Source organism: Candoia aspera, chromosome 4 (genome assembly GCF_035149785.1).
Source record: "Candoia aspera isolate rCanAsp1 chromosome 4, rCanAsp1.hap2, whole genome shotgun sequence".
NCBI classification, from domain to species: domain Eukaryota; kingdom Metazoa; phylum Chordata; class Lepidosauria; order Squamata; family Boidae; genus Candoia; species Candoia aspera.
The window spans coordinates 68815149-68887237 of record NC_086156.1 but is presented as its reverse complement, the minus strand read 5'-3'; the positions used below and the strand labels follow the sequence as shown (position 1 = coordinate 68887237).

Sequence of the window (72089 nt, the reverse complement as noted above, 5' to 3'; positions counted from 1 at the left end):
GCCCTAAGTAGAAAATTTTAAGCTTTTTTATTTTATTTTATGTTGCAGAAAGCGATAATTAAGCTTTACTTAGACTTTCAAATAAAGACTTGCCATGCAAAACTGTTCAAGACCACACATGCATTTAAAAAAAATCCAGGGCTGGAGGTGGGCTTGGGACATTTCTCTGCTTGAAAGTGGAGATCTGTGTGGTCTCTTTGGCTCCCTTAATATAAATCTATAAGCTTAATAGAAGAAAGTACCACTTTTATCTTTTGATCTTTACCTTTTAAGCTATTTAGCAGCTCTGAGTAACAGTGGGTGGAATGGGGGATTGGCTTCATTTTCTGCAAGCAAATGTACATAGATACTCTCCATGACACAATACACTGGCTATGTATTGCAAAGATGGCATGCACCAAAGAAATATTAACTGGCCAGAAGGCCTGGCAATGTAAATTAAGATCAACTTCAAGCTTCACTACATGCCATTTTCAGTCCCAATCACAGACAGCAAATTTGGGAAGCTATTAAGAAAACCATGGTATGGAAAGATTTGTTCCATCAAACACAACCCATGATCAGTTCTCTTTTATAGATCCCAATTCATTGCATAGCTTTTATATATTTTGTATGTATTGCAACAAGGCTTTCACAAAGATCTTTTAGTGTGATAGATCCTGATATGTACAGAGGAATACTGCAGAGATTTTATGAAGACAACAGTTAAGTTTCTGTTCCACACAAAAAGCCTGTCTCCAGACCAGTGGTTTCAATTTATTATGTGAATTTCATCTATTCAATAAAGACTGTGTCTCTTAGAGAAACTGATGAATGTAGGCTATGAGCATTCTTGCAGCATCTTAAAATCTTATTGCATGAACCACTCAATAAAGTTTCCTTGATTGTGATTTTTGAGGAATTGTTGTATGACTGAATCAAGATCCAAAGGCAGTTCAATGAGTGTATGTTAATACACTACATATACTTCCTAGTTGGTGGGATGCAGACAACAGAATATTGGCTTGCAAGGTAGTCCCTAGTTTAGAAATCCTATGTTACATAGCATAGTATGAGCATGCTTGGGATAAAACTTGCTTTGGTGTGCTTGTGACATACTGGCCAAATTGTGGCAATACTGGCCAATACTGTTGTTATCATTAGCAGGGAATGCTGCATGTAGAATGACTACAATTAAAGCAATAACCTGGTATATAGTTTATCTTACTAAAAAGCATTATGTGAAAGCCTTGACTGACCAAAGTCATGATGGATGGCAGAGGTTACAGTAAGGTAGGGTAATCTGGCTTTATGCTGGCAGGGCTTGGGTAGTCCAAATCTTTAGTGTGCATGATGTTAAAAATTAATATATCAAACATGTTGTATTTGGTAGGGAAAATTGAGTGAACAGTTACAAGTTTATATAAACAGTGAGTGGCAGGATGAAGGAAGTACACTGAAGTAGTGTGGGCATGTACAGAGAATAAATGAGGATCAAATTGCAAAATAAATATATAAAAGACTGAACATTTTGAGAGAAAGGGGAAGACTAATAAAGTAGTGACTGGATAGAGTTGATGAGGTGCTGAAAAAGACAGAAGTGAGAAATCTAAAAAACAAAAGGCAATACGCATGAAATGATGCCCTGACATGGTATATGTAAGGATATCAGGTATAAACTAATTTTAGTATGTTTCCTTTGCTTTTTCTTCTCTCATGCCTTCAATTTGTTTTATTTACTGTTTCTGACTCTTTTTCTACACTCTGCATAATGCTGCTTACCTTAAAAGAGAAGAATGTGATGGGTATATATGTACCTACAGTATGAGGTTAAATGCTCTTGCCAAGCTCCAGAAGGAACCTTAAAGAAGAGAATATCCTGGTACCTAGTTAATTAGGGGAAGGATGCCATTGGCATTTTCTATCTGAACCATGACAGTGTCTGGGACCAGCCTGTTCCTTTTTGAGCTACCCTCTTCTAGCATATCCTGTTTTGAGTCCTCACAGAGAGGACTGCTGAGTTGAGTAAATTTAGGTTCAACCAAGGGCTCATCCACATAGCCCTGAGACAATGCTTTCCCCCCATCTTCAGGATAGGAGGAAAGTAGGCCAACCTGCAAATTGCTGCCCTCACAGCTCTGCCTCTAGAATAAGGTTAACAGCATCAGTGCTCTTACACGAAGGTGATGGTTTCTGCTGTTGCTGCTGACCAGGGTGCTGGCAGTGCTCTCCACCAAGGGCAGAGGGAAGGGAAGGGAAGGGAAGGGAAGGGAAGGGAAGGGAAGGGAAGGGAGGAAGGAAGGAGATCCACACTTAGCACTGAAAGTGCTGAAAGATAATACAGCAGCATTTACTCCAAGGGGTAAGTGGACGTTCTGATAACTCAGCACATAGGACAGCTGCATAGATATGAATACTTGGAAAGATTCAAGTTGTAGTTCTTGACATACAGCTACATCAACTGTATTTTCATATGTTAATAGCTGTTCTCTTAGCAGTTCTGAGATTTTCATTCAACGCTTCCTCTTTTTCTGAAGCCATTATGCCACACAGAAGAATCCTGGGAAAGATGCTTCTATATGATGCCCTGTTAAAGCCAGCAACAGGGATCCCAGGCACAGCCTTGTTCAAAGGCTTGTGGGGTCTTCTCCCTTTGTCTATATTTTTCTTCATTTACCAAATTTGCATTCCACTGATTGCAAGGAACTGACTCACTGGTGTTTACAGCAAGAACGTAAAGTTCTTTTTTTTCTCTTCTTCCTCCAAAACAAAAAACCCCCTGCAATCTCTTTTGCATTCCCATTCTCCATGCTAATCTCTACAGTTGTTAAAGATGTAGTCCTCTTTTGCAATTGGCCACTGTAAGAAAATATTTCCCTATATGAGAAGCATCTTAGGACAATTTAGATGAGCTGATATGTGGTTCCGGTGTTTAAGTGATCTAACGCTAAACAATGAAAGAATGATCTCGCAAGTAAGAAGATCTAGGGGCCGGAGCCACTAACTCCCAAGTCTTTCAGCCTTTGCCCGCTGCCAGGCTTTACCCTTTGACTCCAACCAGTCCAAGAGTCCAAGTATTTTGCTTTCTTTTTGAGCAAAAAAGAAAGAAAAGAAAAATTCTGCAAGCAAAACAAAGAGTATAAACTGCCTAGACAGAGACAGAGATAGTGCTAGTTTCAGACAAATCTGCCAAACTCAGCCTCCCTGATTAACTTCTTGTTAATCATGAAATTCTCTGTTGCCATTTCAGCCTGACTCATCTTCTGTACTAAGCTGGAGAAGGAAAATAGATGCCGTCCTTTGAAACAGGTGGGAAGGCAGTCCACTGATAAAGGCTTGCTGCATTTTACAAAGAATCCCTCCAAAGTAGTGTCCTTTAAAAAGAAAGGGATGGAATGGCTAATGCAAGTTCTAGAAGGATTTTGGAAAAGCTAGGAGATTATGAACAGTTTTATTACTTTGTTTTGGCCTGGAAAATTAAAGGTGCACAGCAAAGCATGACATTCAGATATGGATTATCAAGGAACAGTAAACAATGGGCAGGACTCTAGCCAGGAACTGGGTGATTTACAGCTGATACACTTGACAAAAGGCAGTTAAGCACAAAGCAGGAAAGCATCAAACATCACAGAAACCTAGAAGGCATGCAGCAGGGATGATCCCCAGCAGATGGAATGGGCTCAGCTCCCTTTGAAAAACAGAAAAAGAAAGATAAATACTGGATTCCTCACACATTTCCATTCTGTTTTGGAGATTAGATTCAAAAGTGGAGGCCAAGAGATCAGGATCATGACCAGAAAGTATTGAGAATGTGACAGTATCAGGCAGTCTGATTAACTGATGTTCAAAATCGTATTTTAATGTGCGGAATATTAAAACAATGGTTGCAGTGACTTTGGTGGAAGAGCAGATTTTTAGGCGCAAAGTGAGTCATTCTCCCTTCCCGTCTTTCTCTCTGTGCCTGAAAACAGGTATGTCCCTAGGCAAAATTATAGAATTTCTACAAAATTTCAGAGGGATAGGTGCAGAAGCTAAGGAATTTATAATGAGTCTTTTTAAGTAAGTTTTTTTTTTCCCTGCACCATTGACTCCAGTGTTTCAAAGACAGGGGTGAACATTGGAAGTGGAACATAGAGCAACAGCAGCAGTCTTTTTCTAAATGAGTACCAAGACAGGAAATTCGCAAACCACATTTAACAGTAGAAAGTTCTTCAACTTCCCTTCCCAAGGATGGGATGAGCCCTGATAAAATCTTTCACTGGGAGTAACTCTTAGAAGCATCAGGTTGAAAATGGAGGTTGGCACTCCTTCCTTTCGTTTTACCCCTTTTGAATTTTTCTCATATGAAGAATGGGAAGTAATGTATTTAATTTCTGGAGGCATGCTATCTATGGCCATTTCCCCATTTCCCCACTAGTCACTTACGGTGTGTTCTAAAGTTATCCAAGTGTTGTTGGGTCAAAATAGCAGTATGAGCACATCACTTCAGCATTGGCAAAATGACGCTATGAAGACACATTGACTCAGTAACTGGGGAATGACCAAGGCTTCCTTGCCTCTCCAAATCCCAAATGTCTAGCAAAGCTTCAGGAGGGTTCTGAGTCACCTCCAATAAATCAGGATGCAGATGGATCCAGTGTGTGCCCATCATTTATACTAAAAGACAGTAACTAGTCAGAGGTTCAGGTGTGAGCCTTCTTGACCGCTAACTGGAAAAAACAGGAATTAAGTTTGGAACTGTTCGAATGCAAAGCATATCCTCTACTATTGCATGCTGAATATTTTACAGAAGTAAACAGTTTCATCTTCAGCAAAGGATCGTTACTTTGTCATGGTGCTGGAGCTTGAGCACCTCAATGATGCCATGAGCTAAACCGTGAAGGGCCACCCAAGACGGGAAGGTCATGACAGAGAGGTCAGACTAAATGCGATCCCTGGGGAAGGTAATGGCAGCCCACCCCAGTATTCTTGCCGTGAAAACTCAATGGATCAGTACAACCAGAGATATGTCAGTATACCATCGGAAGATGAGACCCCCCCGGTCGGAAGATGGTCAAAATGCTACTGGGGAGGAACAGAGGATGAGCTCAACTAGCCCCAGACGTGATGACGCAGCTAGCTCAAAGCCGAAAGGACGCCTAGCGGCCGACGGTGCTGGTGGTGAACGGCGAATCCGATGTTCTAAGGATCAACACACCATTGGAACCTGGAATGTAAGATCTATGAGCCAGGGCAAATTGGATGTGGTTATTGGTGAGATGTCAAGATTAAAGATAGACATTTTGGGCGTCAGTGAACTGAAATGGACTGGAATGGGCCACTTCACATCAAATGACCACCAGATCTACTACTGTGGACAAGAGGACCACAGAAGAAATGGAGTAGCCTTCATAATTAATAGTAAAGTGGCTAAAGCAGTGCTTGGATACAATCCAAAAAACGACAGAATGATCTCAATTTGAATTCAGGGCAAGCCATCTAACATCACAGTGATCCAAATATACGCCCCAACCACAAATGCTGAAGAAGCTGAAGTAGAGCAGTTCTATGAGGATCTGCAGCACCTACTGGACAACACGCCTAAAAGAGATGTTATTTTCATCACAGGAGACTGGAATGCTAAGGTGGGCAGTCAAATGACACCTCGAATTACAGGTAAGTATGGCCTGGGAGAACAAAATGAAACAGGACATAGGCTGACAGAATTTTGCCAAGACAACTCACTCTGCATAACAAACACTCTCTTCCAACAACCTAAGAGACGGCTTTATACATGGACTTCACCAGATGGACAACACCGAAATCAGATTGATTACATCCTTTGCAGCCAAAGGTGGCGGACATCTGTACAGTCGGTAAAAACAAGGCCTGGAGCTGACTGTAGTTCCGATCACGAACTTCTTCTTGCACAATTTAGGATCAGACTAAAGAGATTAGAGAAGACCCACAGGTCAGCTAGATATGAGCTCACTAATATTCCTAAGGAATATGCAGTGGAGGTGAAGAATAGATTTAAGGGACTGGACTTAGTAGATAGGGTCCCGGAAGAACTCTGGACAGAAGTTGGCAGCATTGTTCAGGAGGCGGCAACAAAATACATCCCAAAGAAAGAGAAAACCAAGAGGGCAAAATGGCTGTCTGCTGAGACACTAGAAGTAGCCCAAGAAAGAAGGAAAGCAAAATGCAACAGTGATAGGGGGAGATATGCCCAATTAAATGCAAAATTCCAGAGGTTAGCCAGAAGAGATAAGGAATTATTTTTAAACAAGCAATGCACAGAAGTGGAAGAAGACAATAGAATAGGAAGGACAAGAGACCTCTTCCAGAAAATTAGAAACATCGGAGGTAAATTCCAGGCAAAAATGGGTATGATCAAAAACAAAGATGGCAAGGACCTAACAGAAGAAGAAGAGATCAAGAAAAGGTGGCAAGAATATACAGAAGACCTGTATAGGAAGGATAACAATATCGGGGATAGCTTTGACGGTGTGGTCAGTGAGCTAGAGCCAGACATCCTGAAGAGTGAGGTTGAGTGGGCTATAGAAGCATTGCTAATAACAAGGCAGCAGGAGACGACGGCATCCCAGCTGAACTGTTCAAAATCTTGCAAGATGTTGCTGTCAAGGTAATGCATGCTATATGCCAGCAAATTTGGAAAACACAAGAATGGCCATCAGATTGGAAAAAATCAACTTATATCCCCATACCAAAAAAGGGAAACACTAAAGAATGTTCAAACTATTGAACAGTGGCACTCATTTCACATGCCAGTAAGGTAATGCTCAAGATCCTGCAAGGTAGACTTCAGCAGTTCATGGAGCGAGAATTGCCAGATGTACAAGCTGGGTTTAGAAAAGGCAGAGGAACTAGAGACCAAATTGCCAATATCCGCTGGATAATGGAAAAAGCCAGGGAGTTTCAGAAAAACATCTATTTCTGTTTTATTGACTATTCTAAAGCCTTTGACTGTGTGGACCATAATAAATTGTGGCAAGTTCTTAGTGGTATGGGGATACCAAATCATCTTGTATGCCTCCTGAAGAATCTGTATAACGACCAAGTAGCAACAGTAAGAACAGACCATGGAACAACGGACTGGTTTAAGATTGGGAAAGGAGTACGACAGGGCTGTATACTCTCACCCTACCTATTCAACTTGTATGCAGAACACATCATGCGACAAGCTGGGCTTGAGGAATCCAAGGCTGGAGTTAAAATCTCTGGAAGAAACATTAACAATCTCAGATATGCAGATGATACCACTTTTATGGCTGAAAGCGAAGAGGAACTGAGGAGCCTTATGATGAAGGTGAAAGAAGAAAGTGCAAAAGCTGGCTTGCAGCTAAACCTCAAAAAAACCAAGATTATGGCAACCAGCTTGATTGATAACTGGCAAATAGAGGGAGAAATGTAGAAGCAGTGAAATACTTTGTATTCCTAGGTGCGAAGATTACTGCAGATGCTGACTGCAGTCAGGAAATCAGAAGATGCTTCATCCTTGGGAGAAGAGCAATGACAAATCTCGATAAAATAGTTAAGAGCAGAGACATCACACTGACAACAAAGGCCCGCATAGTTAAAGCAATGGTGTTCCCCGTAGTAACATATGGCTGCGAGAGCTGGACCATAAGGAAGGCTGAGCGAAGGAAGATTGATGCTTTTGAACTGTGGTGTTGGAGGAAAATTCTGAGAGTGCCTTGGACTGCAAGAAGATCAGACCAGTCCATCCTCCAGGAAATAAAGCCAGACTGCTCACTTGAGGGAATGATATTAAAGGCAAAACTGAAATACTTTGGCCACATAATGAGAAGACAGGACACCCTGGAGAAGATGCTGATGCTAGGGAGAGTGGAAGGCAAAAGGAAGAGGGGCCGACCAAGGGCAAGATGGATGGATGATATTCTACAGGTGACGGACTCGTCCCTGGGGGAGCTGGGGGTGTTGACGACCGACAGGAAGCTCTGGCGTGGGCTGGTCCATGAAGTCACGAAGAGTCGGAAGCGACTAAACGAATAAACAACAACAAAACAGTTTCATGTTTGCTAGTCAGCCTACAGAAAATTACACAGTTTCCTGTACATTAATAATACCAATTAGAGAGCCAGTTTGGTGTAGTGGTTAAGGTACCAGGCTAGAAACCAGGAGGCTGTGAGTTCTAATGCTGCCATAGGCACAAAGCCAGATGGATGACCTTGGGCCAGTCACTCTCTCTCAGCCCTAGGAAGGAGGCAAGGGCAAACCACTTCTGAAAAAACCTTGCCAAGAAAACTGTAGCGACTTGTCCAGGCAGTCTCCGAGAATCGGACACGATGGAACAGATTAAAAAAAAAATACCAAGGTCAGTTTATGCAATCAGCAGAACCAAAGAGTAATAGATTAAAATATATGTATTTATATGTATATTTAATATATATGTCTATTTAATTTCCCATCTCGGGTATTGCATACTGAAATACTTCCTGCTCCCCCACTCACTTAAAAAATGAAACAAATAAACCTGCCTAGATATAGAAATATTATACATCATCATGGCAGAAGCCTGCTTTATAATATAATTTCTGATTGGCTAATTTTGTATATATTTGCTATTTGTTTTCCATCAGTAACTTAGAGCATGGATGCCCCCTTACCATTTGAACCTGCTGGATATACAGCATGTAAACGGATTCTCATCCCTTAGGTGGCCCTGCATACCTTTGCTATGGGTTAGGAAAGAAATCCAAGTCCTTGTTTTTTGTTGTGAATATACTGGTAGAGTTTCAAGGTCTCAGTGCCTGTTGTCTCCACATAGCAGCTGGGGCTGTGCAGAAGTTGAGGGAATTCAGTCAAAAAGCAAGTAATAATTAAATGTTCTTTTTTTTCTAGAGAATGAACCGGCATTATATCCACATTTTTTATGCTAAGCTAACAAGTTTTCAATCGTTAGGAGACATTTTCAGCACTGCCAAGGATTCCATAAATGGTACTTTCTCTAAACTGAACAATATTTTAAATATTTTACTTTTGTTATTGCAAGGTGCATAATATATAAGGCTAGCATCTATACATCTTTAATAACCTGCTGTGTGTTGGCTTGAAATTATGGGACTTCTGTCAAAGACATCTGGGGTACCTTTGATTTGCAAAACTCTCCTACCCAGTGCCAAAATAAAAAGAACCTGCTGGGCTGCACATTCAGTCCGTATGGAATGCTGGGCAGGTTGTTGGACTTCTCCATCAGCTGCATCAACTAATTAGAAGTACATGAACTAGAAGTTGACATGCAATGCTCAATTGACCTCCAAGGTCACGAACTCAAGTGGCAAGTATGAATCAAAGCAATTCTTTTGGAGAAAAGAAATCACCATTATAGATATTCCCACTGAGAAATTCTAGAATACTGTCAGAAGGATCCCGAATTTTCCTTGAAGCGTGGTTTGAAAGCCCTTGCAGTTGATAATGCCATAAGCCACTTTCAGATGTGTGGATGCTGGCTGAGGAATCCTGGGAGTCAAAGTCCACACATCTTAAAGTTGGGAAACACTGCCATAAGCTTTTTAAAATAACTGGGTAGCTATTTTAAATACTATTTAGCTGGAGAGTCTGTAATACAAATGTGCTACAGAATCTAAAATAGTTTTGTCGATTCAGAATAAGATTGTCTAACCTCTATTCGGCATCTAACAGAGCATCAAAGTGATGTGCACCTTCTATTGTTTCTCCCTAGCATTAACTCTGAAGCATTAGACTATTTCAGTGTGTGCCCACCATTACTTTATAAATGGCTCGGACTGCAATACCAGAATACATAGCCACAATAGCCTTTGTCCCCATCCCATAGCAACAAATTCTAAAGGTGGTATATGAAGAAGCTTTGTTTTTTTGGTCAGCTGTTTTTTTAATATAAAATTTTATTAAGTTTCAAGACAAAGATAAAAGCTACAAAAAACAAAAAAAGACAGAAAAAGAAAAAAACTAAAAAGGTGTGAAAACACAAGATAATTTTTTTTTCAAAATTACAAAAAGATGCGGCTTCTGACTTTTAACAGCAAGAATATACAAAAATTTCCATAATCTGTACTTTAACTGTACTTTAATTGGGAGAGCTAAAATAAAGTTTTGCGGGCTATGGCACTTTAAATTCCACCTTTAGTTTACATTCTTTGTTATCAGCATACCTCGCGTCTACAATAACTTGGCTTGTCTCAAAAAAACCACAGCTGATATTAATGCTGTATGCTTCAACTAAGCTCCTGTCTAATATTTATATTATAAATTTTAATTTTATCTAGAGGTGCTCACATATGTGCTGGCTTCTGCGTCGCCATCCCACCGGAAGTCCAAAATTTCCACAATCAATCTCTTACTCTATATTAACCCAAAACCACATTATTTCTATAAGTCATCCCACTTTAGTACATAATAAAAATCACTAAGTATAGTTACTCCTCCCCCTTATATCCCTCTTGCTGTAGAAAACCTCTCTTAGGGTACGCATACATACATACATACATACATACATACATACATACACGTAAATGGGTGATTTAGAAATGGGGTGGCCGGTCTTAGTGTTCCTTTAAGGCTACAGTGCAGCTTGGAAAATGGTGATGGCCCCACCTCCCAGCTAAAAGCTCTTAGCAGTTGAATGTGAAACGCTGTTTGCAATCTTCTGGCTACAAGCAGCCATCCAGAGGACAAATGGGATGATTCCAGGCATTCTCCTTTAACTGGAGAATGTTTCTGGGCTTCAGGAAAACCTGCCTGAGCCCAAAAAAAGTTGCCACATTGTCAGCTCCACCCGCTTAGCCTGCGGGCACAGCAGTTCAGTCTGCCATTCCCCACTGGAAACCTTGTTTTTTTGGTCAGCTGTTAACTTCTGATCCAAGGTGTTTTTGGAGATTCGTAACGTTATAAATCACAAGATTAATATTTGTCCACAACTTGTTGTGCTGAATAAATTTTTAGGGTCTAATGCAAATATTTACTCTAGAGGATTAGTGGTGTAAGTAGTCCTCATTTAACTATCACAATTAGGACCAGCAATTTGGTTGTTAAGTGAAGCATTCACTAAGTGAAACTGACTGTGCTTATGGTCTTACTTCAACTTTCATTTGCTTTACAGACCTGCTAAGGTCGTAAATGCAAGGATTGGTTGCAAAGTTACTTTTTATCACCGTTGTAACTGAACGGTCACTAAACAAGGCAGTTGTAAATGAGGATTACCTGTATTTTTGTTGACTGTCACTAGAATGTGCATCATTCAACACTAGAAAGATAAAACTGTGATGTTGGAGTTCTGGTGTGAAAATGTTTGGCATATTGCCATAGCTGAGAAATCGATCTATACTCTTTATCTGCATTCTGGTCAAGCTAAAGTTAAAGCCTTCTTAAACATATGGTCACATCATGCAGAACACATCATGCAACATGCTGGGCTTGAGGAATCCAAGGCTGGAGTTAAAATTGCTGGAAGAAACATTAACAATCTCAGATATGCAGATGATACCACTTTGATGGCTGAAAGCGAAGAGGAACTGAGGAGCCTTATGATGAAGGTGAAAGAAGAAAGTGCAAAAGCTGGCTTGCAGCTAAACCTAAAAAAAACCAAGATTATGGCAACCAGCTTGATTGATAACTGGCAAATAGAGGGAGAAATGTAGAAGCAGTGAAAGACTTTGTATTTCTAGGTGAGAAGATTACTGCAGATGCTGACTGCAGTCAGGAAATCAGAAGATGCTTCATCCTTGGGAGAAGAGCAATGACCAATCAATAAAATAGTTAAGAGCAGAGACATCACACTGACAACAAAGGTCCACATAGTTAAAGCAATGGTGTTCCCCGTGGTAACATATGGCTGCGAGAGCTGGACCATAAGGAAGGCTGAGAGAAGGAAGATAGATGCTTTGGAATTGTGGTGTTGGAGGAAAATTCTGAGAGTGCCTTGGACTGCAAGAAGATCAAACCAGTCCATCCTCCAGGAAATAAAGCCAGACTGCTCACTTGAGGGAATGATATCAAAGGCAAAACTGAAATACTTTGGCCACATAATGAGAAGACAGGACACCCTGGAGAAGATGCTGATGCTAGGGAGAGTGGAGGGCAAAAGGAAGAGGGGCCGACCAAGGGCAAGATGGATGGATGATATTCTACAGGTGACGGACTCGTCCCTGGGGGAGCTGGGGATGTTGACGACCAACAAGAAGCTCTGGCGTGGGCTGGTCCATGAGGTCACAAAGAGTCGAAAGCAACTAAACCAATAGACAACAACAAACATATGGTCTAATTTTATATTTTACTTTAACAAGGGGAACCATAATTGTTTTATGCCAGAGGAATATGTTAATGTGTAGAAGGAATATTAAGAAATTATTAATATGTCGTTTTATGAATTGTTTTTCTTGTCTCCCTTTTAACCCTTATATACATATGTTAATTTTATTGCCCTGTTCATAGATACTGGGAACTTTTTAGAAATAAAAATGACAAAAAACTACTAGTCATTCTTCCATGGTACCCCTTGCGTGTCATATCTCCTTCATTTTAGCTTCACAACAGATAAGCTATGTGTAGATTCAGGGAGAATGTCTCCAAGTTAACCCAGCAAGTGACAAGAATGAGCAGTGAATTCGATTTGTGTCTTCCTGGACAAATTTCAATTCTCTCTCCAGGGCTTCATTCTGGCTCACACAGACAGTATATGTTTCACTGGCAACAATTGCTTTATAAGAGTCTTGACAGACAGAGGATCCTGCCATGTAAACCAAAGGCAGGTTGGAGAGTCTTTGATCCAAGCTTGCTGCAATATCTTGTTTTAACTGCCTTCTTCCCTTCTCCTTCCCATCACTTGGATACAGAACAAAGCAGGAGAGATTTAGCAGAGTGTCAGGAAGTAGCTCCAGGCTAATCCTTTTGCTGACACTCCCCAGCACCAGAGGGAAGTAACAGAGATCAGCCAATCTGGTATATCAAAAGCCTTCTAATTATGTCACTGAAGAGACTTGAGCCAATTCCAAACTTTTGTATTTATGGAGTTTCCAGCACAAGAATAATAAGTAATTTGAAATCACTGTCTGAAAGAAAAGAAAGAGGGAACCAAATGTACTGAGCCAAATGTGGTTTGTTTGGTTTAGGTCAGTGCAATATCAGCACTCAACCTGGTGACCTTCAGATATGCCGTGATTGCAGCTCTCAGGATTCTTAGCCCGCATGGCCACTCACTTGGAATTAATTATGGTGTCTGCAATCCCACTGCATCTGAAAGGCATCAGTTGGGGAAAACTGATTGGCTTAGTTCAGTATGTGACTTTATACAATATTCTTACTCTCCCTTCTTTCTATTCTTCTCAACTCACTGTGAACTATGTATAAAGCAACATTGTAAACCCAGGCAATATCAATCCAGCTTACCCTAGAATTCAAATGATCCATGGAATCAGTGTTACATGTAAAGCCAATTAATGGCCTGCTAGAACCACCTAATGGAGCAGAGCTTAACACAGCTGACAAGCTGCACACAGAAAAAGAATATTATCTTAAATAGCTTCAGTGAGCATGTCAGAGAAACACAAGTTATTGATCTTACACACTTAGCCCTCCCAAGCATAAAGAATTACATGCTTAGACATAGTAGCTTGAAAAGTAAGTAAAAGGATATCTTAGTCATTTTTATTCTTGGTCCAGTTACATCCATGTTTGGTGAAAAAGATGAAATCTTTGTTCCTCTTTTGTCCCTATACATGATTCACCCTTAGCCCTACAGCTGCTAAGAGCTGCATGGAAGAAAGGGGGAATTCCAGGCCAACTGCATGGCGCCCAGAGATGAAGCAGCACACAGCCGTGTGCTTCACTCCTGGTGGAAGAAGAAGGAAGAGAAAGAGGAAGTGGGAGTGGCAGCAAACAGCTTCCTCAATAGCTCAGAGAGTTTGCATCCTAGAGCAACCATCCATATGCTAATGAGGCATGCTGGATTTGCCAGGACTTCCAAAAACATGGAGCCTATGTTAGAAGATTTTACATATATCGAACTTACATACAAATATATTTTATATTTAGTATTCATATATTAGAACATTTGCACTTGTATTATGGCTCTGAAACCATGTTTTATTTTCTTGAAGAGTTTTGTTGATTTTCTTAGTCTTCCTTTCTAACAGGCCTTGATATTTATTCATTTATTTATTTATCATATTTTTATCACCGCCCATCTCCCTCATACGGGGGACTCTGGGTGGTTCACAATAAAACAGTTTAAAATTTGATAATATCATAATAATATCATTAATCAATAAATAAATATAAAATGTAATGAGATCCAAGTAATGGCAGATCTAATACCACCCAGAGGGGAGCAAGACCGGCCTTGGCAGGACTAGGGAGCCAACCAACCCCAAGCATGGCTCTTCCTCTCCCCACTCCAGGCATGGTGACAAAGCCAGGTCTTCAATCGTTTCCTGAAGTCCAAAAGAGAGGAGGCTAGCCTCACTTCCGGGGGAAGGGTGTTCCAAAGGGTGGGAGCTGCTGCAGAGAAGGCCCACCTCCTGGACCCTGCCAGATGGAATTCTCATGCAGACAGGGTCCACAGCATGCCCTCTCTGCATGAGTGGGTGGGACGGGTTGATGTAATGGGGATGAGACGGTCCCTTAGGTAACCTGGACCCATGCCATGTAGGGCTTTAAAGGTGATAACCAACACCTTGAATTGGACCTGGAAGCAAACTGGCATCCAGTGCAGCTCGCGCAGCAACGGAGTAATATGTGCTGATCTTGGAGCACCCAAGTTCACCCACACAGCTGCATTTTGGACCAGCTGTAGCTTCCGGATGCTCTTCAAGGGTAGCCCCATGTAGAGTACATTACAGTAGTCTATATGGGAGATGACCAGGGCATGAGTGTCCATTTGGAGGGCCTCTCACTCCAGGAAGGGGTGTAACTGGCACACAACACAAAGTTGTGCAAAGGCTCTTCGGGCCATGACTGCCACCTGCTCTTTGAGCAGGAGTCGTGAGTCCAAGAGGACCCCCAAGTTACGCACTGGGTCTGTCTGGGGCAGTGCAACCCCATCCAAGACTAAAGATGGCAAGTTCCTTGGAGCAGAGGGGCTCTTAACCCACAGCCACTCCATCCTACCAGTGTTCAGCTAAAGCCTGTTGTCCCCTATCCAGGCCCCCACAGACCCCAGGCACCTGGAGAGGGCAGTCACAGCATCACTTACTTCCCCCGGGATGGAGATGTATAACTGAGTATCATTAGCATATTGATGATACCTCATCCCGTGGAGACGGATGATCTCCCCCAGGGGTTTCATGTAAATGTTAAAAAGGAGAGGAGAGAGTACTGACCCCTGCGGCACCCCACAAAGGAGGGGCAGTGAGCCTGATCTCTCCTCCCCTATTAACACCAACTGGAACCGGCCCTGGAGGAAGGAGGTGAACCAGCATAAGACTACGCCACCCACCCTCAACTCCCTGAGCCGACCCAAAAGAATACCATGGTCAATGGTATCGAAAGCCACTGAGAGGTCAAGGAGAGCAAGGATGAATGCACTGCCTCCATCCCACTCCCGCCAGAGATCATCCATAAGTGCGACCAATGCAGTTTCTGTCCCATATCCAGGCCTGAAACCTGACTGAAAGGGGTCTAGATAATCCGCTTCCTCCAGGATCCTCTGGAGCTGCAGTGCCACCACCTTCTCAACTACCTTCCCCATAAAGGGGAGGTGGGAGACTGGACGAAAATTATCCAGCATGGTAGGGTCCAGCAATGGTTTCTTGAGGAGTGTTCATACCAACACCTCCTTAAAGGCCAGCGGAAACACCCCCTCCCACAAGGATGTATTTACCATTGACTGGGCCCAATCACATGTCACCTCCTGAGCTGCCTTCACCAGCCAGGAGGGACATGGGTCTAATTGACAGGTGGTGGCATTTACAGTCTGGAGGATCTTGTCCACTTCCTCAGGTCCAACAGGATCAAACTGTTCCCAGATAACTGGGTAAGTACGCTCCCCAGGCATCTCCCCAGACTCTGTCCCATGCTTGGAGTCCAACTTAGAGCAAATCCGAGCGATTTTATCCTGCAGATGCCCCAAAAATTCCTCAGCACGGCCCTATAGATGATTTTCCGGATCCCCTTTCCCCAACAGGGATTGGGTGACCCTAAACAGGGCCGCTGGGCAGCATTCTGCGGATGCAATAAGAGCGGAGAAATACTGGTGTTTCGCCGCTCTTACTGCCACAAGGTAGGCCTTAATCGTGGCTCTAGCTCTAGCTTGTGTCCGGTCGGATTCGGTCTTTGTCTTTCTCCAGTGGTGCTCTAAGGTGTCTCTTAATCCTCTTCAGAACCCTCAGCTCCTCCATGAACCACAGGGAGTGTCGGGTTCAACAGGATAAGAGAGGCCACACGGGTGCAATCCTATCCAAGGCCCCAGCTATTCCAGGCAGCAGCCAGGGCCTCCGCTGGACCGTGCAGCAGATCCTCGGGTATAACCCCCAGCTCCCTCTGAAACCGCATTGGGTCCATCAGTTGCCGGGGGTGGACCGATCAAGTAGGTCCTGCCTCCCTGCGGAGGGGGGTGGCATATGAGAATCCCAAGGTCACCAGGGCATGATCTGACCATGACAACAGGGAAAGATGTAACTCTCCCCTTAGATCACATTGCCACTCCTCAGACAAGAAAACAGTCTGGTGTGAGGCCACTGTCTCAAGTCGGCTCCGAATAATCTGAGTCAGGCCCATGGTCGCCATGGTGGCCATGAACTCCTGAGCTGCCTCCGAGGCCTGCCCCAGGGAGGGCAAATTGAAGTCCCCGAGAACCATAAGCCTGGGGAACTTCACTGCCAACCCTGAGACTGCCTCCAGCAGCTCAGGCAGAGAGGTTGCTATGCAGCAGGGAGGCTGGTACAGCAGCAACATTCCCAACTGCTCTCGGGCACCCAACTTGAAAAACAGGGTCTCACAACCAGCTACTTGTGGAGCAGCGCCCCTGAAGGCCACTAGAGTCTCTCTGATGACAATTGCCACCTCTCCTCCCCTGCCCCGGCATCTCGGCTGGTGCCACACCCAAAACCCAACCAGGCACATCCCCGACAAAGCCACTCCTCCTTCCAGGCCCAGCCAGGTTTTGGTAATACACACCAGGTCTAGCCCCCTCCTCTGTGATCAGGTCACATATGAGAGGGGCCTTGTTGTTCACTGACCTGGCATTAAGAAGCAGCAGCCGGAGGCCAGGGCCTCTATAAGTCTGCTGTCCAGGGCCTAGGTTTAAGCCCAGAGGGTCAGAACACGCCGCAGGTAATTAACACCTGGGGCATCTTCCTCTATGATGACTCACCCTCCAGCTTCCGTCATAACATCCCCTGCCCCTCACCACCTCGATGAAATGTCCCACCCCATATTTCCCAGGCTCCACCAGTCCAGCTGCCTCCAGTTCTGGACCTCTAGGACTCCTGGCTTGAGGTAGAGGTCCCTCCATCCTCTCATACAATCATACAACCATACACACTTCCCACAACCACAAGGGAATGGTGGGCCCTCCAGTGCACCAGCTCTCGCTCTTGGCGCTGCAAGGCCCAACCATCACCCAGATACTCACTATGCCCCCCAAGCCTCTCTTACTAGGCAACAAGGGGCATCACATCCACTACCCCTCCCCCCTGTCTCTCGGGGGGAGTGCTCTAACACACCAGCGCATTCACACTCGGACTCCACCCCCGTCTCTCACACACAGGGAAGGAGCCCCCATTCACCTTGGAGGGACCTTATTAATCTCTACCACACCTTGTTGTTGAAAGGATAAAGAGATTGGGGGGGGGGGGATAGCCAAACTCTAGCGATTTTACAGTCTATCGGTCAAAGGCCCCAGGCAGTTCCCCCAGCGTTGTCCGTGATGTAGCCAACAGAGACCTCAAAAAGTCCCTCTATGCAGCCAGCTGTCCACGAAGTCCAGGATAATGACAAGGTCCAGGCCGAGTCTGTCCTCCACCACACCCAGCCAAATCACTGTCACGGGGCTTGTCTGGTGGCCAAGACCAGTCCAGTCTACCACTCCATCTCCGCCAGGGCCGACCATCCGTCGAGCCATTCATCACGCTGCCCTGACCAGCCCTCCTCATACCGTGCCACTGGGATCGATCTTCCACCTGTGTGGGGGAGCCCTCGCCAGGGCTCGTTCCTGTGCCACACAGCTACTCAAAAGTAGCTCCAAAAGGACCGGCCCACTGCTCCGCTACTCCGCTGCTCTGCTGCTCATCGCGCTGCCAGGCTGGAGAGGAGAAAAAACTCCAGCAAAGGCAGGGAGCTCACACCTCCAACAATGTTAGAGGTAGCAGCTATCAAGCTGCAGTACAAAGGGGCCAACCAGGGTTCCTTGCCACCTCCCGCCTACTGCTGCTCACCGCCACTCGCTGCCGCTGCTTTGTCCAGGAGGGTTCCCCCGCTCTCACCACCCACACATCAGGTATGGGGGTCAAGCTCTTCCGAACTCCCCCAATACCCTAGCCTGAGGCCAAAGTTGGGGGTAAAGTGTCTAAAAAACTTAAAAATAACAGGAGTCTCCCGTCCTAGAGTGGCTCCTGGTGTCCGATCGCCATCTTGGGTCTATAAATAGCTAGGCCCATAGAAAGATAAGGTGTACATTCCAAAGATAGCTTCTTCAGAGGAAAGGTATTGTTTAATAATGGTCAAGGGGCCCTAGCAAGGACAGAAGGAAGTTCCTTATATGGAATGAGGTTAAGGTGGAGTATGGGTAACTGAGTAAGGGGTGGTATTCTAAAGGAGGAGTTGAATGGAATGTACAGTATATAATGTGCTATAAGGAAAGGGGTCCTGCACGGCCTCCCACCTAACAGCTTGCTGTCATTGCTTTTGCTCTTGGGTGAAGAATAAAGAACTTAATTTCATGCAACTGCCTGTTTCTTTGGTCCCGGCTCAGAAACGAACTTGGTAAGGAAATAAAAATTCTAACACCTAATCCTACTCAGGTCTTCCTCGAAAGAGAGCCAAACTGCTATGTGATATGTCTTTCAGAAACATGCAGTATGGAGGAGGGTATGCCCATTAGATCATGGACAGGGAAGGAGACTACACTGTGCATATTATCTGGATTGGGCCATCTGTGTTCTTCAATAGTGTGTGTGGGGGGGGCGGGTAGCTCACAGGTTATGCTTCTTAATTCAGCACCTTTATCTCCCTTGTTCAGATCTCCTGAATATTAGAATGGCCTGAGAGTTCTGCTAATTTTATTGGCTTTCCATTCAAGAAAATGGGTACAGATTGGGTTTATAAAGTCAAGTTTCCCTTAGGTGGAGCTACTGCCTTATACGTACATTATGTCTTGGCAACAATATGGAAGTAGTACGCCATTGCCATCTTTGGGAATATTTTTCAACTTCACAGTCTAGCTAGCCTATCTCCCTAGTATTCCCTGGTGGTTTACCCTCCAAATACTAACCAAGTCCAATACTGCTTAACCTCCAAGTCCAGAGAGGGCCAGCCAGTTGCTACCACTTCAATGTACACTGAACTAAGAATTTGCTTGCACCACGGTCTAGTCGTTAAGGCTCCAGGCTAGGAACCAGGAGACTGGGAGTTCTAGTCCCACCTTAGGCACAAAAGCCGGCTGGGTGACCCTGGGCCAGTCGCTCTCTCTCAGCCCAACTCACCTCACAGAGTGGTTGTTGTGGGAAAAAGAGGAGAAGGAAGGAGTATTTGGTGTGTTTGCCACCTTGAGTTATTTATAAAAATAATAAAGCCAGGATAAAAATCAAATAAATAAATAAATAAGTACACCCTTACTCTCATTCCGTCTGACCTACCCTTATTATTCTTGTCTGCCTGCATCATCACTTGCTTTTAGATTCCTATGGAGTACCAAGACTTAGATGTTTTCCATCCTTCTGATTATTATATCAGAACTAACACAAATCAAGTAAACCCTCCTCAGACCAGTTTCTAAAAGCAAAGTAGTTAGTTCTATTGCCTTCTTATGTGTCAAATCAGCCCATTGTCTTGTTTAACTCAGGCAGGCAGGGTGCGCCAGTCGTGTGCTAATGAAAGATAGCTATTCCTCTCTTTTTTCATGTGTAACTGCGGCCTACACAGAATACAAGTGGCAAGAAAGCAGCATGGCAGAAATAAGGGTCTTGGCAGCAAGCTCTCAGCCACAAGCTACTTCCAGATCCAGTCATTGTTCTTTGGTTGTAAACTATAAGCAGAATTATAACTGAATTTTCACACAAGCAAGGGTAATGCAGTTTTCCTACATGTACGTCCAGTCACGCCCCACCCACATCACCTGGCATGGCATAGCTTCTCTGGATGGGAAACTCAGCACATTTTCACTATACCCTTTGTACCTTTGTACCCTTTGTACAAGGGTATAGTGAAAATGGAGGCAACGTTTTTCCTGGACCTTTGATAAAATACTTTTTCAACTCTGTTTTAAATGAAAGACACAAGGCTAATGTTTGCATTAACATTATTGCATTACATTGCAATGCTTTAAGCTGAGGGTAAAAACACTTTTCAGTCATTGCTCTTTCAGCAATAGGTTCTAGGGTGATGATGAAGAGTTTTCTTTAATAATTCTAAAACAATTAACATGATAGCATTGTGACACAGAGAACTATATATTTCGCTGGTTTAAGACTGTAATACGTATATGTATCTTTTTTCATATACACACACACACACACACACACACACACACATACACGCATACACACACACATACACACACACACACACGCACATGCACACAAACAGACATAGTTGGAAAATCCAAGAAAACTTTGGAGCTGCCTGCGGGTATGCGGGCGCTCCCACCCCAAAATAGCTTGAATCTTCGCAGGATCCATTTCAATGCCCTTGTCAGAGATCCTGCACCCCAGGTAGTCAAGCTGAGTCTGATGAAATTCACACTTAGAAAGTTTAGCATAGAGCTCAGCCTTTCTCAGTTTGCTAAGCACCTGTTTCACCAAGCGCTCATGTTCCTCCTCCATTTCAGTATAAATCAAAACATCATCCAAATAGACCAGTACACCCTTGAACAAATGTTCATGTAACACTTCATTGATCAATTGCATGAACACTCCTGGTGCCCCCGCCAACCCAAAAGGCAAAACCTTGTACTGAAAAGAACCCAGAGGACAATTGAAAGCAGTCTTCCATTCATCCCCCTCCCGTATGCGGAAATAGGCTTCCCACAAATCCAGCTTAGAGAAGATTTTCCCCTTAGCCAGATGTGCTAACATGTCTTTTATTATTGGCAGAGGATATTTGTTTAATATCGAGACCGCATTTAATCCACGGTAATCTGTACAAAGTCTCAATGTCCCATCCTTCTTTGCTCGAAACAAGACGGGGGCGCCCACTGGCGAATTTGCTGGTTCAATAAAACCCCTGGCCAAGTTTTTGTCCACAAACTCCCGCAACGCCACCAGTTCCTTTTGCATCATGGCATAGATTTTTGGTTTGGGCAGTTGCGCGTCGGGGACCAACTCTATCGCACAGTCAGTTTTTCGATGAGGTGGAAGTTGGTCCGCTTCCTTCTCACCAAACACATCCGCAAAGCTTTGGTATTGCTCCGGCAAGCCCTCCAGTGGGGTGACAGCAAAATGCGGGGTTGCTGCCGCCGCCCTCCCCACTGCAGTCTTCAGAGCATCGTCCTCCCCAGGGGCTTGATAGAAACCATCCCTAAAAGTCAAAGTCCTGTGCACCCAATTTATATATGGGTTTTGTTGGACCAACCAAGGAATCCCCAGAATGACTAAGGGACCCCCCACAGATGCCACCACAAGCGGCAGCCCCTCATGGTGGCTGCCCATTTGCAACGCCACCATGCCCGTGAAATGGGTGACTGGCTTCCCCCCTGCCGTAGAACCATCCAGCTGGGTGAAAATCATGGGACGTTGTAGTGGAAAGCTGGGCAACTCCAAAGCAGCCACCACGTCAGGGTGCATCAAGCAACGCGAACACCCTGAATCGATCAATGCCCAAACTTCAACGGTTCTTGTGCAGGAGCCTAACTTCACTTTAACGGTCAGTGTGGGATAGTTGCCACTCACCGAAATATGTTCACGCCCCTCCTCCACCACCTGCCCAGAGGCACTCTTTAAAGCAGGTGGCTGGCGTTTCCCACCAGCTGGAGTAGATCGGGCTCCCCCTCGCCCCCAAAGTAAGGAATTTCCTCCACTTCAGTTTCAGCCATGGTTGCCTTCATTTTCCTGGGTAGAGAGGGAGATTTCCCTGACGGCTTCCCTGGACGATCATCGGTCTTTCCCTTCGGGCATGCTGCCACTTGGTGACTGTCATGAGTGCACTGCCATGGGGCAAATGCATGGCAGCGCACACATGACAACAGATAGCCTCAAGCAGAGAGAGGAAAAGGAGAAGTAGTTAGAAAAACAAAAGAAAGCAATAGCCTGGAAATATCCTACCTGAGAGGAGCCGGCACTCGACCATCAACGCCATTGTCCCGACAATGAGCAGGGCAGGAACAGGTAGGGTGTGGTTGAGACATGCGCAGTCATGGCTTGATCACAACCAAATAAGGAAATCCGGAGAAGGGGCGGAGCAAGGGTGGGGAGGAGGAACTCTGGTGGGAACGAGGAGATATATTTGAAATCTGTAACAGGCTACGCTACTCTTGGCTTTTTACTGGACAAGTACCTATCTAAATAAACCCTGAACCTGTTTGCTCGAAGCAGCGTCTGCGCATTATTTATAATAGGACGATCCTTACATAAAGCCGAGAGTCACCTCCAAACCCGCTAGCCTCTACCAAGAAATTTTTTTTTGTGAGAGAATAAGCTAGCAATGGCCACACCAGTGTGGTCCCTGACAGCAACGGCACAATGCCACAACGAAGAAGACTCCATACAGCTGGGGGACCTAGAAGTAGTCCTGGACGAGCCGGACACACCGGAATGGGACGACGCCTCCGAACCCCAACCAGAGTCACCCCGCGGAGCGGAACAACTCCACTCCATCGGAACATCAGCGAAAGTACTAACCAAACGACAGACGGAGCAGCAGGCGGCAGAAGTGCAAAGAGACTGGTGCCAAGGGATCGAGACCCGAATACGGTCGATCGAGGTCACGATGCAATCCATGGCGCAGGCACTCCGAGACATCGCGACGAACGTAGCGGCAGCAAGACCAAGGGGGCCCAACGGCAACTCACCTCACCAACCGCCGGCCCCGAGGCATGGAGACCAGGTGCAAGACTTCGTAGCCAACCGGCGCGCGAATCTTCCGGCCGCATCTACCCCGACTCAAGCGCGCCCGAAAAGCAACCCGAGGGGCGAAGTCGTGAAAGACTTTGGCGTGAAGTTTGACGGTGAGCCGGCAAACCTCTCCTTCTTTCTGGCAAATGCGACTGATTATGTACTACAACAGGGCCATAACTTTACCTCTGAGAGGGCAACAGTCTCGGCCATAGCCACCAAATTGCAGGGCAGAGCCGCGGATTGGTATGTACAGATGCTGGACTCTAGGGACCCAGCCCTGGCTACCTGTAACGCATTTCTAACGGCACTGAGAGACTACTTTGAAGACCCACTAGCTAAGGACAAAGACAAAGTCGCCCTTACGGGACTCAAACAGGGACAGAAATCCGTAGCGGAATACGCGCTGCAATTTAAAGTCCTAGCCGGTAAAGTCCCGGAATGGGGGGAAGCTACATTGACTGACTTATTTAAACGGGGCCTTAACCGCGACATCCTGCAATGGGCGGTGTACCGGGACAACCCGGACTCGCTAAACGAATGGATACATTTAGCCGGGAAGACTGAGCATGCGAAGGACGTCTTCCGTATGGCGACCCAGAGCGACGAGATGGCCACCCGAGACAGAAGACCGACACCACCACCGAGAACGCCATGGGACGAAGAACGGCAATGGCGGCTGACCCGAGGGCTATGCCTCAAATGCGGCAGAGAGGTCCATAGAGCGGTGGACTGCAGTGAACCTCGGATGAGGAACCAACCGCCCAAGATGACGCCAAAACCGGTCCCCAGACCCCAACCCCGGCCGCGAATACTTGCCGGGAAAGTCGCTGCCACAACGGAGACAGAGGACTTCTACTCTGAGGAGGATGCCTCCGACTCACCAATGCAACCGGCGGGAAACGACTTCCACCTGTTCTGAACGGCGCAGAGGGACAGGTGGTAGAGGAGACGCGCAGGGCTAGCAGCGTGAGTAAATATGCCCCGATCCTCAGGATCATCATCGAACTGACTTTTGAGGGCCAAACCATCGCAGCCGGGACCATTATAGACTCTGGTTGTTCCAGAACTCTAGTCCACCCCTCCATAGTCGCGGCCTTGAAGTCACCTTGCATTCCCCTCCCGGAACCACTGGAATTCCAGCAACTAGACGGCTCCACAGTGGGAGGGGGACCAGCAACCCTGGGGACAGGGGTAGTTACCCTTCGGCTGGGCACACACCAGGAAGCTATACAATTTGTGGTCGCCCCAGTAAGCCGGCCCATGGTCGTGCTGGGCATCACATGGCTAACCTGCAACAACCCCCATATCGATTGGAAGGCCCGATCGATCGAACTTGCCGACGGGACCTACCAAGTGCCGACCAACATCAAAGACTCTGCTGTGTTAGTAGGGAGGGGAGAAATCGCTCAACCCCCCGGAGAGGACTTCCCACTGGAAGGATTGCCGGCACAATATGCCGACCTGACAGACGTATTCGGGGAGGAAGAAGCCGACGAACTACCCCCCCACAGGAAAACGGACTGTCGCATTGAATTCCTCCCCGATGTCCGCCTCCCAAGGCCAAAAACATATGCCATGTCGCGGCGTGAAATGACGGCTTTGCAGGAATTCATTGACAAAAATCTCGCGCGGGGCTTCATCAAACCGGCAAACTCCCCGGTCGGTGCGCCTGTACTTTTCCGCGAAAAGAAGGATGGGACTCTACAACTTTGCACGGACTATCGAAATTTGAATGCTGTATCTATTTGTAACAAGTATGCAACGCCTCTAGCAAAGCAACTATTGGCACACCTGTGCACGGGGAAGGTTTTCTCCAAGTTGGATGTGAGGGAGGCATACTACCGGGTACGAATTAGAGCGGGCGACGAATGGAAAACGGCTTTTAACTGCCCATTGGGCTCTTTCCAATACAAAGTCCTGCCATTCGGCCTAGCGGGAGCCCCAGGAGTCTTTATGCAACTCATTAACGAAGTGTTACATGAGTTTTTGTTTAAAGGCATGCTGGTGTATTTCGACGACATCTTAATCTACTCAGAAAATGAAAGAGATCATGTGGAACTCGTGTGACGAGTACTTGCTAAACTCAGAGACGCCAAACTGTACATTAAACTCTCGAAATGCGAGTTCCACAAATCTAGCTTAGATTACTTGGGCTACAGGATATCTGTACAGCGGGTGGAAATGGACCCGGGCAAGGTCCAGGCCATCCTCGAATGGGAAAGGCCCCGAAAGCGCAGACAACTACAATCCTTCTTAGGATTCGCCAACCACTACAGAAATTTCATACCGGGGTTTTCTGAAATTGCACTGCCACTCACGGACTTGTTACGCACGCGAGGCATGGGGGAGACCCGCAGAGTGAAAAACCCAGGGACGGTGCTCAACTGGACACCCGAATGTCAGGCAGCATTCGACCGGTTGAAAACCCTATTCACTTCCGAACCCATTTTAGCCCACCTGGATCCTGAAAAGGAATTTGTAGTGCAAGTAGATGCCTCCGACTTCTCCATTGGAACCATCCTACTACAAAGAGATGCCGCTGGAGCCATCAAACCCTGCGCATATTTGTCTAAGAAATTTTCCAAAACGGAGCAGCGTTGGCACGTTTGGGAGAAGGAAGCTTTCGCCATGAAAACAGCCCTAGACCACTGGCACCATTTCCTGGAGGGGGCAACCCACCCCTTCGAAGTATGGACAGACCATAGGAACTTGGAAGCCCTTCAGACGCATCGACGCCTAAACCCAAAGCAAATCCGCTGGGCACAATTCTTCAGCCGGTTCAACTTTGCATTGAAATACATCCCAGGGAAGAAGAACTTCCTAGCAGACGCACTCTCTCGACTTCCCCAGGATGACGAACTGGCCCCCGAGGTTATGGGAACAGTCTTTTCCGCATCCCAACTGGGCTTGACAGCGACTACCAGAAGCCACGCCGTGGATCGGGCCAACCCTCATGCCGCACGAACACCGGCAGAGCCACTCAACCTGGGCCGCAGGCGCGCACGAGAACTGGGGGGGATTCAGGCAGAATTCGAGTCCGCACTGAAATCTGACCCATGGCTCCTGGCAAACCCCGGGAAAGTGACAATGGAGCAGGGACTCGCATGGGTTAGACAGCGGCTGTATGTCCCGGACACACAGCGAGCAACAGTACTTGGGCGTTCACACGATAGCAAGCAGGCAGGGCACTTTGGATTCCTTAAGACTCTCCATTTGCTCCGGTGCCAATTCTGGTGGCCGTTGATGCGGAAAGACGTCAAGGAATACATAAAGTCCTGCCCTGTCTGCGCAGCGACCAAACGACTGCTGGGAAAACCCCAGGGATTACTGCAGCCAGTAGCTAGCCCCGCCCGACCATGGGAAGAAATCTCCATGGATTTCATCGTCGAATTGCCACCAAGCCAAAAGAAAATGATCATCTGGGTCATCAAAGACTTCTTCTCCAAACAAGCGCACTTCATGCCCTGCGCCTCCGTCCCAATGGCACAGCAACTGGCGAAGCTATTCCTGACCCACGTGTACCACTTACATGGCTGCCCATCCCGTATAGTCACAGATAGAGGGTCAAACTTCACCTCCCGATTCTGGAGGGCCTTCCTAAAACTCATCGGTACCAAACAGGCCCTCACAACAGCGAACCACCCTGCGGGAGATGGCGCAACCCAAGTCCTTAACTCGACACTAGAACAATTTTTACGTGCTTACGTGAACTACCAACAATCCAACTGGGTCGAGCTACTTCCACTCGCAGAGACGGCGTACAACAACGCCGTCCATCAAAGCACGGGGAAACCCCATTCGCCGTAGTCTCGGGCAGAGACTTCGTCCCCATACCTGAGCTCCCGCAGCCATCAGAGGCACCGATAGACGCCGGAGAATGGGGCACAAAAATTGCAGAGTCCTGGCCAGTCATCAAAGACGCGCTCAGGGAAGCGCAAGCCGCATACAAACTCCACGCTGACAAACGCAGACGTGAACAGCCGAATTTCCAAATAGGGGACTTGGTATACCTCTCAACGAAATTTATCAAGTCAACCCAACCTTCCAAAAAGCTAGCGCCAAAATTCATAGGCCCTTTCCCCATCACAGGAATAGTAAACCCGGTCACGGTAAAACTAGACCTCCTGCATAACCTAAAACGGCTGCACCCAGTATTCCACTGCAGCCTCCTCAAGCCAGCAATCCAACACTCGCGGTGGCATCCGCAAGAACCAATCCCAGCGCCCATCATGATCGACGAGCAGCAGCATTTCGAAGTACAAGAAGTACTGGACTCCCGCAAGTACAGGGGCACCCTCCAATATTTAATAAAATGGCGACATTTTCCCCAACCCGAATGGGTAGCGGCCCGCAACATGCGAGCCCCCGACTTAGTCCGCGAGTTCCACGACGCATACCCCGCCAAACCAGCAGTTTAAAAAGGCCTTTTCCCCCTTGGGACCCCCCCCGCCAAACCAGCAGTTTAAAAGGACTTTTTCCCCCTTGGGACCCCCCCCCTCTTCCCCAAAACACCACCCTCACCTTCCGCTGGGGAAGGGCAGTATGTCACGAGTGCACTGCCACGGGGCAAATGCATGGCAGCGCACACATGACAACAGATAGCCTCAAGCAGAGAGAGGAAAAGGAGAAGTAGTTAGAAAAACAAAAGAAAGCAATAGCCTGGAAATATCCTACCTGAGAGGAGCCGGCACTCGAGCAGGGCAGGAACAGGTAGGGTGTGGTGGAGATATGCGCAGTCATGGCTCGATCACAACCAAATAAGGAAATCCGGAGAAGGGGCGGAGCAAGGGTGGGGGGGAGGAACTCTGGCGGGAACGAGGGGATATATTTGAAATCTGTAACAGGCTACGCTACTCTCGGCTTTTTACTGGACAAGTACCTATCTAAATAAACCCTGAACCTGTTTGCTCGAAGCAGCGTCTGCGCGTTATTTATAATAGGACGATCCTTACAGTGACCTTCCTTCCCACATCGGAGGCATTGCCCTTTCACATAGCAGCGCTCCCTCTCCTCTTCCCAGGCATGTTGACCGGACTTTCCAGTGGGCGCAGCAGTGCGGGAACCCTTGCTGAGCCCAGCATATCTCATCACCTTCCTGTGAGCGAAGGTCTCATGGGCATGCTCAGCCTTCCCTGCCAGCTGTATCCATTCATACAGGGTATCTGGGTCATCCCTGCCGAGCGACCACTTCAGGACCTCCGTATTCAGACCGTCCTTAAAAAGTTCTATTAATGTGGATTGGGACCAATCCTCAACCTTCCCAGCCAGAGCCTTAAATTCCAGAGCGTAGTCTGCCACCGATCGTGGCCCCTGGCACAGCTCCCTCAGTGCCAATTTTGCTCTTTCTTTAGCTAACGGGTCTTCAAAGTGTAGTTTCAACGCCCACAGGAATTCTTCGAACTCCTCCAGCTCAGGGGCATCCGATTGACATAACTGCACATACCAATCGGCTGCCCGCCCCTTGAGCCTAGTGGCAATGGCATTAATCTTGGCTCTTTCTGAACGGAAAAACTGCTCCCGCTCATCCATATAACTCCTTGCATTGGTAAGGAAGAACGATAGCTTAGTTGGATCTCCATCAAATTTAATGATAAAGTCCTTAACCCCCACTCCGGGTGGTCCCTTTGCCACAGCTGGGTGGTCGAGCTTTCTTGTAGCTCCCAGGGATCTCTGGTCTCGAGGAGGGGACCTTGAAATCCTCACCCTCGGCACTCTTGCTCCCTCTCTGTGCCGGGTCCTACTCCTTTCCTCCGGGGAAGTTGGGGGCAAAGAAGGAGTCAAATGCTTAGTACTAGACTCCTCTCTCCTCCTCTCCCGGGGACCCCAGTCCATGGACATCTTTCGAAACATAAATTCTAGTGACTCCAATTTGGCCTCCACCAGTCTTATATGGTCAGGGGTTTGGGAATCCTCCTTTCCCTCTTGCCTTACCACAGTTGGGGAACTCGGGTATCGCTGCTTCCAAGACGTTTTGGACGTCCCTGGTAGGGATCCCTGTGTCTCATCCCATGTGGTCAGCTTGCCTGGTGACTCACCAGTCGGTTCAGGGGCTCTTTTACCTCCAACCTCCTCTTCTCTTAGGCTGGAACTCGACCCCTCTCGAACTTCTGAAAGCTCTCAAGGAGGGACCCTCTCCATTCTTATCACTGTGGAGTCAGGTTCCCCCTCGCTTGAATCCTCGCTTTCCATGGTTTGGGGATTTGGTTTGCTCATCGGTAGCACTTCTCCCTCACAAAATAAATCTGGAAAGGGGCTAACGGTAAATTTTTTGATTCTCAGCTTTATGTAATGATTGCCTACTCTAATAGACTCAGACTCACAAGCAGGGACTTAATGATATCTGATTTATTAAAGAATAGTATGCAAATACAGAGAAAGCTGAGAATGAGTAAAAGCGCACCAAATACAAACTAAAAACCCTCGGCTCAAACGTAATCCCTCCCCTCGCCCTGCCGTTGCAAACTCCCCCCCCCCCCCGGCCAGGTGCTGGTAACCGTTTCTGCTGATGTCCTGGGAAAGGAACCTTGAACACACAAGATAGCCCAAACACATTCCAATCCAGCTGCTAACATATAACAATCCCACGAGATGGAATCCTCCTCCCCTCCCAGACGAAACACACATCAGCCAAATGACGTGCGAAACGTTACGATGTAACGGTAACATGACACATATACTGTACATGTGCATATACATACGATGTTAGCCTTAATTAAAATAATAGTAAAAACGGGATAATATTCCCTGCAAATATCACAGGGAATGTGTACTGATTTGAGATAGGTTTATAGGTAGTCCTCACTTAGTGATCACAGCTGGAACCAGCAACTCCATCACTAAGTGCTGCAGTTGCTAAGCAGAAAATCATGTGACTGTGATGAGCTTATAGGCTTTTGGACAATTTGTTGGGGACCTGACTTGAAATTCCCCCTCACTCATGAAGCTGAAGGTATAAATGTGGGTTTGTAACATTTTCTTAGTTTAACCAATCTCATAAGGTCAATGTGAATGTATTAACTGAACTTCTTTGAAGGAAGATCTAATAATACCCACAAGTTAGGTTGACAAGGGAATGCAAGGCAGTGCCATCTGAAAGCATTTGCCCAAATACTTCTAACTTGATGCCAGAGCAAAATAACTTCATGGGTTTGGAGGAAAACAGTGTAAGAGCTCTGTAAATGAACAAGCAGCTGAGTCATACTAATCGTGATATCTAGACAAATATATAGCACATTTCCAAATTATTAAAAAAAAAAAATCTGCTGCTTCCAGCTCATGACCTAGTTGGCATAATCAGTAAGAAATGTCTTCTGGCTCTTGAGCAGCACCTACTCATTTCCAATCCCTTGCTTAAGGGAACCTTCCAGAGAACTATGCCCAATGCTCTTAACCCATCAGTGAGAAAATACGCCTTCAGCCAAGACCAGTAGAGGAAGACTAGATACTCAGTGCCCTGTGTCATTAAAGAATGGGTGGGGCTTTGCAGGTCTAGATCCTTCCTGTTACTTATGTTAACACCAGTTACCCCTCCCAGCATATTCTTGTCTGCCCTTTGATGTCCACGAGCGCAACAGACCTAAAGCAGCCACAGCTCTTGATATGGCCTAATCAGTTTCTAATGTATGTCTTAAACCCCCATTTATGAGAGTTGCCATTCAGCACTGCCTAATGCAGCAGGAATCTTAAGTTAAAAAAATATTCAGGAGTCTAGGATCAAAAGAGTATGCTCTCCACTGGTAATTTAATACAGCAGGAGGCATCCAATATACTGAGCGCAGAATAAGTTCCATCTCTGAAATGCAGAGCCCACTAACAAGGATAAATATTATTCACAATCTGGGTATGGCACTGGTGGCATTTTCTTTCCCAAAGGTATGATCAGGAAGAGTGGGCTTTAGCCTCTACTAATATAAGTATAGGTAGTTGATTTCTTGGAATAACAAAAATCAAGAATATTACAGTGCTAGTTCCAAAGTGAAATGAACTATTCTCTATTGTCTAGTTCTTTATGATTCCAGGAGCAGGACACAGAACAATCTTGTTACAAGGCAGGAATTTCCATTGGAAAGTTAGGGAAAACTCCCTTTAAAAATCTTTTTTTTTAATCCGTTCAATTGTGTCTGATTCTTGGAGACAGCCTGGACAAGTCCCTGCAATTTTCTTGGCAGGCTTTTCAGAAGTGGTTTGCCATTGCCTCCTTCCTAGGGCTGAGAGAGAGTGACTGGCCTAAGGTTGCACAGCTGGCTTTGTGCCTAAGGCAGGACTAGAACTCACAGTCTCCTGGTTTCTAGCCTGGTGCCCTGAACAACTACACCAAATTGACTGTTATAACAATGATAGCTTATCTTTTTGAAACATTCTCTGGGCAGTCCAATAAACATGAATAAAAATCTTTTCTTCAGTTAGTCCCATCTTAAATCATAAGAAATATACTTAATATTATTTGTGTTCCCTTAGCCAAGGATTAATTAAATAGGATATTTGAACTCTGAATTCCAGAGTTCTCATAAACATAGGCATCTGTGGGGGAGCAGGGTAGAGGAACTGACAAAAACAAGCATCACTATGCAAACCATGTGATTTATGTATATGTATCTGATGTTGGGGTGCAAAAAGAAAAGTCTGGAATTTCCATTGTGAAACACATTTCACCCTTTTTCATCATCAGAGCTTATATGTTTGGAAATGACTAATAGATTCCTACAGAAAACTTCCTAATGGTTAAGAGCATTTGGACAGTGGAACCAGTTATCTGAAGAGCTGACCGGGTTCCCTTCCCTAGATGTCTTCCAATAGAGGCTGCTTAGGTATTTGTCAGGGCAGCTTTAATTTGGATTTCTTCAATGAAGAAGGGTTCAACTCATTCAATTCTGTAAATCTATAAGCAGGGAAGAATATGCAGCTGCCAGCTGCTATCATTATTATGGGCTCAGTTTTAGTCTGTAATGACCTTAGCTGATCTTGAAAAGCTAGACAGGATCAGACCTGGTTAGTACTTGGATGAGAGAGCACCAGGAAATACCAGTCTGTAGGCTAGACTGGGAAACTGAAATCCTTGACAGATTGGCATAACATTCTAACAAGTCACTCAAAGGAAGGAGATTTAGCTGGCATCTAGTCAAAGCTGTACTCAACAGATAGATTTGATAGATAAAAGTGTCTTGGAATCTGCTTAAACTAGATGGGTAAGTTCTTATAAAGGACATTTGATTTACAGTTTGAAACTGCTGCCAGCCTAGTCTGAAATCTGTATCTTGTAGGTACTTTGATAGTTCCCAGATGGGCCACATCTTAACCTCCAGGCAACAAATGAGAAACGATCCCCAATGTAATGCAAAATGCTCACCAAGCTCATCTGAAGTAAATCTTCAGGTTCTTCAATACTATTTGAACAATTATTCTTAACCAAAAAGAACAGCAGAATTTAAAACCAATGCTTTAATTATAAGCACCACAGTGTGAGTTTTTAATATCATGAAAAGACTAACCTTTGGAAGAACCGAAGCTTTCCTCAAAAATATACTATTATGTCAGAAAAGACCCAGTCTGCAGCTCCAGCTAAAACAAAAAGGAAAGCCCTCCTTTCTATAATTCCGAAATTAATCCATTTATCATCTGGGATGGTGGAGAAAGGTTAAGACTCCACTGATTTTTTTTTTTTTACAGAGGATTGGGCCACAGCTTGCACATGCTTCTTCCCCATTCCTGATTTTTAAACACAATCCCAGGTAACTGCAGTGTCATGAACCCTATAGGTGAGTCATGCCCTGAAGCTGAAGTAAAGCCTCAGGAACCCGATAGCCCAGGCTGGCAGAGAAGGGAACATCAGGATCTCCTCGGCAGGCCCAGCAGAACATGGCTCCTTTCGCTGAAGCATAAAATGATACCCCAGCAACCTAATTCAGATGTTCAAGAGGGTCTACGATCAAAGGGTCTGCCTGGCAAGAACTGGTCTAGGAAAGTCTTATTACTGGACAGCTCTTGTAGCCATTGAAATACTTAAGACCAGTAGGCTGCAGCATAAAAGCCTGCAGTTTGTGGCAAAGCACTGCTTTTAAAATAGCTGTGATCTTCTGCTCTTTGTGTCTGAACTTCTGATGACTCCAGCGCTGCCTCTCCTGGAGACCTCATCTTAGATTGGGACTTGAATACCCTTTGGACAGTCCTTTAACCTCATTATACAGAACTGTAATTTTCTGCTAGCCAGAAGCAGGGCATATTCAAGCTTTTGACAATCCAAAACCCAACCGTACTGCTTCCTATTATTGTCAGATCACAGGGCTGGTTCTACAATAGTTTATCTAGAATTTTTCATCAGTATAATCTAAAAGGCTTTTGAGTAACATTCTCTGAAAAGAAACGTTAGCAAAGGACATATGGTAGGCCAGATAAGAATTAAAAAATCACTAAGGTTAAACAACAAAGCCGCCAACAAAAAACTCCGCTTAACTCCTTTATCGGGTTGGCCTAGCAAGGGAGCCACCAGGATTCTAATCCTTAAAGGAATAGTTCTTACTGAGCTTTTAAATCTGCTCTAGCCAGAGAGAACAGATACAACATGGCAGATTTAAAAAGAGGTGGGGTTTTGATCACGTCGTTGTGGCCACCATCTTGATTTTTTTTTTACTGTCTCTGTGAATGCCCCGGATCCTAACTGCTGAGAAATCTTTGGTCTATCAAATCAGGCTAGAGGAAGCCACTCTATAGCATAGCAATGCGTCTGTTATAATGTTTGACATTTCTGGTTCTAAAAATACATAGTAGCAGGTCCTTTGGATTCCGATGGCATACTAAGTGCTACACAAGCCTTTAATTAACAAGCCTGCATGTTGGAGGAAATCGTAAGATGGTGGTGGGTGTATCCTTAACAATCCTTTTCTTTGTCTTAATGGGTCATGTGTACATAGCCAAAACGTTAGATACATTTCTCTAGGATTATGCCCTAGGTTTTAATATAGTCACATTTCTAGTGTTTTATTCAGCACTGGTGAGACAATAATCCTTATGTTTTCTATCCACTAGGGATAAAATCATATTTACTTTATAGTTTGCATTAGCTGGGAAATATTCTGATCTTGTGAATTCTTTTAAAGTTTTTTTAGTCCATAGAAAAAATTGATACCATTTAGATTCACTACATGTCATTTCTATGAAGCAAGTGTTTTAAAGGGAACATCCCTCATGTAGGTTTATTTTTTAAAAAAACACATAATTTACTGATGTTCATATGCGATGTTTAGTAGTGAATTTTCTTCTTTCTTTCTTTCATCAGAGAAAGAAAACACTAGCTGGAATTTATATCATACTAGTATTAATGGTATTCCTAAAATTTGTGGAATGAAATGCCCAAATATTCTATCAGTAGAATTTGTGGACATGCAAATGTCTATCCTTAAATAAAATTTCCATCATATATTAATTAAAATATATGTTTCATCTACCTCTGCAGAGTCTCTAAAAATGCACTGTCTGAGCAAAAGTCAGATGTCATGAGTTTCCATACATTCAGTATATCAGTAAGTGTTAAAGCACACATGAGATCGATGACTGGTAAAAATGGTAAAATAGTGCAACTGTGGACTTTTTTTTTTTAAAGGCCTGGGAGAAAGCTAGCTACTTAAGAAAATAAAAATGTGTGTGTGTGTGTGTGTGTGTATTTATTTATTTATTTATATTTAAATCCTGCCAGGATTCAGTCAACAACCTTGACTATGCTAAGCAAACATTATAACCACTATGCTATTTCACCAATGTTGGTAAGGAAGCTATAGAAACTATTACAGTACTTGATAAGCACTGGCTCAGTTGAAGGGGTGGCCCATCCTCCGCAAAGTAGCCAAGAAACTGGTGGAAGTCACCTGCAGCAAACGGAACTCACTATCCCAAATGGTCAGGAGCATTGATGATGTAATAGGGAAAAATGTACTTCAGAAACCTTGCAGAAAAATGTGCCTTGAGGTTGGTTTGAGTGAGGGATTAATAAAGGGCATCATCCATTTCTGCCCTTCAGGAACAGTTGTCTGCCTATTCTGGCAACTGGGCAGTACAGACAAGCCTTAAGATGGCATACTAAGGTTGTGGAATGTCAGACCCCTAAACTGATGCATTTTTGATTACTTTAAAGTCTTCTCCACCCATTAATTCCCCCTAATATTTATCTTTTTATGGATTTCCATTCTATTTTATCCTGGGTTTATCTTACACATTTATAATTATTACAAACCTGTTCAGCTTATAACTATTTTTTAAAAAATAAAATAATGGGATATACTGTGTATATGTTAAATCAATCAAATTATATTTTCAGTTACTTATTTAGCATTGTTGTATGTCTCCTGAAAGCAGCATACAATTGTGCAAAGTGTTTTTAATGACTAAAACAGCATTCCCTTTTAAAGTAATGCAGACAGCTTGCAAATACTATAGAATATACTGTAAAAGAACAAGTCGATGAAGATTCTCAGTCATCCAGGTGTAATTATCTGTAGGTTGAGTCATGGCAACTGGATTTCTTTCTTTTTGGTTGAAATGTTTCGCTTCTTGTCCAAGCAGCTTCTTCAGTCTCGGCAAAGGTTGGTAAGGGGACCCCTCATATGTCTTCCAGGGTGGCTGCATAGTCCCTACACCTGAATGGCTTGTTAATTGGGCAAAGGAGGTGGGGATTGTCTTTGGGATGTCTTACTCCTAAAATCCCTTGCTCCTCCCCAAGTGGATCGTTAAGTGTGGCCTTCCTGGTGAACTTGTAAAGTGGTCTTAATCTTCCTGGGGACTAATGAAAGAGCAGCATGAAAAATGGGGGACAAGTTGTGTCTCCGGCCTCCACCTCTACTGAGGGAAGGATTTTCAACTTTGGCATGCATGGATTCCTTAACCCCTCTCTCAAACCACCTTTATTTGTTTGTTTGTTTGTTTGTTTGTTTATCAATCATATTTTTATCACCACATGGGGGACCCTGGGCGGTTCACAATAAAAACAATTTAAAATTCAATAAAATCATAAATAATGGCAGTAATCAATACATGTGAACATCGTTGTCCTCAAATGAGTGTCCTTTTTCATTTAGATGAAGGTAAACTGCTGATTCTGGTCCTGTGGTGTTGCCCCTCCTGTGTTGGGCCATCCTCTTGTGCAACGGCTGTTTAGTTTCTCCAGTGTAGAGCTCAGAACACTCCTCCCTGCACTGGATTGCATATACTACGTTGCTCCTCTTATGTTTTGGTGTTGGATCTTTAGTGTGTACAAGCCTCTGTCTCAGTGTGTTGGTGGGTTTGAAAAATACAGGAATGTGGTGTTTTCCAAATATCCGTTTCAGAGATATTTAGAGATATGAAAGAGAACAAGTACTTTTAGCAATAGGTACCGTAATCCTTTTTATGGATTATATTAGAAGATTATTCTAGTTTTACCTTTGAAACAGTAAAGGTACCCAGCTTGTTTTCTTGGTAATAAAATGAGATTCTAATTCTCCAAATGGATGGGGGGGGGGTTTGATAGTAGATTCGTCTTTCCCCAAAACTTAGTGTTCTAGTACAATAGCAAATATCTTAGATCTGTATTTATGAAACTGCTAAAGTGGGTTATGTGAGAATTCTTACTCAGTGGTCTGGTAATATGCAGTACACTTTCCAAAACCCTACTTTTTTCTCATTAGAGTTAGTTTATTCGAATGCTATATGTGGCTCCAGAAGCAACTTCAAGCCTCCCTTTTACTCTTTGTGCAGGCTATTTAATGTAGAATAGGAAGCAGTAGCGTGCCATGGGAAGATATGAAAGTGTCTGCCCTGATATGATACCTTCCAGATGTGTTACATTTCTGCTCCCATAATTTCCAGCCCCACCAGGAGGTTAAGAAGGCAAAAGTAAAAAAAAAAAACTGAAAAAAAACTGAAAAACATTTTTCAGTAAAAAACTGAAGACCTGGTTCTGTCAGTGAGCCTGGGGCAGGGAGGGGAATAGTCATTTTTGGAGATGGCTAGCACCTTAGAATGCCCCTAAGTAGAACCTTACTGCCATCTGGATTTTATTGCATTTTATATTTTTACTTGTATTTATATTTATATTTAATGTATTATTTATAGTTTGTACTGAATTTTAAATTTTATTTTTATTGTAAACCGCCCAGAGTCCCTCCTTGAGGGGGAGATGGGCGGTGATAGAAATTTCATAAATAAATAAGTACTCACCTATGAAGTTTGACCTTCCAGGGACTGAAATAATACCCTTACAGGTGAGAACATGCAAAGATGAGTTCAATGTATATTAGTCCAATATACAAGTTCCCTTATCTATCTGTGTTTATAACTTTAACAAAAAAAGTGCTCTGACTGCAATGATATTTTTAATTTGGACTGCTTAGTAATCAAGGAGTGTCTTTGGGGAACTAATTGTACATATAAATATAAAATGTAAATCCTAGGATCCATCATATTTTTACTTCAAAAAAAGAGTTCTTTTTTTTTTAAATAGCACTTACTATTTATTATTTTTTTCCACTATAGTGATGTTTTCTGAAGTACTTTCCCTCAACCTTTTAAATCTTTGGTATGTCAAAGAATGTTATTATTCCAAACTGTTTGAAATTCAATTCTTTAAAGAATGGGCATGATTGGATATTAATAAGAGGAGAGAGAGAAAGAGAGAGAGAGAGAATAAATTAAAGAACATTAAATGTTCCCTTGCAAGCTAGAGAATCCTGCAAACCATTTGAAGCTTTACCAAATATATCCAGGCACAGGTTTATCTTTATCTTAAATAAAATCTATTTTTCCCCTTTTAAAAGTTGTTGGCTAGAATCTTACTGGTCATCAGCAGTTATGAACCTGCTACCTTCCCCACTCCTATTTCATGCTGCACATCTGGAACTCAGAAAATAAAGTATGAAGCTCACAGTTAGGAGCAAAGGGGATGACAGGGGTGGGGGTTGGGGGTGGAAATCCAAAGGTTTAATGAAGCTGGCTGGGATAGGGTGTCTAGGGCGGCTCAGTGAAGCAGCAAATGCAAACACATTATCACCTGAGAACTTGCTCCAATTTCACACCAATTAAGAAGGAATGAGAGGGGAGGGCTGCTGCTGCTGCCCCACTGAAGAGATGATGGCTGATAAGTGTCAGAGTGGGCTCAGGGACACATCTCCGGAGGCTGAAATGTGACTTTGAGATAACTTCGTTCCAAAAGGTGTTTTTTTCCTTTAAACTTTGGAGACGGAATGTCATTACCTGGAGCATTCCCTTCCCCCGCCCCCACGGGCGATATTAAAAGAGATTTCACAGTTCCAGACACATCCTAGAAAGGAAGTAGAAAACAATGGCTTTAGTGAGCTTTTGATGTACATAGGGTGATGCATGCAGCACGGTTTTTTCGGGGCCTGATCCTGATAGATCTCTTAGTCCCCTTGAATTGGCACTCCATGTAGCATGCGGGACTCAATTCTAGGAGTGGGTGTTGGAATTGAGGGGTTCTGACTATAATAATTGGAAGTTCACTTAACAGCAGGGACACAAAGAATTTTAGTAAAGCAAAACACTAGCTATATTATATATGTGAGAATGTAAAACATGGTGTTCACTGCAAGTGCCTTTATTTACTCTTTCCCTGCTGTTTGATGCCTTACAGAATTTATAGGTGAAGAGGAATGACAATAGGTTGTTTAACTCTTCTGTTCTACTAGAGAGATTTTGATCCCAGATTGTGTTTGTTTTTTCAGTATACAAACTTCTGTTCATCATTTGCTGGTTAAGTAACCAGTTATCAATTTCTCCATCTAAGTATGGCCAACATTCCCATATAATTAGTAGTAATCTAGCCTTCCCTCTTTTTTTCTCTTCAGAACAGCTGAAAATTAATTATAATTATTAATTATTATAAAAGTTTATAAAAGCTGGCATTTAAGAAATTCAGAACAAGCAGGACTTTTTTTCCTTAGAGAAAATCAAGACCATATGATTATTTTTAGAATTAAAAATTAATAGGGTTAAATAAATGCTATCAGCTATCTAAAAAAATTAGGACTGCTATCCTTTTTTCTTGGCTGAATATTCCAAATTCAAGAGATAAGGGGAAAACTTCACCTACTTAATTTTTAGAATCTCTGCCTATTACAAAGAGCTGTATTATATGATGAGCTACTGAATTTCTGTTGCTACACATACCCCTGATGATTATATGAATGAAGGGCAAACTACCACTGATCCATCACAAACACCTAAAACCTCTGGTTCCTCACAAAACCAGCCCCCTCTCTCAGACTTCTACTAGGAATGAAACTCAAAGTCATCCTCTCTTTGTGTGGATTTCTAATGGGAAGAAGGAATAACCTTCAGGAACAGGAGGAAGAGCCACAACCAAGACAACTGTCAGATAAAATAAATCTGAGTCCAGGCAGGAAATGTAATTTGAGAAAGCATCTCAGACTGGACCTCTCCTAGTTCTCACAAAGATAAAGGGAGGGAGTAGGGAAGCGTATTCAGAATTGCAAGGTTCTGTTATTGTAACCTTATAATGAAAATAGTATTAACATTCATAACTTTGGTTTCCTAGTCTGGCCTACCTTGAAGGGATGATAGGATGGGATATTTTCTTCCTGGTTAGTCAGGGGATCTGCCCCTCCCAACTTCCTTATTCCATTTCATATAGCCCAGCTCAAGTGAAGACTCTCAAATGAAATCCCGTGAACATGAAGCTCTCATTTGTTTTCCTGCTTATTGGGTTTCCTACCTGTAATGCTGCCCTGGCACAATAGAGAGAAGAAGGTTTTTCAGGCTTCTCAGTGCATTTGCTCATAGTTTCAAAAATTAATATTCCTTTGAAATTGCACCCCACCCCACCCCCTGAAAATGTTGATATTTGATTATGTACCATCAAGTCGTTTCTGACTCCTAGCGACCACATAGAAAGATTTTCTCCATGATTTCAATATACTTCATCCAGCGATGTCCATGTATAGAGGCATTGTTTTGGTTGTTTGAAGACCACATGGTTGGTATTTACCAAAAGTTAAATCTCCTTGTGCAATGGGGAATATTGCTCTTTGCAATATGTTAAGCCCTTTTTGTTTCAGGTCAGAGCTGATTCCCAGCTGATCTGAATAAACACAATCAGTTCAGCTCTTGCTCCTCTGTCTTCTCATATATGAACAACCCCATTCCCACCCCATGCCAGATCCTTAGGATGAACCAGCAGGAAAGTGTACACAAATACATGTGGATAAATTCATGGATTGCTTATGGGGCCAGGGCTAAAAACTGACTTGCTTTTACTTTCATTTATTTTGATGAAGAGAGGGGAAACAAATCATTATCAATTTGTGGTGCTCTCTCAGAGAGGCAAGCAGTAAACTCAGTAAATGACAAGTTTGAAGCAGAGAGACTCAGTGATGACTGGCTGGCATTCTTTACGCTCTGCTATTGGCTTGCTCAGGCTGAGCAATGATCAGCTGAAGGTGGCTTCTGTCAGCGTTTAGACAGCATCCTGCCAAATGTATTTCTGATCTGCAAGTCAAAACAGTGTGGGGAAGACACAGGTTGTGCCTAAAATACATTGGGAATGGTTCGCAGATGGAGATGTGACATTGTTCAAAGTGTTAAGAAACAATTATGGTAAATGAAGGACCAATGACTTTTCAGGTTTGCTATATTCTTCTGCTTTTATTCCTCACTTGGTAGAGTATTGCAAAGAAATGAAAAGTTTCCCCATGTATATATCTCTTGCTTTAAAAAATCTTCACAGATTCAGCTTTTGGTAGCCATGCTTCTATTAAAAATAAATGAGTGGGGGTTGTGGGGGGGAAGTAGTCTTCACTGGAACATTAACTCTGTTAAGGAACACCCTTAAAGACATGTGGACAGAAAGTGTCCACATTTGACCTGTGAAAGGTGAATGTAGACATCATTAGAATGTTGGCTGCAAAATTCAGTGCTCCCCATAGACACACATTTCATTCATATGATGTCTCTCCCTAGCCCTAATGAAGGGGAGGGGGAGTTACACTTGCCATGTTTTGCATTTTTCATATTTGTGGATCTCACTGGATCCACAAATTGGATCCAACAGATTGGACTGTTTATTTCATTTTTTTATGACAATCACATTTACACATAATTCATTCCAGATTGTCCATGTCACTTGGACTCTCAGCTCCTTTAAAGTTCTTCATGGCATTGGGCCTGACTATCTGAGGGACTACTTGACTCTAATTGTCTCTGCCCATCTGGTTGGTCCAGCACAGTGAGTGTACTCCAGGTCCCGTCAATTAACCGCCCAGAGTCCCCCAATGGGAGGAGATGGGTGGGGACAAATTGGGTGGGTGGGTGGATAGATTAAAGAACATCATCTTGTAGGATCCAGGAAATGTACCTATTCTGTTGCAATTCCTGCCCTCTGGAATGATCTGCTCCCCAGCCCCAAGGTTTGTGTAGTTCCCACCCTTATGTCATATAGGAAACCACTGAAGACCCGGTTGTTCTCCCAGGCCTGAGGGATGGGGTGATTGTGAAGCCCCACTTTTGTTTTGTTTTGCTTTGTTTTATTTTTTCCTGATATATTTTGGTTTTGGTTTTGTATTTTGCTCTTCTGGTTATTTGTATTCTTTTCATATGTTGTTTTTTTAGCTGTAAATTGCCCCAAGTAATTTAGGAGTCAGGTGGCCTATACATTTAATTAATTAATAAAGATCTAGTCTGGTCTGGTTGATTGGTTTGGTTTGTTGACAAATCCAGTAATAAAAACGTTATTATGATGTCTGCAGTGAATTTCTGAGATGTCTTTCCTGGGACGTAGAATGGTCTCTTACATGCATTATTTCATCTAGAATGAATTGTGCAGGTCAGAAGGAGATAACAGAACTAACAGGTTTATCAGAATTCTAGAATGGTCAACTGTGGAAATATCCATGGAAGCCATGAGAGCTATGGTGTAGTCTCCTAGAATAGTTCATACAACAGTATTACAGTCAATGACACAATGCACACTGCCACACGGAGATGACTAATCATGCAGTAACACTGCTGACGTTGGCATCTGTTTTTTTGGACATAGTGCAGGAAGCTAACTTAATTGTACCTATTTTGGAAGCAAAGGCTAAGAAACATAGCCTGTCTGCCAAGAAAAGATGCTTCTTGGTTGAAAGCAAGAATTTAGTTTGTGGTATGAGTGGGAATGGCTTTACCTAGATAAAATGGCACCAATTGTAATAGAATCATCATTCAGATTAGACTGGTCCTGCCTAAACACTAAGAATTTACAAAGAGTTGCATGAGGATATTGTCAGAACCAAGCTTGCCTCTGACTCGGAAAGTAAAACTATTTCCGAGTCAGAGGAGGAATTGGAAACTTACCAGGCTGCAGGCCCACAACTAGGGTCTCTGTCACCCAGGGCAAACATGGATTCGGGGCCCATTTTGGCACACCCCCCCCCCCAGTGCTCATTTTGGCGCCTCCCCAGCACGGCGCCGGGGGCACATGCCCCGCTTGCCCCCCCCCCTAGTTGCGGCCCTGCTAGGCTGGAGTCAGAGAAACAAAACTCCAGCATGACTCAGCAGAGCGGAAGAATCCACAACACTGATTGGGCAAGATCCGGAGGAAGATTTGAATACACCAATCAGCATGCGCCAGAGATGGGCTGAAAAGCACGTGAAGGAGAAGGCAGCCCGATTGGCTATAGGAGACTCCAAGCGCGCCAAAGGCAGCCGCGCAGAGAGCGAGCTGCCGGAGACAACCAATCCTCTAAGCCTGCAACTTCATGAGAAGAGTCCTTACCGGTATCGGAGTCAGCATCTGTGGCCAAAGAGGAACCAGCGTTCAAGCTCCACTCCGAAGATGAACTGAATCCTGCGCCTGCTGCCAGCAAGGAATCAGCATCAGCCATGCCCAGGAGCCTTTGCCTTGCTTCCAGCCATGAAACTCTGCAATCTACTCAGCAGTGTGGGCAAGGCTTGATGTTCCAACGCCGCCATTTGCCTTCAGTCCTGAGCACCCGTGCTTCACATGTTCTGTTGCGTCCAGGAATTTCACGCCTATCATGTTCAGGATCTGGTTGCCAGCTTAGTCCGGGGCTTCCAGCCGAGTCCAGCCGAGTTCCAGTCCCCAAGCCTTGCTCCAAGTCTCCAGTCTTGGAGAATCCAGCCTAGTCCAGGGCTTCCAGCTGAGTCCAGCCTAGTTCCAAGTTCCAAGCCTTGCTCCAAGCCTCCATTCCAGAGAATCTGGTCTAGTCTGGGAATTCCAGCCAAGTCCAGCCTTGCTCCAGTTTCAAGCCTTGTCTTCCAGCCTTCAGTTCAGAGTACCCAGCCTAGTCTAGAAACCCCAGCCAAGTCTTACCTTGATCTGAGTTTGAGTCCTGCTCCAAGTCTTCAGTTCATCCCTGTTGTTCATAGTCCTGATCCCAGATCCAGTGAGTCAGAGATTCAGCGTCAGTGTCATTCCAGTACTGTTCCAGTTTGAGAACTGTTGCCTCCAGCCTTTGTGTTCCAGTCAGACCCAGTCAGCCCAGTTGGGCTTGCTTCACCCAGTCTTGCATATCAAGGACTTAATTATTGTAAATAGTTATTTAATAAAGAATATTCTTTGAGAACCTGTCTGGTGCTTAGTCTGAACAGGACAGATATGTTGCTCCTATGTTTTGGATATGTGGTCAAGGTAACAATATTTGGCTTACTCGTTGCTAAAGATAAAGAATGTGAATCCTGTATGAGTCATGGATATAGGGCAATATTAATTCTGGAGTCCATCAGACTGTGGAAGGACAGCCCCTTAGAGAAATTGTCACTGAATTCTATGAGGCCTACAATAAATACAGCTTCATAGGGTTATAGTTAAATAGTGTTATTTTTTCAAGATTGAAGAAAGGATGGCAATTTTGGCAACAGTGAATAAACTACTTATATAAATTTGTGGTCATAACCTGGTAGAATCACTTGCCCAAAGCCCATAGGTTTTGCAATCCAAGCAAGTCAGTGTGTTGACAAACGTGACTTGCCCAGATAACATGGGATTGGCAGGGAGGCAGCGCAGAGAAATCATTCATTGGCAAAGTAAATTAATAGAAAAGATCCATGCCAAAAGAGAGCAAGGATCCAGTTTTTTTGCAGTGGAGAATCACTTGGGTAAACCAAGTGCAAACTTTTTACTTCCTTGATTAAAAAAAAAATTAGATAAACATCTCCTGCATTAAAAAAAAGTGGGGGGAAGAGAATAAATCAAATGGCCAAGCTTTGTAGTTACAATTTGCTGGGAGGCATTCCTAAATGTGTTAATGATAATGAAATGCCTTGCGTTTCTCTTTTAAATGGTGCTCTTTCAGGCTGTAATTAAATACAGACACCCAGCCCTCCCTGTCTGCAGAGAGAAGAAAGAACCACAGGCCTGAGAGGGGGAACCCCCAAGGGGCTCAAAGGCATGAAGTGGAGAGCTGGAGGGCACCAGGGTGCCGACTAAGCCCAGGGTGCAGCGTGGCCACAGCCAGCCAGCCAGAACTCTTCCCTTCAAAAGAGCAGCCACTTGCGAAAAGCCCTGGCCTTAATACCCTGAGCGGGGCTGCAGCCTGTGCATGCCTAGGAGGGATGGGGGAGAATTTGGCCGGGGGGTGGGTGGGGATTAATATTTTTATTCCATTGGGGAAGCCCCACTTCATTCCTACAGATGCCCAACAATTTGAAGGTTATCATTGCAAAGGCTGATTCAGCCACTCTGCCTCTCCCTAAGTAAAAAGCAGCTTTCTTTTTTCAAATTACTTTTTACAGCAAATTGTGCTTCCTTGGATCAGGGCGAGAATAACAGAAAACACAAGCTCTGGAAAGAGCTTCATGTCTGAGCTTCTCTGTAATATTTCAGGAGCTCTAGGACTTTCCTTCTGTCACGGTACTGGCAGAATAGTGTATCTGTCCCATAAAAATCTGGCAGATGCCCTCTTTCTTTCACAGGCAGGACCACAACTAGGGACTTAAAGCCTTCTTTAGAGTCATCCAGCTATTGTAGCAATAGGAGGTGTCTGCAGGGTGCAACGCTTTCGTGAAAAGCAACGAAATTAACGTTATGCTGTTGCAACACAAGGTCCATCTGTTCTATGAGCACAGATGGGTATGTGTGCAATGTCACTAGGAATGTAAAATGGGCAGAAGTCACCACATCATGCTCCTTTCATCATTTGCCCCACTTAGGCTCCCCACAGATGCCTCTGCAGAGTGCCAACTATTAATAACAACAAGATTATTGCCATAGTAATGGCGGGTGGCTCAGTGAAGCTAGAAGATGGTATACGTCATTACAGTCACTTACCATCTACCGCAGTGTTTCTCCACCTTGGCAACTTTAAGAGATGTGGCCTTTAACTGCCAGAATTCCCCAGCCAGCATGCTGGCTGAGGAATTCTGGGAGTTGAAATCGAGACATCTTAAAGTCGCCAAGGTGGAGAAACACTGATCTAGAGAATATGAGCCCTGTAGCAGTCGTGGATATAGGTGGATATAGGCTATATTGATTTTACATTCTGAGTTAGTGTATTGTGTTTCCTTTCAGGGTTGACTTAAGGTTAGAGCCCATCTTAGTTATTCTCCATTCCAAAAGCCTTCTGAATTCTTAATTACACACACACACACACACACAGATACATACATACATATTTCTTTACTATAAAGAAAATTATACTTAGTAAAAAGTTATACTTTTAGTAAATGAATTATATTTCTTTACAGTATCTATTGTATCATCTGTGCTTGCTTTTTCATTTGCATAATATGCCAATGGCTACCACAGATGGTTTTGTTTTGTTAGGTTGTTATGGAACACAGGTGAAAAACCTTTGGCTCTGTAGATCTTGCAGGACCTCCCTGCCCCATTATTTCCAAACAGCATAGCCAAAGAAAGGAATTATGGAAATAATTATTTATTTATGTATTTATATTATTTATATTATTTATATGGCCAGCCACCTCACAGCAGTGGCTCTGGGCAGTGTTAAAACACCAGTTCAACAATCTAAATCATAACATCCAAGGTTATTATGACTTGGATGGGAGACCATGTGCTGTTGGCTAGACAGTGAGGTTGAAAAAACATCCAGTGTTACAGGAGTATTCAATTCAAGGAGGTATTTCCATTTTCCAACAGTTAGAGCACCACAGGGTCCCCACACCTGTTGCATACATAGAATGGAAAAAAAATCTCAATAGGCTAATGATATTAAAATAAATGATATTGTAAAAAAAATAACTGGACAAATTTTTATGATAATTTGAGGAAAAGTCTAGAAAATGCGTTGAGCTTAGGCTCATGTGGATGTGCTCAGAAGCCTTTTCAGAGAAAACCCAGTGGAATCAGTGCCAGATTTAGGCATAAACTAATCAAACTACAGCTTAGGGCAGTGGTTCTCAGCCCTTGCAACTTTAAGACATGTGGACTTCAACTCCCAGAATTCCCCAGCCAGCAGGGGAATTCTGGGAGTTGAAGTCCACATGTCTTAAAGTTGCCAAGGTTGAGAAACACTAGCTTAGGGTCTCACAATCTGCAGGGCCTCACAAAATTTCAGAATATCAGTCTTCTGATTTTGCAAACCAGTTCATTATTACTTATATTAATAAAAGTGATCCTGATTACTTATTTTGTCAGCATTTTGTATGTATATTAATGTATCTTAATTTTTTTTTAAATTGCATTTAAGTATTGTTTCCAGGGTATATTATATTTTAATCTATGAGAGAGATCAAGTCAGCCAAAGGATAAATACGTAATCAGTAAATGCATTCATTTGAAAATAATTTTTCACTTTAAATACCTTGCTATTAAATAATTAAAAGGCATATATCTGTTTTCAATTTTTTTGTGGTGACCCAAAGTCCTGTTTTGGTACATAACTTAGTGAGACCTTCTGGGGTAACTTTTTAACAAGGGGCCTCCAGGCTTTATATAACTTAGGGCCCCAGTAAGTCTAAATCTGACACTGAGTGGAATCCAGCAAAGTACTGCAGAATTTGGCAGCCTTGGATCTCTTCCAAGGGACGAGCTGATTCCCATATGGCTCAGAATCAGGGCCTTCATCAGAGGGAAAGGAGGCGCAGGAAATCCTTCTTCTCTCCCCCACCCCACCCCAATTAGAGGAAATGTGAAGAAAGGCTACAGAACATACAGGGGGGAAAAAACAACTCAGTTCAAGGGAACGTCTTTCTTCTTCTTTTCTATCCTATAAAATCCCATGTTATTTACTTCATAGCGCTTTCTTCTAACCTGCCAAATGCTAGCAGAGCTTACAATTAATCCCCCAATTATGGAATGCTTTTGATGTGAAGGGGATTTTTAGAAATATAATTATTCCTTACATTTTTACATGAGTGTGTGAGAGTTCTTTTACAGATGTACAACTTGTAGAGGCACCAGATCTATTGACAATTTGTATTGCTATACAGTGAGATACAGGCAAGGATTACTAAAATCTGGAAGTCCTATCCTTTGGCAGGGAAAATTTCCATTATTTTATTGGGAGTTTCCCTTCAAAGGAATGAATGTAGGATCTGACACCCCCCCCCAAAAAAAAACCCTAACACCACCGCCCTTTCATGTTCATTTTGTTTTGTAGTAACTACAGAAGGACCACTACTAAAGGAGACCACCCTACCCTGGGAATCAGTTTCTACTTCTTACTCAACCTCCTTCAATTTCCTCAGTTGAGGAAGAGCTTTGTGTCAATTAATTCATCCACATATTGTGTTTTGCATAATATCGTAACCAAAAAACAATTCTGGTGTATGTTTCTAGGAGAAAGGAGATGCTTGATGTTCGTGGACTACATACAGCAGTGAAGTGGAGCATAGCTGGGCAGAGCGTCATATACATGCAACGTGTGCCCTGTATGATCCTCTTGTCATGGACATAGAGTGCAACTTAGCAGTGATCTTACAAGGACATGATGCAGTTTGGAAAATGTCCAGAAGGTATGACTTCTCCATATTTCAGTCCAATGGGGCCCCCAGAGTTCCCTAGAAAGTTTGAAAACATGCATACAACTCCACACTTCCCAATACCAAATATGTTACGGAACAAATAAGACTCTGGAATTAAGGAGGGAGACAGCTAAGAGTGGTATTAAGTCACATGTGGGATCCTGCTGACGCTTTGGTGTGGTTCCCGGAGCTCCTCCTGCTTCACCTGGCACTGCCACAGGGCATCAAGTCATTTTGAAAGCCTTGTTGTGCTGTTAATTGGATAAACAAAATACAGAGAAAAGCACTAAAATTAACAATATAATGTTCATCCATAAATCTTAAGTTCATACAATTTTTTTTAGAATTGATATCATTCTGTTAAAGAAGTGTTAAATGGTACTTTTTCGTATTTTCCAGTATGGTTGATAACTATATATTCTACATGTTTTATCTTAAGTCTGAAGAAAAAAGATTGGGCCAGTGTAGAAAAAAGTACATATGAGAATATCCTGTCCTCTCCAATGTATGTATATGTTTATCTTAGTCCAGGACTAAGTAATACTTTGCCCATCTGTCCTGGTTTTCTCTTATTTTAAAAAAATAGTACAGAAAGAGTTGTTATATAAACATTAGTACACAGAAAGAGTTGGTGTAGAGAGGAGAGAGGATATTGATACTTTTATGAATCATTTTTATTTTACTTCCCCTATATCGTGTAGGAAATTGCTTCTCTGGTAACTTATAGAAGAAAATGGGGAAGAAGAGTAACTCCATATATTGGGATCATGATCCAGTTAATCCCTCCAACCCCCTTGCAGGCTATTTGTAAAACACACACACACACACCTTGAGATAGTAGATCATGTGGCATACTTAGTGTCTAATCCTGCTCTAAAAGGCAGACAATCAAAGAACGTGGGGAATCCAGAGCGCTTGATACAATAAAAACATATGGAAGTAGGCACATGGGCATATTAGAAACCTTGTGATAACCTTCTTACTGCATTAAATTACTCTTCCCCAAGCTGATGTTAAATGACACAAGGCTGGGAAAAGATCATATAAACTACTGAGGGAACAGAAAAGGAAAGGCTGTCCTGGGACGGTAGTGCTCTGCATATTAGAATCCCATAGAACATTTCCAAAAAGAGCTCCACAGCATTATAGATGGAATAATTTAGTTCTGGGAACAGCCTATTCCTCCCTAGTCAAAACTCAAAGGCTGGTCCTGAGATGAAAAAAGAAATGAATGAGGTAGAGAAATAAATGGATGTTTTTATAGTGTGCAACAGCAACCAATCCTACACTGACTAGATAAATGCATGTTAAGGATCTGACAAAAGAATGAATTACTAAATAGAATAAATAATAAATGGAATGTTGGAGGTCCCAGCAAATCAGCATGCCTCATTAGCATGTGGATGAGTTCGCTCTAGAATGTGAATTCTCTGTGTGCTTCTGGAGGAAGCTGTTTGTTGTCCATCCCACATTCCTTGTCCTCACTTCCTCCTTCTTCTCCCTTCTTCTCCATCTGGGAATGAAGCACCATGCAGCTGCTCTTTCCATCTCTGGGCCACATGACTGGGCCTAGAGTCAGGAGGTTCCCTCTTTCTCCATGCAGCCTTCAGCAGCAATGAGGACTGAGGGTCAGTTCAATTTAGGGAAAAGAAAGAGGAACAAAAATCATCATTTTTCTTCTGAAAGGATGTAACTGGACCAAATAAATCAGTAAGACTCTTTTTACTTACTTTTGAACCTACTTTGTCTAAGTGTGTAATTCTTTATGCTTTGGTGGGCTAAGTATGTAAGATCAATAACCTATATTTCTCTAAGATGCTCATTAATGCTATTTTAGATAATATTCTTTTTCTGTGCGCATCTTTTCCTGTGTTCTGCTCCATTCAGTGGTCCTAGCTGTCCACTAATGGCTTCATGGAAGAGGTAACCACGGTTATCACCAGGGTGAGATGACCTTTGGCTTTAGCCTGAATAGACCAAGGATACAGGCATCTAGCCTGCTTAAAAGTTCTAGGAAATTTGAACAGTTGCTCATTATTATCCAGCATTTTGGTTTGCATAATAAAGGATATCATCTTACTATCATTCTTCCCATCAGCCAACATGACCATTTTTCATTTCTGTATATGCTGAAGAATTCAACTGTTCAAAAACAAATTCCTAAATTGGAGGAAGAGGATTTCATGACTTCTGAAATAGGGACTTCATAGTTTGAAGGTAATTCCCTTCAGCTGTTTGGAAATCTACAAAATCTGGTTTTCACTGTTTTTTTTTAAACATAGTACCTTTGGGGGGGGTTAGCATAGTACCTTTGGGGGGGGGGTTAGCAATTTTATTAAAGATTATAACTACAACAGTAAAACATAGTATCTGAACTAAAATCAATCTCCAGTTTTGATAATGAAAAGAACTGAAAACATGAATACTTATCTGGGAAATACAGTAGCTGAACTTTAATTCTCAAAAGTCAGAGTTCAACCGGTGTTCCTCTGACCACTTGGGACAGTCCTAAGTGCAGAATCTGAACCTACATAATTCCTAGTAGAGTAGTAGAATTCAAGTGTTATTAAATAAGACTTATCCCACATTCTAAGACTGTTCCTAAATAGTTACTATTGTGTTCAGATGGGATAGTGGACATTTGACCACATAGTCATCAAGAGTCAAGACTGACTCAGTTATGCCTAAATAACTTAATGCACATTCGGTGGTTTCAGTATCCTGCCTACAACAACTGCCAGTAGCCTGAAGAAAAGTTCAGGAGAACTTGAAACCCTGGGACAGTATATTTGGTCTAAAAAAAACACATAATACTGCCAAACTAAGGATAATGTTTGATGCAAGTCTTGAACTGGTAACTGTGTCCACAATAATATCAAATGTAAGAAATAGAGAAATAAGTTTCCTAGACAATCCTAAAGGGTTTGTAAGCTGAAAGAGAATTAAGAGGGGAAGATCTTTTCCCAATGACTAGATGTTCTTTACAGCTACAATGACAGAGATTTAGGCAGAATACAAACCACATATCAGTAAAGATACTCTAATATGGCTGAGTAATAAACAGAACTCAAGAAACAGAAAATGTCAAGAATACTGTCACAAAAAGCATATATTTTGCCCCAGTTAAAAAAACAAATCAAACAAGCCCCCCAAACAATTCCACCCTGAGGAAGGGAGGGAGGGAGGGCAGTGACATTTAAATATATCTGAAGCTGAAAAATAGTCAGGAATGTGATTGTAATATTTGATGATAAAAGAAATGAATGATTCCTGAAGGATCAGGAATTTGCAGAGCAGTCAATTGTGTGTGTTCACTTTCAAAAGATTAAGTGTTGACCAAAAGCCTATGCCTCAGGAAGAATGTTTTGGTAATTGCATCATGCAGAATGGAAATGAAGTTTGAGATTTAATTAATGACTTAAAAATTCAGATGGCATATATCTAAGACTCTGAAGAAAAAAGTCAAATGTGAAACTTCTAACCTCTTAACATACATGCAATTTATAAAATTAAATAAAAATTAGAATAACCAACATAACATCTGATTTTTTTAAAGGAAGCATGAAATGACAAATCAGTTGGTGTAACCATTCTGGGATTATTGCTGGAAAACATTATGTTGAAAACATCATTTATATGGAAAAATAAATGCTGAGGTGAAGAATTAAAATGGCATCTGTAAAGCTAAGTCTTACTTTTCTAATCTTTTACAGTCCTCTGAGAAGGGCAAAGAATGAACTAATAGGCCTTTTAATCAAAATGAATAATCCAAGGCTCCTAATTTAACAGACTTGGATTAAATGGATGAATCTCCTTATGGTCAAGTAACTGGCTAAAGGAGGAAAAGCAGAAAGTCACAACGCTGGGCAATGAGCAGTCCCGGTTTTCAGCAATCTGCATTAGAACTTGGACTTTTTTTAACTGATTCATAATTGGAATCAGAAGTAAATAATACTAAGTAAGTTCCAACACACTTCAAAAGGCAACTGAATAGTAAATGTAAAGTCATGCAGATTGTATAAAAATCTGAACTTCATGATGGGAACAGTCCAATAAAAGTATGAACAGTGGATGCCACCTACTGGATACTGTATGCTTGCTTATATGAATGAATTGATACTACAGAGTTAGGAGGATACCCGTTCTCTGGCAATTAAACAGCAGCTTTGAACAATTTTACCAATAAATAAGGCAGCACTACCATTTTTTCCTTTTTAATCAATCACATTAGGTTAAAGGCAGAAGACTCATTAAGTCAGTCACATCCACATTCACCTTGAATATGAAGCAGTGCTGTGCTGAAATTCAGTAGCTTTTCAAATATTATTGTCATCCGCTTGAAATGTGAAAGGCTTGACTATTTAACAAATACAAATCATAGAATATCAAGGGAAATGGAATAATGAGAAAGAAGGGTATTTTGGTAATCCACAGAACACGCAAGCAAAATGTGCTGCTTGTAGTTGGAGACTGGAATGCCAAAGTTGGAGACAGCGAAGAAAATGTAGTTGGATTGTACAGCTGAGCGAACAGAAATGAAGCAGAACAACTTAATTAGTGTGTGCCAATCCACTGATTTCTTAATTGCTAATAACATTCTTCAAACAACTAAAATAACACCTATATACATGGACAACACTTACATACATGGAGCACACAGAAATCAAATTGATATTACTAATACAGATAGTTCTCGCTTAATGACCCTAATTGGGACCAGAATTTCTGTCACTAAGTGAAGCAGTCATTAGGCAAAACATCACATAACTGCATCACTTAGCGACAGCAGTTCCGGTAGTCCCAGCTGTGGTCATTAGATGAGGACCGTACAGTTGTTAGGTGAGGACCTCATGCTTCTCCTGCTCTGCTGCTCTTGTCTCCACTTCAACTCCCAACACCACCTATCTCCCCCATCTCTGCCCTTTTGGCTGCCCTGCACTCCACTGCCTATCCCTGCCGCCCCCCACCAACCCCAGCTGACCTTCGCCATCTTCTTTGTCCTGCTGCTGCTGAGGTGTGCCTGGACGAGGCAGCTGCTGGTCCTTCGCAAGCCCTTCACAAGGCCACATGCGGCTTCCCTAGGTCCTCCCCAAAGCCTTGCAAGGCCTCTACACAGCCTTATGAGGCTCTGGGGAGACCACACAGGGCTGAGCCATTTTGTTACTTTATTATTTCTGCATTTTAAACTGAAGAGTATCCTGCTGGAGTATTGATGAGTTCCAGCAACAGAATAAATACATAAGTAAAGAAATAAACTAATTAAACTAAAGCAAATAGTCACAACTTGTCTCAGTGATCCAGCATAGTCTTTGCTAATCTAATGCCCTGCGAATATAGTGAATTTCAGTTTCAATTATTTCCACCCAGCATTTCAAAAGAGGATAATGAGAATTGCAATCCAACATATTTGCAGAAAGGGGAGAAATAAAGAAATGGAGTCACTACCAATGATTCCATGGAATCATTGTTTGTGGCATTGCATAGGGGAGTATGCTAGATAGTGTACATTTCACAGCTGTGACAATTTTATTTTTTTGTCTCTTCATGGAACATATATGAATGCAGTTGTGTTGCCCAAGGACTCAAGTTACAATTTTCTTGGCCTACTTCTGTACCTTCAGAATCAGATTGAAATAAACAATATTTAACAAGTGAAACTTTATGCAGGATGTACAGAGGGAAATACATTTTGCTGTGATAGCTCCTGTTAACAACACAAGAGAAATTTCATTCCAGTATTGATCACTTTTGGAGATAGGGCAAGGGAGTGAATAACAGAGTTGATCCAGCATTTTTACATGTTTAGCGGAATTCAATCATTAGAAAGTACAGCATGTATAAACTCAGTTTGTAAAAGGCAATCACAGACAATTTGATCCATGGTGGGAAAATGAAAAAAAAAAAATCTGTAGCCAGTAAGGATCAACCAACTAATACAAAGGGTGTGCAAGTTTTTGGGTTCTCCACACTCTTCTTATCAGGCAAAAAGGGTGATATAGAAGAAGCTAGAAAGTCCAAACATTAGGCTTAGCTACTTTAAGCCATGAGATAGCAGCTGAACTGAGCCTGGTTTCTGCCAGCAAAATAAATCAAAGCTTAAGTTATTCTGCCCCCTTGTGGAAGTTTGTCATACAACTTTCATATCCCATATGTCTGTCTGTCTCTTTTATTCCATTTCAAACCATAGCACTGGGTGTATGACAGAATGGCTGGCTGGAGAATTCTGGGAGTTGAAATCCACACGTCTTAAAGTTGACAAGTGCTCTATACTCTCCAATTTATAGGCTGCTTGACTCCCAACAAATCTGGGCGGCTTACAATTACAAATTTTAAAAAATACAAAACGCAATGATCATGAACGGCCCCAGAAACAACATAAAACCAAAGAAAGTCCAATGGGACCCAGAGCTTGCCCACTCTGCCCGATCATTTTGGACAACAAAAACAACTGAAACAGGCAGTCCCTCAAATAACCAGGCCCTATGCCATGAAGGGCTTTATAGGGGATTTGGATTGTACCTGATAATTTTAAATTAGAAATATGTTTTATTTAATCTTGGGATTGGTACGCTATGCTGCTGATACCGGACTAACGTGGTAGTTGTCAAAGTTTCAACAATAATGTAAAGGAAAAGGCTGGGGACCTCACCAGGGTGTCTGATAAAAACAGAATTAATGCAAAATGTTATTGTGAATATTGGGCATATTCAGCTTCAAAGGGTATATTGCAAGAGTAAATGATATGCATATAAGCATTTGCAGGTCACCCACAAAATGCTCTCTTGGATGCCCAGATGGAGCAGGTGAAACTCTCCAAAGTCAGTGGAAGAGAGCAAAGTAAGACCTTTATGGTAAAGGACATCAACATTATTAGTATAAGCCTACCTCACAGCTCACTTTCCTTTTTTTCTTCTGCAGGATTAAAGAATATCATCACTGTTAGTAATTTTGCATGGGTTTATCTTAACAAAACTATTTTTCATTGATCAGCAAAAGCAGCAGCAACTCCACCACTATCACACAGTTTCCACACAGGCGTTACAATTATTCTTCACACAAGTTCAACTCTGGTTGTTGCATCTTTGCTTGGTAACTTCCTCTATCTGATGATGCAGTATTTTAACCCAGTCTTCCCCTCTCTTCAGAGTGCAAGACCTGGTCTCCATATCTTTCAGCTTGCTGATCTCAGCTGAGACTTCCAGAGAGAGGTCAGCTTTGCAAACCGCATCTTCAAACTTAACAGGAGAGGCAGGAGCTAAGCAGCATCTCAAACTGTAGTGAAGGTAAGAAAGACGTCAGACGCATCTATGTAGCAAGACTCCAAGGCTGCACTCCTCCACCTGCTTACCAGAGACTAATCAAAGTGGGACTTACTTCTGTTACTATAAAGGGTTTTCTGCTACTAAAAAAGTCATCGGGTCATTTCCAAGCGATGGACCAGAGACCTACAGAAGGACTCACACTTGCTTCAAAACAACCCATTCGCTCCAGCACGTTTCTGCGCCCCACTTGGATAAATGGAAAAAGCACTAGGATGGAGCTGTGTATGGTCGCTTTTTTTTACTTTGTCCAACCTTGCAAAACTTTCACTGTATGCACTGTGGTCACAACATAAATGGATTTACTATAAAAGCACCATTGCCAGTTACATTTTCCTTAACATTCCTTACTATGGAATTCACTCTTTTTCACAGCAGTTGGACACTTACCTGATGTTTGCATTAGGCTCCCAACTTCCTTTTCACTACTGATTCATATTTATTTACACTGAAGTGCAATTCTGTTGTCCTTTCATCCATGTTCCAAAAGATTTCTGGAGACCTTTAGAACTCATCAGATGTCATGTTCTCGTTCTAATGTCTGGTTAACATTGTAACGTTTCACATGTCTTTTTCTGTTCCGTGTTCCTTCACCCGGGGTTTTTCCATTCCTTCGCCCTCCATTGTTTTGAGGGCTTGGAATGCATGTTTGGGTTTGCGCTCCTGTTCAAGGTTACTTTCCCAGGCGCGTCTAACGGCTTCTAGCACCTGGGAGAGGGAGCGTCCTGACGGGCGACGGGGCGGGACCTGCTCACAAGCAAGGCTTTTAAGTTTGTATTTGGCGCGCTTTTGCTCATTCTCAGCTTTCTCTGTATTTGCATACTATTCCTTTAATAAATCAGTTATCTTTAAGCCCGAGCTTGTGAGACTGAGTATTTGGGATTAGGCAATCATTACATCAGAATCCTTTTGTTTTTATCCCCAAATAATCTGCTGTCATCAGAAATCTTCACCACTTCATTCTCAAATTTTATTCCAATTCCAATATATGAACTAATTAAAAGACTGGTCTCAGTGAAGGCCTTACTATTTATATTTCTCCATTAACTGTATATTTATTCTAGTGGTAGGACTATAACTCTCATAATTCCTTGCTAATGGCCATACTACTGGGACTGACAGAAGTTGAAGCCCAAAAACATCTAGATATCATCAGGTTGCCTAAACTCATTTATTCCTTTATCAAGTTATTAATCTATGACTGGATTCTGTCCTCTTATAAATGCTAGGTTTATTCAGAAACCTTTTTGAAAAGCTTTGTGAAAGTACACAGTTCCTCCTGGATAATCTCCGAGAAATCTAAATCATTAATGAAACATGGCTTACCTTTGGAAAAATAATGCTGATCATCTTCAACAAGTTTTTTTAAAAAAATACATTGCTTTCAATCAGGTGTCAAGCTAACTGGCCTTAAATTCTCTGAATCCATTTCATAACTTGGTAATTACATTAACCTCCCTATCTGAGAATAGAAAGTGGCCAATATTAGAGACAAAGTTTTTCATGCAGAGTGTAATATTCTCCTTACATATTTGGATGGCAACTGGCATGCTTGTAATGGTAGGAAACAGCAACAGCCGTATGGGGACACAAAAGGTAATGGTTGTCCTCCCAGCAGTGTTTCATGGTTTGAATAATTTCTTCATCTGAGATTTTGCAAGATCTCACACCTTCAAGGATCTGCAATCACATAAAGAAACTGAGATTTCACCCAGCCAGTGAAAAAGTATAACAATTAACCACTCATTTCAGTACCACTGCTTTTTAAATCTTATTGTTTGTCCAAGGAGTTCAAGGCAAAGTTCATAGGGGGTTTTTTATGCAATCACCTGACAATCCCTCTAAAGTAGAGTCACTAGGCAAATTCTACCAAATTCTGGGATTTGAACTCCACAATTCCAATCCAACTCAAGACTCCATCTGCCAAGTTGAAACATTTAACATTCATTCACTCTGGTTATCTACTGACCCCATTCTATTCTATTTTAAATTATTTTGAAGTGTTTCATTGTTGACACTAAGAAATTGCTCAGACACACATGTGCACCCTTACTGAAATTTCAGAAAGAGCAAAATCTGTTAATATGGATGAGTGGGACAAAAGTAACAACATATGCCAAGATCAACAGTGCTGGTGACATACTTTCAAACCTTAAACCTTTAAGCCTAGGGGATTGATTGGATTTGTTAAGACTGCCAAATTCCAAGAAGACTCTGGGTGACTTACGGTATGTCCAATACATATGTTAAAAACCACCACCAACTAAAAACCACATGACTGCCTGGACTAAAACAACACTCCCCAACATGCAAGAAAGATTTAACAGGAGCTCCACAGCCACCCTAATCCCAGGTCTGGGAACAAAGCCAGGTCTTAAAAGCCTTCTGGAACCCCAGGAGAATGGGAGCTCAGCATACTCTAGGGGGATGCTGTTCCAGAGGGCAAGGGCCAAGACAGAGAAGGCATTAGATGGCAGTGTTTAATTGAGGGGACCTGGAGCACACCCACTCTGCCTGAATGCACCAGACAAGTTGTCCCATGCATAACCAGGCCCTATGCCATGAAGTGTTTTATAGGTAAAGACTAGAACCTTGAACTGCACCTGAAAGCCAAATGATAACTGCAGCTCACGTAGCAGCGATGACACATGGACATAATGAGAAGTGCCCACTGCTGCTCATGCCACTGCATTTTGAACCAGCTATAGCTTCCCAATGGTCTGGAAGGGGAGCCCCATGTAGAACACACTGCAGTAGGCCAATCGTGAGGTGATTACGGTGTGAGTAACCATCTGAAGGGCCTCCCAGCTGAAGAAAGAGTGCAACTGGTACACAAGTTGGACCTGTGCAAAGGTCCTCCTGGCCACAGCTACCATTGTGCAGTAGCTGTAAGTCCAGGAGGACCCCCAAGTTGCACACTAGTCCCAAGTGGGGAAGTGCAACCTCATCCAAGATCAAAGGTAAAAGAGTCCCCAACCACAGGGCCTCAAACAGCTACAGCCACTCCGTCTTTTCAGGATCAAGCCAAAGTCTGTTCCTCCCCATCCAGGCCCAGACAGCTTCCAGACATTGGGTCAGTACCCTGACAACTTCATCTGCTTAGCCTGCAGTTGAGATGTACAATTGGGTATCATCAACATAGTGATGATACCAAACCCTGAACTGACAGATAACCTCACCCAGTGGTTTCCTGTAAATGTTAAACAGGAGGAGTGAGAGCATCAAACCCTGAGGGATCCCACAAGTGAGGGGCCTCAGATGCAATCTCTCTTGTCAAGTGACTGGAACCAACCACTGAGGAAGGAGGCAAGCCACCGTAACACAGTGCCCCCACTCCCAACCCCCACAGCAAATGCAGAAGAATACTGTGGTCAACAATATTGAAAGCAAGGGGCACAAGGATGGACGCACCACTCCCATCCTGGCTCCACTACAGTTCATCAAGAGCAACCAGTGCTGTCTCTGTACTATACCCTGCCCTGAAACCTGACTGGAATGGGTCCAGATAATCCATTTCCACCAAGACTCTGCAACTGCTGCCCAATCACCTTCTCAATATTTATTCATTTATTTATCAAATTTATAACTTTCCTCACAAGGTTGTAGCAATAAAGTAGGCCTAACATAAAACTAGTTTTCCTAATTTCTGAAGAACAAATTATACTGAACCTAATTTAAATCTGTAACTCATCAATTTTGATAACATGGATAAAGTTTTATTAGTTTAATTAAATCAACTTTGAGAAGAGTACACAGACTGGATCCTGACAGAGGAAGTGAAGTTCCACATGTAAATAAGGGCAGGAATCAATTTTTATGAATATGGAATCAAAACAAAACTAACCTTATTTTGCAACTCTGAAGGAAGTTTTACTTTCTTAGTAGTATAAAATTCTTCCATCAGACTTTTGACCAAATTACTGTCTGATCCAGAGAATAGCCAAAAAATCCTCTCCATATTGTAAGGTACCTTTGCACAGAAAAGATTGTGCATCAGCCATTTCTGCTACATCTTTTTTCAACTTGTGTTTCATATTCTTAAATGCATCCCAGGAATGAATTTTCCAGTCACAGTTCTTATTCCAAGTGTTGGATTCATGTGTTATCTGTGTAGAAATCTTATTATTTATGTATCATGCAAAATGAAATTTTAAATTTGACCCAAAAAAACGCAGAGGAAGGGTGAAGGAACTGGAGGCAGGGGACTAATTATTGTACTTTATTTAACAATTTGCAACCATTTATCAAGCACTAAGGAAGTTGTTTTCACCAAAGACTTTTAAAAGCATTCACTGAAATAATTGCCTGCTATAACGAAAGAAAACTGAGCCTTTCTTCAGCATCTTAAATCTTAAATCAATTTCTTTCTTGTAGCACACAGTCATTTACTTTTCAGTGTTTTTACAGACACAAGGGGAAATAACTAATTCCACCCAATAGCAGTGAGTAAGGGGGCATTTCTTGTCATGGGCTAGTGACAAAAGTATTTTTTATCTCACTCATTTGAAAAAAACTCCTAGAGGGGCTTCTATAAGAATACAAATTCTGACTTCATGGTAACTGGGACATTGTTTCCTTTATTTTCCCATCTGAGCCCCAAGGTCATCTGAGGCCTTGCTCTGGGTTCCTGCCCATACCGAAGTGTGGTAGGTAGAGGCAAGAAGAGAGCCTTCTCTGTGGTGGCCCCTCAGCTCTGGAATACCCTTCACGGTCAAGATACATATGGTACCTACCGTATTGTGTTTCGGGCATAGGTGAAGGCTTCTTTCCTAACTGTTTAACTCTGGGCTGCAATGTAATCGCTGAATTAATCTTAGTTCTGCTGTTTAATTTTTGCTTTCTACTGGCTGTTTTAACTGACTGTTTAACTGTTTGAGCTTTCTTAACATTTGTTTTATGCTGCTGTTCACAGTTTAAACCTTTTAGATACCATTTGTAAAAAATTGTTTTCTGATACTGGGAATAAATCGTGTCAGGAGACATGTCTGTTGAAAGATAGGAGAGAAAATCAATAGAGCAGAGTGACTTTAAGGGCACTTAGGGGGAACTGGCCCTGATAGTTCTTTCATTTTAAACAGAAGAAAACGCCAATCTCCAATTAAGCAGATGCTTACTGTACCTGAATATCCATTGCTGATGCCAGTGTTTTTTTCACATTCCTGGACACCGAAAAATCACCTTGCTGAATAGTTTTGTGTACAATATCATTTTCATTTACCACAGCCACCAGTTCAATAGGCAATCCCATCTTCTGCGCAATACACCCAGCTGGACAAAAAACTGCAATTTCAGTATTTTTGCGCAACAGAGATGAATCAATACATCTTTACTACAGATCTGTATTCCAAGTGAGAAACTTAAAAGCCATCTGCTTTCATGAATTCTAAGGCAAAATCCATAGGTCATGAAGATCCTCCTTCTCACTAAGGCAGAGCTTCTCAGCCACAGTTCTGTGAGAGGTCACTAGGGGTTCCCTGGGAGATCACAATTTGTTTAAAAAAATATTTCAAATTCAGGCAACTTCACATTAAAGAGGTAAGTTTCATTCTTGATTTTTTAGTTTAAGAACACTGTTAATGCATATATACAGGCCTACACATGAAACAAATATTGTAATTTTGTAACTTCTGGCCTATATTTGAGCCTGAATGTGCAAGGGTTCCCCGAGGCCTGAAAAATATTTCAGGGGTTCCTCCAGGGTCAAAAAGGTTGAGAAAGGCTGATCTACATTAACAAAACCAGTCAACTCCAGCTAGCACAGCCAATTGTAAGAGGTAATGGGAGTTTAAATCCAACACATTTGAGAACACTTGTTTTAGGCAAACTCATTGAAAGCCAACAAATATACTGATAAATTTATTTATTTTATTTTGTTTTATTTATTTTATTACCGCCCATCTCTCCCAAATTTCACTGACCTGTGAGATTTCCTGCTCCCCCAGTTGGAACAACAATTTCCACAGTTGGCAGTGGAACAGCCTCCATAGTTGGTGCACATTGGAAATAAGCATAGAAATAATGAGCAATCTGCACCAGAATCCTAGACCAATTAATTGAATTCAAACTTATTAGATTGTGTTTTCTTGAAAAATCCTCATCTGCAAACAATTCTTTGATGGGTTCATCAATTTCATCACTATTTCCTTCAGCTGGAGAGCAAGGAAAAAGCAAGAAAAGGAAGAGCAGATGTCATGTGCCAATTCTTCCCATCTAGATGTATACTTCACATATCACCCCACTGCCTCCCCAGGGGTGAAGGAAGCTGTGAAAAGATCAGCCTTGATTTGTCACTCCCCACCTCCTTCTCCAAGTGGATCTGCCCGATTTGCCAATGTGAAATTACTCTCCTAAGTACAGGTGACCTTCATGGTAGCCAGTCTGATTTAATCTGTGCCCTGCCCATTATGAAAGAGTAACTGAGATGCCCAAAACCAATGGTCACACTATACATCTATATGACGATAAGCCTCGAGCAAAACCCAACCCTCCTTTTCTGCCCAGCACCATGATATCACAAACCAAAGGAACCTTCCCTCTGCTGTGCCTACTTCCATGAGCAGTGGAAGGAGGGGCCAAGTGTGAGTGGGAGCAGAGATTTTTCAGGAAAAGGGAATACAAGGAACGTATACTAAAGTAGAAGCCTGTCATCCAAATAATTGTAAAATGCTGCCCTTACATTCAGGGTCTCTTGGACCTATCTCCTGAGTTTGTTAGATAACAATGCTGCAGTGACAACCACCGCTAGGACTTGCACAATTCCTGTTGCTTCTAGACTCAACAAATGGCCAGCAACCCAATGTCTACTTGGCTTCCCTGGCCCACTGTATTCAGCCCTATACTTTTCTATGGTGTTTCCATTTCTTTCTTCCAATAATACATTGTTTGTTTGTCGAACACTCATATTCCTTAGCCTTTTCCCTCTCCAGTTACCTATTGCCCTACCTGTTGTTTCTTCAGGTGCTAGTTTTAGAGTCCATTACGTATCTGTTCCTCTTTTTTTTTTACCTTTCTCTTGGAAGGACCTTTTAATCTGTCTTCCTTGTATTCTTGTTTTCCTCGTCCAAAGCACATCAACACTTCTGAAATGTTCTAAGGATTTTTCAGAGTCCCACCTTTATCCCTTCCATAGCTTTTTTCCTCTATCTGTTTGGCCTATGCTTCCCTTACGTTCCTCTTTAAGTTACCTGTATCCTTCTTCAGCAATTATACCCAGGTGCTAAGGTTTTATTTCTGACTAAAGTAATACTTTCACTGATCTTCTAGGGCTATGAACATGCAGACACCTCTGGAAAGCATTCATTCATATGAGATGCAAAGATTTCTAATTTACACCCTCACTTTGCAAAAATATGATTTAATCTGGGAAAGAGATGTTCCTTCAGATCAGAAATACAGATGATCTAACTCTCTCTCCAACTCCCCTCCCTAATTAGATTTCATACTGTGCAAAGTGAGATTTAGAAATTGAGATCATTAAAAGTATTTCTCAATCTGGCTGTAGGCCAGAAAACTCTGCTGACAAAGTTCAAAATGCAAGAGAAGGCTCTATTTTGTAGTTTGCCTGACATTGCAGAAGAGGTTAAAGGCAAAGTGTCCAGCAGTTTACACTGACACAAATCAGGCATTCTAAAATAGAACAGCTATCAAATTACTCACTAAGAAACACATGGACGTTGTTCTCAATCACTGTTGTCATCTGTCGTTCTTGCACTTGGCTGCAAAAGCCATGCGGTAGCAGAACAAATATATCTACATTCTTTTCACCCCGGACACTTTCAATTGCTGAGCTGCCAGTATCTCCTGAAGTCCCTGTTCCAAAATAGTTGAAGACAATTTATATACTTTGAAACCCTGAAAGAGCAGAACTACTGTAAAGCAGTAATCTTTAGGTCAGTAGAAATCAAAACTTAAATTCCACCAAAGATCCACTTTAAATCTCCATGGATACATTTTTAGATCTGTGGACAAAACTGTTTTGAGACTCTAAGACTGTGAAGTTCAAATAATAATAAAAAAGCAATACAGCGGAACGATGAACAAGGGTGAGACTGGCCCCATCACTCCTGGCCTTCCAGAGGAGTCTGAAGACCTGGCTCTGTCGCCTCACTTGGAGCAGAGAGCGGAACAGTTCTACATGGGGATGGCTGCTATCTTAGATCACTCCTTCCACATACGGCCTGTGTCAGATTCTTTTGCCACTTGGACATTTTTACTTTTATTTTATAATTATTTATTAAGAGTAATTTTATATTTATATATTGTTGTTTTAATCTCTCTCTCTCTCTCTCTCTCCACACAGACATAAAATGGGACTTCTATAGGAGGCTAGGAGCTATCTAGCCCAGCATTTTCTTTCTACATCCTGTCTCAAAGATACAACATCCACAAATGGGGAAACAATGAATTCTAATAGACAGCCAGGATTGAGGTTCCAAAAACAGCAAAATCAATCTAGAATGTGAAAGCAGAGGGGAGGGTAGTTCAATAGCCACTACTACAGTAGACAGTAGTTAGAGAACAAGTTCAACAACAAGCAGAGTATGGTCACACCTAGGCCAGTAACCAAGGAAACCTGGAACATTCAGTGGGTTTGCAATCCTGCTTGATATCCCAGTTCCTGTCTGTTCTCTGCTTAAGATTTTTATGCTTTGGCTTCCATTCTGACAGCTGCAGCATCCTAGGGCTCATCCTGTAGAAGGATCACTTGGGAGCAATAGATGATTTCCTAGAGATCTTACTTCTAAGATTCTGCCACCTGAAGCAATATATCCTTCCTTTCTGCCTCTGGATTCAGCACTCAGAGTTGCCTGTGTTCACAAGAGCTCAATGGAAAGGTTCATGAATCCCAACTGGAATCATCCATGATGGTTGGAGATGGTCCTGGTGCTGCCTTTACAATCAATTTGAAAGCTGGTATTTCTAGGAAAGCAAGCCTCATGTGGCGCAGAGTGGTAGGCGGCAGTATTGCAACCGAAACTCTCCCCACGACCCGTTCAATCCCAGATGAAGCTGGATTCTCGGGTAGCCGGCTCAGGTCGACTCAGCCTCCCATCCTTCTGAGGTTGGTAAAATGAGCGCCCAGGTTGCTGGGGAAGGTGACGACTGGGGGAGGCCATGGCAAACCACCCCGCTATAGTCTGCCAAGAAAACATCGCGAAAGCAGCGTCCCCCCAAAGGGTCAGACATGACTCGGTGCTTGCACAGGGAACCGTTCACCATTTCTAGGAAAAAGTATAAGCCCAATCTTCAGCTGAGGACTCTCCTGAAGAAAGGGACATTCCCAAATGCTTCTAGGAAGCTCACATGTGATAAAGGCATGAGTGCAATAGCCTGAGATTCCTATGGTCTTCTAGTGGCCAGTGTTCTGTGGCAAGCATATTTCCTCATATATACCAACAGGATCCATTTGGTATTATCTTTCTAATCCTCCGTATCAGTGGCCATCATTACATTCTGAACCAGCAAATTCTCAGCCAGCAAATTCATCATTACATTCTGAGCCAGCAAATACATCCTGAACAAAAATACCGCACTATTAAAAATAAGCCCAAATCTGTCAAGATGGTTCTGGTTGCAAACTTACCCACTAGAATCGTGACATGTTTCTTCTTTTTCTTTAGAAAGTATTGTAAGAATTGCCCCATGCAGGACAATGACAAATCCTTAAATGCATATGTTGCCCCATGCCAAAGCTCCAAGATATTCAAGCCATTTTTTAGTCTTGATAAGTGAACAACATCTTTGTGTCTGAACCTGATAAATGCTCTATCAATAAGGCCTAGAGAGAGAGAAAAACCTCATTAGCCAGGGAACATGTAAAAGATAATGTACGATGTCCTCAACCTATGGAAACCACATTTTAGGGGGTTTTATGCATAGTATCTCTCTAAGGGCTCTTTTGCACATCAGCATTAAGCTTCTCGTGACCAATCCTAAAATCAGCTGGAAATGAAACTGGCTTAAGAAATTGCTATCCAGATTTCAATCTGTTCTTCAACTTTGTCAATGACACTGGCCAGATCTTCTGCTCAGATGGCAGTTGTGACAGGTGGATTTCTCTGTTTCTTTGCTCCTCCCACCTGTGCTGGGGAAGCAAGCACTAACTGCTTTCCCTTCCATGGATATGTAGTTTTCACTGACTATATGAGCTACCCACACTGACTCCCCCTCATCCCTGACACCTTCCCATCTGATGAGTTCACCATTGACTGGTGGAAAATACACAGATTATTACCATTCTTCCTATCACATGGGCTAGAAGGAAAACCTGGCAGAACTCTGGCCAAGTTCTTTTGGTTAAAATAACCCAACAGGCTAGCATATAGTTGGTGGGAAATGAAAAAATATTAAAGCAACTGAAGAAAAACCTGAAAAACCAATTCTGAAACACTTTTCAAAGGTACAACAGTGCTGAACGAATGGTGGTTACCACCAGTCCTTGGAATTCTGGCCGTCCCAGCACCCCTGCAGTCACGTGGTCATGATCTGGGAGCTTGGTAACTGGTTTGCACTTACAGCCAGTTGCAGTGCCCTGTGATCACATGATCACCATTTACAACCTTCCCTGTTGCCTTCCCCAGAAAGTCAATGGGGAAGCCAGCAGGGAAGGTCACAGGTCACTGGGGTAAGTGTCCCCCACCCACGCACCCTCCCCCAGCCCCTCTGCACTCATGCCACACTGGCCCCTTGCACGCCCCTGTGCACCCTCCCCAACCTGCACCCTGCACATCCCAATCCACACTGCACCTCTTGCACACACCCTTGTGCACCCCCTCGCACCCTCCCTGACCCTCCCCCACACCCCTCCAGACCCCGTAGCTCCCTCCCCCACCCAGCAGCAGCCACTTACCTGCCTGCTGGCCTGGGACTTGCAACTTCCTGCCAGCTTCCCCACTGACTTTGGTTGTAGGAAGCCAGCAGGCAATTGCCTCACCTAATGATTGTGGCATTCAGTTAACGATGGCAACCAGACTGCAGGGATTGCCATCATTAAGTGATGCAGTCACACTTTACGACTGCATTGTTTAGCGACAGAAATTCCGGTCCCAATTGCCATCGTTAAGTTGAGGACTACCATAATAATGCTTAAGCTGTCTCATTTTATATCTCTCTGGTTTTAATTTACCATTCAGCTCTGCCTTTGGAATGAGTTCAGGTGAGATGAAAACCGAACACAGTTCCTTTACCAGCTCCAAGTAAGAAAAGGTGCTCCATGTCCGAAGTCTGGCACTGTCCAGGACTGGGATTTTTTCAGGCATGAAAAGGCCCCCATCTGCTGCATACCCAGAGAAGAGAGCATGTTCAAAATCGAAACTTCCTGCTCCTCCGCGGCTACTGATATACTTCATATTTATCTTCCCAGTCCCTACAACACACATAATATTCCCAATAAATTAGCTTCAGGCTGGAGGAGAAACAAAAAACATTTTGTAACAGGAAACTTTGCCTTGCAATGGCAAGACTCTCTAGCAACTTGAGAGAAAAAGTATTTGGGAATCCTGAATTAAAATCAAAATTACCTGGTACAATCTAGTCCTCTTTACCAAAGTGGAAAGACTTGATTGGAACTCAGGGAAAGAATTTCCATTATGTTGAATGAAAATTCTCAGTGGCAATATTCTCGGTTAGGGGCTGCCACCTGCTGTGACAAAACTGCACAACTGGCTCCATAAAGACCATAAAAAGAATACTGTGTTAATTTAGGGCAAGTTAAAGAGGCACATGCAGGCTTTTCCCTTCTTCAGAATGCTTCATGGGAAGGAAGGGAAACAAAGTAAAGTGGTCATTGTGGTACCAGATGTCTGCTTTTCAAGCAATAAATCTGCATTTAGGTTACTTTGGTTTTGACAGCTACATTCTTCTAAATTGGTAATAGGCCTGCTAATGAGGAAGTTTTTTTAAAAAAACCCTGCCAGTGTAGAATACCTAACTACTCTCTGCAACATTATCTACTTCCTTTTTGCGATAGTACTTAAGGTAATCTACTTCAAATGAACAATTACAATGTAAGATATGACATAAATTGGAATTGTAATGAAGACAATTAGCCCTTTCAAGTCCCAGCTCTTCCACACGGTTAAGTAGGGGCAAGTAGGAGAGTCACCAGGCCTGAAGTCCATTTGGCCTCTCCCAATACAGTACGGGTACCTAGAGAAGCCAGATACTGTAGCCCTTAGTCCCAGGAGAACTGGTGCCGTGAAATCACAAACTCCCTTCTCTGTCACATAGCCAGATCCTCCAACAGAGTCTTGAACAGGCTAAGAACAATTCTGCATCAATCCCAGTTCTGTATCTCACAGACACAAGAAATCTGCAAAGTTCTGGAATACAAATATGCAGAATAATGTTCTGCTATTTAAATAATATCACTATTTTGCAATTTGTTCTGCAATACACGTTAGAATAATCTAAACTACAGCATAACTGTAGCAACATAAAGCAATAAAAATATTCTGCAGTTTATGTACTGCATAATAAACTGTATAAATACACACGAAGGACAATTATCATCATTCACTTATGCAATTTGCAAATGTTAACAATTTATCCAATTTTTAAATTATATTTTATGGAATTCGTTCTGCCTCTGCTAATCATGTAGAGGGAAATGAAATATCAAAGACATTCAGCACCAGGTGCAGAAGCAAGCTGATCTTTTGGCTACTGGAAAAAATACTTCAGAAACTAAATTTCAGGTACTTCTCTTCAATCGCAAGACACAAACTGACAAACTATTCATACTTTAAAAAAAAAACAAAGATGCTGATTCCTGTAGCTTTTCTGCACAGCAGCAACTGACAAAGGGCCCTGGCCGGACATCACTGGGGCTAACATAGGCCACCTTACCCATAAAATTTACATTTGGGATCATAAGTCCAGAGCCATTTAAGATCAGTTGAAATTATAGACATTGCAGTTTTAAACCACAACTATGCCAAATATTTATGTCATCTTTAAAAAAACATTAATTTTAGGTTAAAATTTCCCAGACTTCTTTGCTAAAATGCACACCCATCTAGTTTAACTTATTAAATGATAATAATAGTAACAACAGAAAATAAAGAAGAAACGCAGGGAACATAAAATCCCTACTCCAGGAGTGGTCTGCTGTTTATTAATTTATATGCCAGTTATAGTGTTTTCTTGGTTTTTATTTTTATTTTTGCTTCAAGTTTTTGTTTAAAGTGCAATATGAAATACATGCCAGACTTGAAAGCCTGCTTGTAATGCATCTGTATTCTTTTCTGAACTTCTAACCATCAATAGTACTTATTCGTTCGCAGAGGAAGTCCATGCCTTTAATCTGAAAGCCGCCTCATTTATCAGTCGAGGGGAAAATCCTCTGCAGCCGCTCAGGAGCACTCTCACCGGATTCTCCAGGCCAAATATGAAAATTGAGCCTTGGTGGGGCACTAATTAGACCCCACCCAGGCAACTGTAATGAACACATACATTTCCTTTTGTTTTTAAAATGCGTCCCTTCAAATCAAGCCTCGCAGCAGCCTTAAACCAGGTGCTAGCATCGCACCTCAACCGCCCGACACCGATGCGCCCGCCGCCCGCCGCCCGCCGCCCGCCTTCTACCCTTTCCGCCGCGGACGGGGAAACAGCGAGCCTCCCGCGAAGGCGTCTCTCGAACTTCCTCTCCCAGCCGGGAAGAGAAGCAGACTTCCTTCCTGCCTAGAGAGTCGCTTGAAGATTTAAGGCTTCCTCATTGGCCAGCGGGAAATGGCATTCAGGGAAACCTTAGAGGCGGGGGAACTTGGTACCTACATTTCGAGTTCTAAATCGAAACGGCTCATACTGCAAACAGAGCCCAACTGAGCGTACGGAGCCCTTTTGTTGTTGTTCAGTTGCGGTGTCCTGTGGTCGTTTGCCGATTTCCTGACGCTGCACGTGGCTTTTAAGTGATCATCTGGACTGACATTCCATTACGAGAACGGTTCAATAGTTCTTGCTTGCTGTTGTACTTATTAAAGGGTGACCAATTGGTTTAGAGGACTGTGGATGGTGATGTCTTTGCCCAAGTTATTTCTCCTTCGTAAGAAAAATGCAGAACGAAGAAGAGGTTCCTGGTTCTATACAAATGTGGGAGGAAGCCCATCTGAATGCAGAGGGATTTACTTTGGAACAGATGTGCATAAGAATGAGTTGCACAGGGACAGGAAAACATGTTAACCAAGTGTTTAAATAAAAGCCTCAGCAGTTCCATTAAGGCATGCGTGTAATTGTGCAACCCATCCATGCACACCTAAGCAGCTCTCACCTGTTCGTTCATGTGCAAGACCTGGTCACCTCTGCAAGCCTCATTTTAACCTCCTCCTCCTCTTCCAGCCTGTGCTAAAACCTACAAAGAATTTCAGGATGCTGCTCAGCACCAGACACAGAAGCAAGCTGATCTTTTTCTTCTGTCCACTGTTGGTGGAGCCACTCCAGTTACAAGCCCAGCGTTTCATCCCTTAGCTGCACCCAGCAACCAGCCTATAGAAGGAGTGATAGGGTGGGCCCGCTCCAGATCCCTTCCCTTAGGTCTTGCCATCTAACAGGACCTAGGCAGTGTCCCTCCTCAGCAGCAGCCCCTGCTCTTTGGAATACCCTTCCCCCTGAGATCTGGCAGCCCCTGCTCTCCTAGCCTTGAAGATCTGACTTTTCCCAGAAACATTGGGGTAGTGTGTGGCTGGAGCCAAAAAAGTTCTTTGCTAGATGTGAGGGGTGTGTTGCTTTTGGAGGTGCCAGGAGATTTTATGGTGGTGGTGAAGATTTTATTAATTGTATTATTGTTTGTAAGCCATCCAGGGGTATGCTACATAAGATGGGCAACTATATAATCTTTTCAATAAATGAATAGATAAATAAATTGCCAATCCCCTTCCTATCTCTCCTGTGCTTGTTCAATTGCCTGATGCTGCCCTGACTAAGTGTGCCACTGGTTATAGCCAAGGTCACTGATTTTTTCCTTGGCATCACTGCCATCCCCCTCAACACATCGCCAGCTAGTTGTGAGGTGGGGGGAACATCCATAAGTTGGGACATTGCAGCAGGAATGGGGTGGAGCTCTTTTCTATACTCCGTTTGTCTTCTCTAGACTTCTCTCTTTTTGAGGATCTCATCAACTCCATCCCACCCACTTTCTCAATCTTCCCTTTTCTCTCAAGCATAAGAACAAATACATTCACATATACCTCTGATATCACCACAACCATTCCTTATACATTTATCCATATATACATTAAGCAACCAATGTCTTACTCCATGCTCAGTGTTAAAACATTCAGTAAGCATTCAATTTTTCATGCATATTATACATCTATCATATACCTTCCATACTGAATCCACAATTCAAGCCTGTTCAATTTATCATATGCTTACTCTAAATTTCACAAACATGCAATACATTTTCTTCCTTACATTCATACGTTTATCAATGATCTGTTGAAGTGCAGAAATCTGGTCTGCCAACCCCTTGCCCAGCATAAACCCACACTACATTTTCTAGATTGTGGTTATTGTCACCTCTTGAACTCTTTTAATCGTAATTTTTCCAAACAGCTTTCCTAGCATACTTAACAATCTGACCTCTTCTACATTCCTTTTTGCTACCTTTCCCTTTCTATACTGGAATAAAAACAGCATTCTTCCAATCTTAAGACACAGATGCAATGTTCACACACATGTTAATCAGTAATAGCCAAAGTGATCCACGGGTTCCAATGCTGTAATCAAAATGACAAAGGCAGTATCATGCCATTGCAATGCAAGTCCTGCCCCCTTTCTATGTGTGCGCAGTGTCCCAACATGCATACAGAAGAGGCAGAGTTTGCATCACCACAGCACAGTGCTGCTCTCACCATTTGCCCCTGTCCTTGATCCCCCTGCAGACACTTCTGCATGCAACCACTCCAAAACCAAACAACATTCATTTTTTTAACCCTTCTCCAGATACACCTTCTATACCTGCAGCCGTACCATTTTTCCACATTGTCACAGCATTGATGACTTCATCATTTTTTTCTTGGACTCTAAGATTTCTAGCAATTATTTCACATCCACTCTTCAACATATCACTATCATTCCTACACAAATCTTAAAAATATTCCTTCCAGGACTCCCTCACTTCGGTTTCATCCCAAAGCACTTTTATTTTTACTTTCATTCACTCGGTAGGAGGCTCCTTATTTAGCCCTATTCACCCATTTCCACAACAATTTTTTTTATTTCCATCAAAATTCCTCTGCATTTTCTCTGATTTTAAACTTGACTATTTGTTCTCTTTGACTACTTTCTTTGCAACTATCTTTTTTCTTTATGGCCATTATACAGTAATTAATCACCATTTGTGATCATTCTTTTATCTGCATTTTTCATCATCCACAGCCTCCTCCTCATTCCACCAAGCATCCTTTTTCATGCTTTCCATTAGTGTAACTCCACATACTTCAGTGAGTCTGTAACACAATCCTTTTGAAGTTAAGGTAACTCTTAAAGCAGCCACTTTCTTTTCAGGCTTATACAGAAGCCTGAAAAAGGTTGGGCCACTTTAATGAACAGTAGTGGCTTTTATGCTTGTGCAAGATCTGAATCACTTTTTCCAAATTATTTTCAAAGTGTGCGAGCCCCAACTTGTATATGCTACTCCAAAAGTTGATGGCACTATATGGCA

The 72089-nt window shown here is 42.9% G+C and overlaps 1 protein-coding gene across 5 annotated transcripts; it reads right to left on the bottom strand.

Moving 5' to 3' along the window:
- Positions 1-54933: 54933 nt before the first annotated feature.
- THNSL2 (threonine synthase like 2) lies at positions 54934-68961 on the bottom strand. Of its 5 annotated transcripts, none has more exons than XM_063300381.1 (9): positions 68882-68961; positions 66555-66794; positions 65013-65207; positions 63086-63238; positions 61348-61578; positions 60549-60697; positions 59274-59399; positions 56958-57109; positions 54934-55382 (listed from the first exon to the last, which is right to left on the bottom strand). In XM_063300381.1, the coding sequence occupies exons 2-9, from the start codon at positions 66775-66777 to the stop codon at positions 55172-55174; spliced, it is 1440 nt and encodes a 479-aa protein (XP_063156451.1). In that variant the 5' UTR covers positions 66778-66794; positions 68882-68961; the 3' UTR covers positions 54934-55171. The 5 variants fall into 5 exon arrangements, with proteins under 5 accessions (XP_063156451.1, XP_063156454.1, XP_063156452.1 ...); XM_063300384.1 differs by having other exon boundaries at positions 66616-66704; positions 68882-68943; XM_063300382.1 differs by having other exon boundaries at positions 66555-66704; positions 68882-68940.
- Between the last annotated feature and the right edge of the window lie 3128 nt (positions 68962-72089).

Bases quoted from the DNA above. Each gene is read 5' to 3' on its own strand.
- THNSL2 (XM_063300381.1), bottom strand. From the start codon at position 66,777: ATGAAGTATATCAGTAGCCGCGGAGGAGCAGGAAGTTTCGATTTTGAA. The intron at 65,208-66,554 runs GTAAATTAAAAC...CTCTCTCTCTAG, and splicing joins TCCAAAGGCAGAGCTGAATG to GCCTTATTGATAGAGCATTT. The intron at 60,698-61,347 runs GTCAGTGAAATT...TTTTTTGTCCAG, and splicing joins GGGAGCAGGAAATCTCACAG to CTGGGTGTATTGCGCAGAAG.